Consider the following 69700-nt stretch of genomic DNA (forward strand, 5'->3'; position numbering starts at 1 on the left):
AACGTGGAACGACTAAGCCAGCAAGTATTCCTCGCCGGCCACCTCTCTCTGTTCAAGAGGTATGCCGTGGACCCTTTGAGCGCTGCCAAGCAAAAAGCAGAGCAGTGACCATAAAAGCGAGGAGAGAGCATGCACGAAGCACACTAGTTCTGTCTAGTGCTTTCCGTGCAGAGAGGCGGCAAAGCTGAATGCCGTGCCAGAGCTTGACTTCTCGCTGGAGCACAGGAAGGCAAGAATGAAGAGGCAGAACACAGCCTTGGTTTCAGCAGCCTCCGGGACTGCAAAAGTTCAGCAATAGCTCTGTCAAAGCAGAACTCGGCCGAGAATGCTCTCGCAGCTTGGGAAAGTTAGGCGCAGCTGTTGACCAGCTCTGCCCGTGGCCACAGGCTGCTTCTTCCACCTTCACTGTGGCAGAGCTTTTGCGGAACAGAGGCGGCATTCTTCAAGTGCGTGTTCTCCAAGGAGCTGTGAAACAGAGCCTAGCACGCTGTCTCGCTGACACTGGCTTTCGGCAAGCAGGCGTGCCGCACCGCCTACATCCTGCACTCTGCCGGCCTAGTTGCCAGCTTTCGGCAGCTGCTGTCCTAGCAAGGAAGCTCAGGAAGTCAAAGCCAGTGCCGGGCGGCACCTTTCTGCTTTGCCCGCCTAAGCGGCATCACGCTCCCTCGGATACTGTGTCCTTTCCCTCTGCACTGCGTCTGCCGAGGTGCTCTCTGCCTCTCGGAGCATAAGGGCAAAGGACAATGTTTTCCACAGTAGGGTAGAAATGGCATTGCTAGCAGGAAAGCTAGATGCCTTGGAACTGTCCCCTTAGCCCTTGCCACTCACTTCAGGCTCGTACGCTGAGCAGAACAGCCTGCTGTTCTGAAGCTTCGCTGGCTGCCGTTCGTGCCCAGACGCGATTTCCTTCCCAAGGAGGCGAAGCGCCGTCTACTTCTCGCACTGAGCACGCTGCTCCTGGCTTTCGCTTCTGCCGCAACGAGCTCGCTACGAGCACTTTTCTTCTCAACCCTGTTCGCCCTTGCGTTCTGCCTTTCTTGTCTCGTGAATGGAGACGGAAAGCTTCTCGGCTACAACTCGCCTAGAACAACTGCGGCTACACATTAAGCTCGCCCGGGGCGCCCTGCTGAAACTCGCCTTCTCGCACTACATTCACGGGGCAGCCGTCTTTCTTCGGCCACCTGCCAAGTGGCCCCATATCGCCGCGCTCGTTGCACTCCGCTTGTCAGATTGGCTTACCGTGGCGCTGATTTCAGCCTGGCCAAACACTAGCGCTGCGGAGAGCTGTCTCGCAGACAATAATGTTCCAGCACAAAAATTGATCCAGCAATATTCCCTGCTCTTATCCCACACTGTGTTGCTCTGATGAATGCCTTGAACGTGGAACGACTTAAGCCAGCAAGTATTCCTCGCCGGCCACCTCTCGCTGTGCAAGAGGTATGCCGTGGACCCTTTGAACGCTGCCAAGCAAAAAGCAGAGCAGTGACCATAAAAGCGAGGAGAGAGCATGCACGAAGCACACTAGTTCTGTCTAGTGCTTTCCATGCAGAGAGGCGGCAAAGCTGAATGCCGTGCCAGAGCTTGACTTCTCGCTGGAGCACAGGAAGGCAAGAATGAAGAGGCAGAACACAGCCTTGGTTTCAGCAGCCTCCGGGACTGCAAAAGTTCAGCAATAGCTCTGTCAAAGCAGAACTCGGCCGAGAATGCTCTCGCAGCTTGGGAAAGTTAGGCGCAGCTGTTGACCAGCTCTGCCCGTGGCCACAGGCTGCTTCTTCCACCTTCACTGTGGCAGAGCTTTTGCGGAACAGAGGCGGCATTCTTCAAGTGCGTGTTCTCCAAGGAGCTGTGAAACAGAGCCTAGCACGCTGTCTCGCTGACACTGGCTTTCGGCAAGCAGGCGTGCCGCACCGCCTACATCCTGCACTCTGGCAGCGTGGTTGCCAGCTTTCGGCAGCTGCTGTCCTAGCTAGGAAGCTCAGGAAGTCAAAGCCAGTGCCGGGCGGCACCTTTCTGCTTTGCCCGCCTAAGCGGCGTCACGCTCCCAACAATACTGTGTCCTTTCCCTCTGCACTGCGTCTGCCGAGGTGCTCTCTGCCTCTCGGAGCATAAGGGCAAAGGACAATGTTTTCCACAGCAGGGTAGAAATGGCATTGCTAGCAGGAAAGCTAGATGCCTTGGAACTGTCCCCTTAGCCCTTGCCACTCACTTCAGGCTCGTACGCTGAGCAGAACAGCCTGCTGTTCTGAAGCTTCGCTGGCTGCCGTTCGTGCCCAGACGCGATTTCCTTCCCAAGGAGGGGAAGTGCCGTCTACTTCTTGCACCGAGCACACTGCCCCGGCTTTCGCTTCTGCCGCAACGAGCTCGCTACGAGCACTTTTCTTCTCAACCCTGTTCGCCCTTGCGTTCTGCCTTTCTTGTCTCGTGAATGGAGACGGAAATCTTCTCGGCTACAACTCGCCTAGAACAACTGCGGCTACACATTAAGCTCGCCCGGAACGCCCTGCTGAAACTTGCCTTCTCGCACTACATTCACGGGGCAGCCGTCTTTCTTTGGCCACCTGCCAAATGGCCCCATATCGCCGCGCTCGTTGCACTCCGCTTGTCAGATTGGCTTACCGTGGCGCTGATTTCAGCCTGGCCAAACACTATCGCTGCGGAGAGCTGTCTCGCAGACAATAATGTTCCAGCACAAAAATTGATCCAGCAATGTTCCCTCCTCTTATCCCACATTGTGTTGCTCTGATGAATGCCTTGAACGTGGAACGACTTAAGCCAGCAAGTATTCCTCACCGGCCACCTCTCTCTGTTCAAGAGGTATGCCGTGGACCCTTTGAGCGCTGCCAAGCAAAAAGCAGAGCAGTGACCATAAAAGCGAGGAGAGAGCATGCACGAAGCACACTCGTTCTGTCTAGTGCTTTCCGTGCAGAGAGGCGGCAAAGCTGAATGCCGTGCCAGAGCGTGACTTCTCGCTGGAGCACAGGAAGGCAATAGTGAAGAGGCAGAACACAGCCTTGGTTTCAGCAGCCTCCGGGACTGCAAAAGTTCAGCAATAGCTCTGTCAAAGCAGAACTCGGCCGAGAATGCTCTCGCAGCTTGGGAAAGTTAGGCGCAGCTGTTGACCAGCTCTGCCCGTGGCCACAGGCTGCTTCTTCCACCTTCACTGTGGCAGAGCTTTTGCGGAACAGAGGCGGCATTCTTCAAGTGCGTGTTCTCCAAGGAGCTGTGAAACAGAGCCTAGCACGCTGTCTCGCTGACACTGGCTTTCGGCAAGCAGGCGTGCCGCACCGCCTACATCCTGCACTCTGCCGGCCTAGTTGCCAGCTTTCGGCAGCTGCTGTCCTAGCAAGGAAGCTCAGGAAGTCAAAGCCAGTGCCGGGCGGCACCTTTCTGCTTTGCCCGCCTAAGCGGCGTCACGCTCCCAACAATACTGTGTCCTTTCCCTCTGCACTGCGTCTGCCGAGGTGCTCTCTGCCTCTCGGAGCATAAGGGCAAAGGACAATGTTTTCCACAGCAGGGTAGAAATGGCATTGCTAGCAGGAAAGCTAGATGCCTTGGAACTGTCCCCTTAGCCCTTGCCACTCACTTCAGGCTCGTACGCTGAGCAGAACAGCCTGCTGTTCTGAAGCTTCGCTGGCTGCCGTTCGTGCCCAGACGCGATTTCCTTCCCAAGGAGGGGAAGTGCCGTCTACTTCTTGCACCGAGCACACTGCCCCGGCTTTCGCTTCTGCCGCAACGAGCTCGCTACGAGCACTTTTCTTCTCAACCCTGTTCGCCCTTGCGTTCTGCCTTTCTTGTCTCGTGAATGGAGACGGAAATCTTCTCGGCTACAACTCGCCTAGAACAACTGCGGCTACACATTAAGCTCGCCCGGAACGCCCTGCTGAAACTTGCCTTCTCGCACTACATTCACGGGGCAGCCGTCTTTCTTCGGCCACCTGCCAAATGGCCCCATATCGCCGCGCTCGTTGCACTCCGCTTGTCAGATTGGCTTACCGTGGCGCTGATTTCAGCCTGGCCAAACACTATCGCTGCGGAGAGCTGTCTCGCAGACAATAATGTTCCAGCACAAAAATTGATCCTGCAATGTTCCCTCCTCTTATCCCACATTGTGTTGCTCTGATGAATGCCTTGAACGTGGAACGACTTAAGCCAGCAAGTATTCCTCACCGGCCACCTCTCTCTGTTCAAGAGGTATGCCGTGGACCCTTTGAGCGCTGCCAAGCAAAAAGCAGAGCAGTGACCATAAAAGCGAGGAGAGAGCATGCACGAAGCACACTCGTTCTGTCTAGTGCTTTCCGTGCAGAGAGGCGGCAAAGCTGAATGCCGTGCCAGAGCGTGACTTCTCGCTGGAGCACAGGAAGGCAAGAGTGAAGAGGCAGAACACAGCCTTGGTTTCAGCAGCCTCCGGGACTGCAAAAGTTCAGCAATAGCTCTGTCAAAGCAGAACTCGGCCGAGAATGCTCTCGCAGCTTGGGAAAGTTAGGCGCAGCTGTTGACCAGCTCTGCCCGTGGCCACAGGCTGCTTCTTCCACCTTCACTGTGGCAGAGCTTTTGCGGAACAGAGGCGGCATTCTTCAAGTGCGTGTTCTCCAAGGAGCTGTGAAACAGAGCCTAGCACGCTGTCTCGCTGACACTGGCTTTCGGCAAGCAGGCGTGCCGCACCGCCTACATCCTGCACTCTGCCGGCCTAGTTGCCAGCTTTCGGCAGCTGCTGTCCTAGCAAGGAAGCTCAGGAAGTCAAAGCCAGTGCCGGGCGGCACCTTTCTGCTTTGCCCGCCTAAGCGGCGTCACGCTCCCAACAATACTGTGTCCTTTCCCTCTGCACTGCGTCTGCCGAGGTGCTCTCTGCCTCTCGGAGCATAAGGGCAAAGGACAATGTTTTCCACAGCAGGGTAGAAATGGCATTGCTAGCAGGAAAGCTAGATGCCTTGGAACTGTCCCCTTAGCCCTTGCCACTCACTTCAGGCTCGTACGCTGAGCAGAACAGCCTGCTGTTCTGAAGCTTCGCTGGCTGCCGTTCGTGCCCAGACGCGATTTCCTTCCCAAGGAGGGGAAGCGCCGTCTACTTCTCGCACCGAGCACACTGCCCCTGGCTTTCGCTTCTGCCGCAACGAGCTCGCTACGAGCACTTTTCTTCTCAACCCTGTTCGCCCTTGCGTTCTGCCTTTCTTGTCTCGTGAATGGAGACGGAAAGCTTCTCGGCTACAACTCGCCTAGAACAACTGCGGCTACACATTAAGCTCGCCCGGAACGCCCTGCTGAAACTTGCCTTCTCGCACTACATTCACGGGGCAGCCGTCTTTCTTCGGCCACCTGCCAAGTGGCCCCATATCGCCGCGCTCGTTGCACTCCGCTTGTCAGATTGGCTTACCGTGGCGCTGATTTCAGCCTGGCCAAATACTAGCGCTGCGGAGAGCTGTCTCGCAGACAATCATGTTCCAGCACAAAAATTGATCCTGCAATGTTCCCTCCTCTTATCCCACATTGTGTTGCTCTGATGAATGCCTTGAACGTGGAACGACTAAGCCAGCAAGTATTCCTCGCCGGCCACCTCTCTCTGTTCAAGAGGTATGCCGTGGACCCTTTGAGCGCTGCCAAGCAAAAAGCAGAGCAGTGACCATAAAAGCGAGGAGAGAGCATGCACGAAGCACACTAGTTCTGTCTAGTGCTTTCCGTGCAGAGAGGCGGCAAAGCTGAATGCCGTGCCAGAGCTTGACTTCTCGCTGGAGCACAGGAAGGCAAGAATGAAGAGGCAGAACACAGCCTTGGTTTCAGCAGCCTCCGGGACTGCAAAAGTTCAGCAATAGCTCTGTCAAAGCAGAACTCGGCCGAGAATGCTCTCGCAGCTTGGGAAAGTTAGGCGCAGCTGTTGACCAGCTCTGCCCGTGGCCACAGGCTGCTTCTTCCACCTTCACTGTGGCAGAGCTTTTACGGAACAGAGACGGCATTCTTCAAGTGCGTGTTCTCCAAGGAGCTGTGAAACAGAGCCTAGCACGCTGTCTCGCTGACACTGGCTTTAGGAAAGCAGGCGTGCCAGACCGCCTACATCCTGCACTCTGGCAGCCTAGTTGCCAGCTTTCGGCAGCTGCTGTCCTAGCAAGGAAGCTCAGGAAGTCAAAGCCAGTGCCGGGCGGCACCTTTCTGCTTTGCCCGCCTAAGCGGCGTCACGCTCCCAACAATACTGTGTCCTTTCCCTCTGCACTGCGTCTGCCGAGGTGCTCTCTGCCTCTCGGAGCATAAGGGCAAAGGACAATGTTTTCCACAGCAGGGTAGAAATGGCATTGCTAGCAGGAAAGCTAGATGCCTTGGAACTGTCCCCTTAGCCCTTGCCACTCACTTCAGGCTCGTACGCTGAGCAGAACAGCCTGCTGTTCTGAAGCTTCGCTGGCTGCCGTTCGTGCCCAGACGCGATTTCCTTCCCAAGGAGGGGAAGTGCCGTCTACTTCTCGCACCAAGCACACTGCCCCTGGCATTCGCTTCTGCTGCAACGAGCTCGCTACGAGCACTTTTCTTCTCAACCCTGTTCGCCCTTGCGTTCTGCCTTTCTTGTCTCGTGAATGGAGACGGAAATCTTCTCGGCTACAACTCGCCTAGCACAACTGCGGCTACACATTAAGCTCGCCCGGAACGCCCTGCTGAAACTTGCCTTCTCGCACTACATTCACGGGGCAGCCGTCTTTCTTTGGCCACCTGCCAAATGGCCCCATATCGCCGCGCTCGTTGCACTCCGCTTGTCAGATTGGCTTACCGTGGCGCTGATTTCAGCCTGGCCAAATACTAGCGCTGCGGAGAGCTGTCTCGCAGACAAGAATGTCCCAGCATAGAAATTTGTCCTGCAATGTTCCCCCCTCTTTTCCCACATTGTGTTGCTCTGATGAATGCCTTGAGCATGGAACGACTTAAGCCAGCAAGTATTCCTCGCCGGCCACCTCTCGCTGTGCAAGAGGTATGCCGTGGACCCTTTGAGCGCTGCCAAGCAAAAAGCAGAGCAGTGACCATAAAAGCGAGGAGAGAGCATGCACGAAGCACACTAGTTCTGTCTAGTGCTTTCCGTGCAGAGAGGCGGCAAAGCTGAATGCCGTGCCAGAGCTTCACTTCTCGCTGGAGCACAGGAAGGCAAGAATGAAGAGGCAGAACACAGCCTTGGTTTCAGCAGCCTCCGGGACTGCAAAAGTTCAGCAATAGCTCTGTCAAAGCAGAACTCGGCCGAGAATGCTCTCGCAGCTTGGGAAAGTTAGGCGCAGCTGTTGACCAGCTCTGCCCGTGGCCACAGGCTGCTTCTTCCACCTTCACTGTGGCAGAGCTTTTGCGGAACAGAGGCGGCATTCTTCAAGTGCGTGTTCTCCAAGGAGCTGTGAAACAGAGCCTAGCACGCTGTCTCGCTGATACTGGCTTTCGGCAAGCAGGCGTGCCAGACCGCCTACATCCTGCACTCTGGCAGCCTAGTTGCCAGCTTTCGGCAGCTGCTGTCCTAGCAAGGAAGCTCAGGAAGTCAAAGCCAGTGCCGGGCGGCACCTTTCTGCTTTGCCCGCCTAAGCGGCGTCACGCTCCCAACAATACTGTGTCCTTTCCCTCTGCACTGCGTCTGCCGAGGTGCTCTCTGCCTCTCGGAGCATAAGGGCAAAGGACAATGTTTTCCACAGCAGGGTAGAAATGGCATTGCTAGCAGGAAAGCTAGATGCCTTGGAACTGTCCCCTTAGCCCTTGCCACTCACTTCAGGCTCGTACGCTGAGCAGAACAGCCTGCTGTTCTGAAGCTTCGCTGGCTGCCGTTCGTGCCCAGACGCGATTTCCTTCCCAAGGAGGGGAAGCGCCGTCTACTTCTCACACCGAGCACACTGCCCCTGGCTTTCGCTTCTGCCGCAACGAGCTCGCTACGAGCACTTTTCTTCTCAACCCTGTTCGCCCTTGCGTTCTGCCTTTCTTGTCTCGTGAATGGAGACGGAAATCTTCTCGGCTACAACTCGCCTAGAACAACTGCGGCTACACATTAAGCTCGCCCGGGACGCCCTGCTGAAACTTGCCTTCTCGCACTACATTCACGGGGCAGCTGTCTTTCTGCGGCCACCTGCCAAATGGCCCCATATCGCCGCGCTCGTTGCACTCCGCTTGTCAGATTGGCGTACCGTGGCGCTGATTTCAGCCTGGCCAAATACTAGCGCTGCGGAGAGCTGTCTCGCAGACAATAATGTTCCAGCACAAAAATTGTTCCTGCAATGTTCCCTCCTCTTATCCCACATTGTGTTGCTCTGATGAATGCCTTGAACGTGGAACGACTAAGCCAGCAAGTATCCCTCGCCGGCCACCTCTCTCTGTTCAAGAGGTATGCCGTGGACCCTTTGAGCGCTGCCAAGCAAAAAGCAGAGCAGTGACCATAAAAGCGAGGAGAGAGCATGCACGAAGCACACTAGTTCTGTCTAGTGCTTTCCGTGCAGAGAGGCGGCAAAGCTGAATGCCGTGCCAGAGCTTGACTTCTCGCTGGAGCACAGGAAGGCAAGAATGAAGAGGCAGAACACAGCCTTGGTTTCAGCAGCCTCCGGGACTGCAAAAGTTCAGCAATAGCTCTGTCAAAGCAGAACTCGGCCGAGAATGCTCTCGCAGCTTGGGAAAGTTAGGCGCAGCTGTTGACCAGCTCTGCCCGTGGCCACAGGCTGCTTCTTCCACCTTCACTGTGGCAGAGCTTTTGCGGAACAGAGACGGCATTCTTCAAGTGCGTGTTCTCCAAGGAGCTGTGAAACAGAGCCTAGCACGCTGTCTCGCTGACACTGGCTTTCGGCAAGCAGGCGTGCCGCACCGCCTACATCCTGCACTCTGCCAGCCTAGTTGCCAGCTTTCGGCAGCTGCTGTCCTAGCAAGGAAGCTCAGGAAGTCAAAGCCAGTGCCGGGCGGCACCTTTCTGCTTTGCCCGCCTAAGCGGCGTCACGCTCCCAACAATACTGTGTCCTTTCCCTCTGCACTGCGTCTGCCGAGGTGCTCTCTGCCTCTCGGAGCATAAGGGCAAAGGACAATGTTTTCCACAGCTGGGTAGAAATGGCATTGCTAGCAGGAAAGCTAGATGCCTTGCAACTGTCCCCTTAGCCCTTGCCACTCACTTCAGGCTCGTACGCTGAGCAGAACAGCCTGCTGTTCTGAAGCTTCGCTGGCTGCCGTTCGTGCCCAGACGCGATTTCCTTCCCAAGGAGGCGAAGCGCCGTCTACTTCTCGCACCGAGCACACTGCCCCTGGCTTTTGCTTCTGCCGCAACGAGCTCGCTACGAGCATATTTCTTCTCAACCCTGTTCGCCCTTGCGTTCTGCCTTTCTTGTCTCGTGAATGGAGACGGAAATCTTCTCGGCTACAACTCGCCTAGAACAACTGCGGCTACACATTAAGCTCGCCCGGAACGCCCTGCTGAAACTTGCCTTCTCGCACTACATTCACGGGGCAGCCGTCTTTCTTCGGCCACCTGCCAAATGGCCCCATATCGCCGCGCTCGTTGCACTCCGCTTGTCAGATTGGCTTACCGTGGCGCTGATTTCAGCCTGGCCAAATACTAGTGCTGCGGAGAGCTGTCTCGCAGACAATAATGTTCCAGCACAAAAATTGTTCCTGCAATGTTCCCTCCTCTTATCCCACATTGTGTTGCTCTGATGAATGCCTTGAACGTGGAACGACTAAGCCAGCAAGTATTCCTCGCCGGCCACCTCTCTCTGTTGAAGAGGTATGCCGTGGACCCTTTGAGCGCTGCCAAGCAAAAAGCAGAGCAGTGACCATAAAAGCGAGGAGAGAGCATGCACGAAGCACACTAGTTCTGTCTAGTGCTTTCCGTGCAGAGAGGCGGCAAAGCTGAATGCCGTGCCAGAGCTTCACTTCTCGCTGGAGCACAGGAAGGCAAGAATGAAGAGGCAGAACACAGCCTTGGTTTCAGCAGCCTCCGGGACTGCAAAAGTTCAGCAATAGCTCTGTCAAAGCAGAACTCGGCCGAGAATGCTCTCGCAGCTTGGGAAAGTTAGGCGCAGCTGTTGACCAGCTCTGCCCGTGGCCACAGGCTGCTTCTTCCACCTTCACTGTGGCAGAGCTTTTACGGAACAGAGACGGCATTCTTCAAGTGCGTGTTCTCCAAGGAGCTGTGAAACAGAGCCTAGCACGCTGTCTCGCTGACACTGGCTTTAGGAAAGCAGGCGTGCCAGACCGCCTACATCCTGCACTCTGGCAGCCTAGTTGCCAGCTTTCGGCAGCTGCTGTCCTAGCAAGGAAGCTCAGGAAGTCAAAGCCAGTGCCGGGCGGCACCTTTCTGCTTTGCCCGCCTAAGCGGCGTCACGCTCCCAACAATACTGTGTCCTTTCCCTCTGCACTGCGTCTGCCGAGGTGCTCTCTGCCTCTCGGAGCATAAGGGCAAAGGACAATGTTTTCCACAGCAGGGTAGAAATGGCATTGCTAGCAGGAAAGCTAGATGCCTTGGAACTGTCCCCTTAGCCCTTGCGACTCACTTCAGGCTCGTACGCTGAGCAGAACAGCCTGCTGTTCTGAAGCTTCGCTGGCTGCCGTTCGTGCCCAGACGCGATTTCCTTCCCAAGGAGGGGAAGTGCCGTCTACTTCTCGCACCAAGCACACTGCCCCTGGCATTCGCTTCTGCCGCAACGAGCTCGCTACGAGCACTTTTCTTCTCAACCCTGTTCGCCCTTGCGTTCTGCCTTTCTTGTCTCGTGAATGGAGACGGAAATCTTCTCGGCTACAACTCGCCTAGCACAACTGCGGCTACACATTAAGCTCGCCCGGAACGCCCTGCTGAAACTTGCCTTCTCGCACTACATTCACGGGGCAGCCGTCTTTCTTTGGCCACCTGCCAAATGGCCCCATATCGCCGCGCTCGTTGCACTCCGCTTGTCAGATTGGCTTACCGTGGCGCTGATTTCAGCCTGGCCAAATACTAGCGCTGCGGAGAGCTGTCTCGCAGACAAGAATGTCCCAGCATAGAAATTTGTCCTGCAATGTTCCCCCCTCTTTTCTCACATTGTGTTGCTCTGATGAATGCCTTGAGCATGGAACGACTTAAGCCAGCAAGTATTCCTCGCCGGCCACCTCTCGCTGTGCAAGAGGTATGCCGTGGACCCTTTGAGCGCTGCCAAGCAAAAAGCAGAGCAGTGACCATAAAAGCGAGGAGAGAGCATGCACGAAGCACACTAGTTCTGTCTAGTGCTTTCCGTGCAGAGAGGCGGCAAAGCTGAATGCCGTGCCAGAGCTTGACTTCTCGCTGGAGCACAGGAAGGCAAGAATGAAGAGGCAGAACACAGCCTTGGTTTCAGCAGCCTCCGGGACTGCAAAAGTTCAGCAATAGCTCTGTCAAAGCAGAACTCGGCCGAGAATGCTCTCGCAGCTTGGGAAAGTTAGGCGCAGCTGTTGACCAGCTCTGCCCGTGGCCACAGGCTGCTTCTTCCACCTTCACTGTGGCAGAGCTTTTGCGGAACAGAGGCGGCATTCTTCAAGTGCGTGTTCTCCAAGGAGCTGTGAAACAGAGCCTAGCACGCTGTCTCGCTGATACTGGCTTTCGGCAAGCAGGCGTGCCAGACCGCCTACATCCTGCACTCTGGCAGCCTAGTTGCCAGCTTTCGGCAGCTGCTGTCCTAGCAAGGAAGCTCAGGAAGTCAAAGCCAGTGCCGGGCGGCACCTTTCTGCTTTGCCCGCCTAAGCGGCGTCACGCTCCCAACAATACTGTGTCCTTTCCCTCTGCACTGCGTCTGCCGAGGTGCTCTCTGCCTCTCGGAGCATAAGGGCAAAGGACAATGTTTTCCACAGCAGGGTAGAAATGGCATTGCTAGCAGGAAAGCTAGATGCCTTGGAACTGTCCCCTTAGCCCTTGCCACTCACTTCAGGCTCGTACGCTGAGCAGAACAGCCTGCTGTTCTGAAGCTTCGCTGGCTGCCGTTCGTGCCCAGACGCGATTTCCTTCCCAAGGAGGGGAAGCGCCGTCTACTTCTCGCACCGAGCACACTGCCCCTGGCTTTCGCTTCTGCCGCAACGAGCTCGCTACGAGCACTTTTCTTCTCAACCCTGTTCGCCCTTGCGTTCTGCCTTTCTTGTCTCGTGAATGGAGACGGAAATCTTCTCGGCTACAACTCGCCTAGAACAACTGCGGCTACACATTAAGCTCGCCCGGGACGCCCTGCTGAAACTTGCCTTCTCGCACTACATTCACGGGGCAGCTGTCTTTCTGCGGCCACCTGCCAAATGGCCCCATATCGCCGCGCTCGTTGCACTCCGCTTGTCAGATTGGCGTACCGTGGCGCTGATTTCAGCCTGGCCAAATACTAGCGCTGCGGAGAGCTGTCTCGCAGACAATAATGTTCCAGCACAAAAATTTTTCCTGCAATGTTCCCTCCTCTTATCCCACATTGTGTTGCTCTGATGAATGCCTTGAACGTGGAACGACTAAGCCAGCAAGTATTCCTCGCCGGCCACCTCTCTCTGTTCAAGAGGTATGCCGTGGACCCTTTGAGCGCTGCCAAGCAAAAAGCAGAGCAGTGACCATAAAAGCGAGGAGAGAGCATGCACGAAGCACACTCGTTCTGTCTAGTGCTTTCCGTGCAGAGAGGCGGCAAAGCTGAATGCCGTGCCAGAGCTTGACTTCTCGCTGGAGCACAGGAAGGCAAGAATGAAGAGGCAGAACACAGCCTTGGTTTCAGCAGCCTCCGGGACTGCAAAAGTTCAGCAATAGCTCTGTCAAAGCAGAACTCGGCCGAGAATGCTCTCGCAGCTTGGGAAAGTTAGGCGCAGCTGTTGACCAGCTCTGCCCGTGGCCACAGGCTGCTTCTTCCACCTTCACTGTGGCAGAGCTTTTGCGGAACAGAGACGGCATTCTTCAAGTGCGTGTTCTCCAAGGAGCTGTGAAACAGAGCCTAGCACGCTGTCTCGCTGACACTGGCTTTCGGCAAGCAGGCGTGCCGCACCGCCTACATCCTGCACTCTGGCAGCCTAGTTGCCAGCTTTCGGCAGCTGCTGTCCTAGCAAGGAAGCTCAGGAAGTCAAAGCCAGTGCCGGGCGGCACCTTTCTGCTTTGCCCGCCTAAGCGGCGTCACGCTCCCAACAATACTGTGTCCTTTCCCTCTGCACTGCGTCTGCCGAGGTGCTCTCTGCCTCTCGGAGCATAAGGGCAAAGGACAATGTTTTCCACAGCTGGGTAGAAATGGCATTGCTAGCAGGAAAGCTAGATGCCTTGCAACTGTCCCCTTAGCCCTTGCCACTCACTTCAGGCTCGTACGCTGAGCAGAACAGCCTGCTGTTCTGAAGCTTCGCTGGCTGCCGTTCGTGCCCAGACGCGATTTCCTTCCCAAGGAGGGGAAGCGCCGTCTACTTCTCGCACCGAGCACACTGCCCCTGGCTTTTGCTTCTGCCGCAACGAGCTCGCTACGAGCATATTTCTTCTCAACCCTGTTCGCCCTTGCGTTCTGCCTTTCTTGTCTCGTGAATGGAGACGGAAATCTTCTCGGCTACAACTCGCCTAGAACAACTGCGGCTACACATTAAGCTCGCCCGGAACGCCCTGCTGAAACTTGCCTTCTCGCACTACATTCACGGGGCAGCCGTCTTTCTTCGGCCACCTGCCAAATGGCCCCATATCGCCGCGCTCGTTGCACTCCGCTTGTCAGATTGGCTTACCGTGGCGCTGATTTCAGCCTGGCCAAATACTAGTGCTGCGGAGAGCTGTCTCGCAGACAATCATGTTCCAGCACAAAAATTGATCCTGCAATGTTCCCTCCTCTTATCCCACATTGTGTTGCTCTGATGAATGCCTTGAGCATGGAACGACTTAAGCCAGCAAGTATTCCTCGCCGGCCACCTCACGCTGTGCAAGAGGTAAGCCGTGGACCCTTTGAGCGCTGCCAAGCAATAAGCAGAGCAGTGACCATAAAAGCGAGGAGAGAGCATGCACGAAGCACACTAGTTCTGTCTAGTGCTTTCCGTGCAGAGAGGCGGCAAAGCTGAATGCCGTGCCAGAGCTTGACTTCTCGCTGGAGCACAGGAAGGCAAGAATGAAGAGGCAGAACACAGCCTTGGTTTCAGCAGCCTCCGGGACTGCAAAAGTTCAGCAATAGCTCTGTCAAAGCAGAACTCGGCCGAGAATGCTCTCGCAGCTTGGGAAAGTTAGGCGCAGCTGTTGACCAGCTCTGCCCGTGGCCACAGGCTGCATCTTCCACCTTCACTGTGGCAGAGCTTTTGCGGAACAGAGGCGGCATTCATCAAGTGCGTGTTCTCCAAGGAGCTGTGAAACAGAGCCTAGCACGCTGTCTCGCTGACACTGGCTTTCGGCAAGCAGGCGTGCCGCACCGCCTACATCCTGCACTCTGCCAGCCTAGTTGCCAGCTTTCGGCAGCTGTTGTCCTAGCAAGGAAGCTCAGGAAGTAAAAGCCAGTGCCGGGCGGCACCTTTCTGCTTTGCCCGCCTAAGCGGCGTCACGCTCCCAACAATACTGTGTCCTTTCCCTCTGCACTGCGTCTGCCGAGGTGCTCTCTGCCTCTCGGAGCATAAGGGCAAAGGACAATGTTTTCCACAGCAGGGTAGAAATGGCATTGCTAGCAGGAAAGCTAGATGCCTTGGAACTGTCCCCTTAGCCCTTGCCACTCACTTCAGGCTCGTACGCTGAGCAGAACAGCCTGCTGTTCTGAAGCTTCGCTGGCTGCCGTTCGTGCCCAGACGCGATTTCCTTCCCAAGGAGGGGAAGTGCCGTCTACTTCTCGCACCGAGCACGCTGCCCCTGGCTTTCGCTTCTGCCGCAACGAGCTCGCTACGAGCACTTTTCTTCTCAACCCTGTTCGCCCTTGCGTTCTGCCTTTCTTGTCTCGTGAATGGAGACGGAAAGCTTCTCGGCTACAACTCGCCTAGAACAACTGCGGCTACACATTAAGCTCGCCCGGGGCGCCCTGCTGAAACTCGCCTTCTCGCACTACATTCACGGGGCAGCCGTCTTTCTTCGGCCACCTGCCAAGTGGCCCCATATCGCCGCGCTCGTTGCACTCCGCTTGTCAGATTGGCTTCCCGTGGCGCTGATTTCAGCCTGGCCAAACACTAGCGCTGCGGAGAGCTGTCTCGCAGACAATAATGTTCCAGCACAAAAATTGATCCAGCAATATTCCCTGCTCTTATCCCACACTGTGTTGCTCTGATGAATGCCTTGAACGTGGAACGACTTAAGCCAGCAAGTATTCCTCGCCGGCCACCTCTCGCTGTGCACGAGGTATGCCGTGGACCCTTTGAGCGCTGCCAAGCAAAAAGCAGAGCAGTGACCATAAAAGCGAGGAGAGAGCATGCACGAAGCACACTTGTTCTGTCTAGTGCTTTCCATGCAGAGAGGCGGCAAAGCTGAATGCCGTGCCAGAGCTTGACTTCTCGCTGGAGCACAGGAAGGCAAGAATGAAGAGGCAGAACACAGCCTTGGTTTCAGCAGCCTCCGGGACTGCAAAAGTTCAGCAATAGCTCTGTCAAAGCAGAACTCGGCCGAGAATGCTCTCGCAGCTTGGGAAAGTTAGGCGCAGCTGTTGACCAGCTCTGCCCGTGGCCACAGGCTGCTTCTTCCACCTTCACTGTGGCAGAGCTTTTGCGGAACAGAGGCGGCATTCTTCAAGTGCGTGTTCTCCAAGGAGCTGTGAAACAGAGCCTAGCACGCTGTCTCGCTGACACTGGCTTTAGGCAAGCAGGCGTGCCGCACCGCCTACATCCTGCACTCTGGCAGCGTGGTTGCCAGCTTTCGGCAGCTGCTGTCCTAGCTAGGAAGCTCAGGAAGTCAAAGCCAGTGCCGGGCGGCACCTTTCTGCTTTGCTCGCCTATGGGGCGTCACGCTCCCAACAATACTGTGTCCTTTCCCTCTGCACTGCGTCTGCCGAGGTGCTCTCTGCCTCTCGGAGCATAAGGGCAAAGGACAATGTTTTCCACAGCAGGGTAGAAATGGCATTGCTAGCAGGAAAGCTAGATGCCTTGGAACTGTCCCCTTAGCCCTTGCCACTCACTTCAGGCTCGTACGCTGAGCAGAACAGCCTGCTGTTCTGAAGCTTCGCTGGCTGCCGTTCGTGCCCAGACGCGATTTCCTTCCCAAGGAGGGGAAGTGCCGTCTACTTCTTGCACCGAGCACACTGCCCCGGCTTTCGCTTCTGCCGCAACGAGCTCGCTACGAGCACTTTTCTTCTCAACCCTGTTCGCCCTTGCGTTCTGCCTTTCTTGTCTCGTGAATGGAGACGGAAATCTTCTCGGCTACAACTCGCCTAGAACAACTGCGGCTACACATTAAGCTCGCCCGGAACGCCCTGCTGAAACTTGCCTTCTCGCACTACATTCACGGGGCAGCCGTCTTTCTTCGGCCACCTGCCAAATGGCCCCATATCGCCGCGCTCGTTGCACTCCGCTTGTCAGATTGGCTTACCGTGGCGCTGATTTCAGCCTGGCCAAACACTAGCGCTGCGGAGAGCTGTCTCGCAGACAATAATGTTCCAGCACAAAAATTGATCCTGCAATGTTCCCTCCTCTTATCCCACATTGTGTTGCTCTGATGAATGCCTTGAACGTGGAACGACTTAAGCCAGCAAGTATTCCTCACCGGCCACCTCTCTCTGTTCAAGAGGTATGCCGTGGACCCTTTGAGCGCTGCCAAGCAAAAAGCAGAGCAGTGACCATAAAAGCGAGGAGAGAGCATGCACGAAGCACACTCGTTCTGTCTAGTGCTTTCCGTGCAGAGAGGCGGCAAAGCTGAATGCCGTGCCAGAGCGTGACTTCTCGCTGGAGCACAGGAAGGCAAGAGTGAAGAGGCAGAACACAGCCTTGGTTTCAGCAGCCTCCGGGACTGCAAAAGTTCAGCAATAGCTCTGTCAAAGCAGAACTCGGCCGAGAATGCTCTCGCAGCTTGGGAAAGTTAGGCGCAGCTGTTGACCAGCTCTGCCCGTGGCCACAGGCTGCTTCTTCCACCTTCACTGTGGCAGAGCTTTTGCGGAACAGAGGCGGCATTCTTCAAGTGCGTGTTCTCCAAGGAGCTGTGAAACAGAGCCTAGCACGCTGTCTCGCTGACACTGGCTTTCGGCAAGCAGGAGTGCCGCACCGCCTACATCCTGCACTCTGCCAGCCTAGTTGCCAGCTTTCGGCAGCTGCTGTCCTAGCAAGGAAGCTCAGGAAGTCAAAGCCAGTGCCGGGCGGCACCTTTCTGCTTTGCCCGCCTAAGCGGCGTCACGCTCCCAACAATACTGTGTCCTTTCCCTCTGCACTGCGTCTGCCGAGGTGCTCTCTGCCTCTCGGAGCATAAGGGCAAAGGACAATGTTTTCCACAGCAGGGTAGAAATGGCATTGCTAGCAGGAAAGCTAGATGCCTTGGAACTGTCCCCTTAGCCCTTGCCACTCACTTCAGGCTCGTACGCTGAGCAGAACAGCCTGCTGTTCTGAAGCTTCGCTGGCTGCCGTTCGTGCCCAGACGCGATTTCCTTCCCAAGGAGGCGAAGCGCCGTCTACTTCTCGCACTGAGCACGCTGCTCCTGGCTTTCGCTTCTGCCGCAACGAGCTCGCTACGAGCACTTTTCTTCTCAACCCTGTTCGCCCTTGCGTTCTGCCTTTCTTGTCTCGTGAATGGAGACGGAAAGCTTCTCGGCTACAACTCGCCTAGAACAACTGCGGCTACACATTAAGCTCGCCCGGAACGCCCTGCTGAATCTTGCCTTCTGGCACCACATTCGCGGGGCAGCCGTCTTTCTTTGGCCACCTGCCAAATGGCCCCATATCGCCGCGCTCGTTGCACTCCGCTTGTCAGATTGGCTTACCGTGGCGCTGATTTCAGCCTGGCCAAATACTAGCGCTGCGGAGAGCTGTCTCGCAGACAATAATGTTCCAGCACAAAAATTGATCCTGCAATGTTCCCTCCTCTTATCCCACATTGTGTTGCTCTGATAAATGCCTTGAACGTGGAACGACTAAGCCAGCAATAATTCCTCGCCGGCCACCTCTCTCTGTTCAAGAGGTATGCCGTGGACCCTTTGAGCGCTGCCAAGCAAAAAGCAGAGCAGTGACCATAAAAGCGAGGAGAGAGCATGCACGAAGCACACTCGTTCTGTCTAGTGCTTTCCGTGCAGAGAGGCGGCAAAGCTGAATGCCGTGCCAGAGCTTGACTTCTCGCTGGAGCACAGGAAGGCAAGAATGAAGAGGCAGAACACAGCCTTGGTTTCAGCAGCCTCCGGGACTGCAAAAGTTCAGCAATAGCTCTGTCAAAGCAGAACTCGGCCGAGAATGCTCTCGCAGCTTGGGAAAGTTAGGCGCAGCTGTTGACCAGCTCTGCCCGTGGCCACAGGCTGCTTCTTCCACCTTCACTGTGGCAGAGCTTTTACGGAACAGAGACGGCATTCTTCAAGTGCGTGTTCTCCAAGGAGCTGTGAAACAGAGCCTAGCACGCTGTCTCGCTGACACTGGCTTTCGGCAAGCAGGCGTGCCGCACCGCCTACATCCTGCACTCTGCCAGCCTAGTTGCCAGCTTTCGGCAGCTGCTGTCCTAGCAAGGAAGCTCAGGAAGTCAAAGCCAGTGCCGGGCGGCACCTTTCTGCTTTGCCCGCCTAAGCGGCGTCACGCTCCCAACAATACTGTGTCCTTTCCCTCTGCACTGCGTCTGCCGAGGTGCTCTCTGCCTCTCGGAGCATAAGGGCAAAGGACAATGTTTTCCACAGCAGGGTAGAAATGGCATTGCTAGCAGGAAAGCTAGATGCCTTGGAACTGTCCCCTTAGCCCTTGCCACTCACTTCAGGCTCGTACGCTGAGCAGAACAGCCTGCTGTTCTGAAGCTTCGCTGGCTGCCGTTCGTGCCCAGACGCGATTTCCTTCCCAAGGAGGCGAAGCGCCGTCTACTTCTCGCACCGAGCACACTGCCCCTGGCATTCGCTTCTGCCGCAACGAGCTCGCTACGAGCACTTTTCTTCTCAACCCTGTTCGCCCTTGCGTTCTGCCTTTCTTGTCTCGTGAATGGAGACGGAAATCTTCTCGGCTACAACTCGCCTAGCACAACTGCGGCTACACATTAAGCTCGCCCGTAACGCCCTGCTGAAACTTGCCTTCTCGCACTACATTCACGGGGCAGCCGTCTTTCTTCGGCCACCTGCCAAATGGCCCCATATCGCCGCGCTCGTTGCACTCCGCTTGTCAGATTGGCTTACCGTGGCGCTGATTTCAGCCTGGCCAAATACTATCGCTGCGGAGAGCTGTCTCGCAGACAATAATGTTCCAGCACAAAAATTGATCCTGCAATGTTCCCTCCTCTTATCCCACATTGTGTTGCTCTGATGAATGCCTTGAACGTGGAACGACTAAGCCAGCAAGTATTCCTCGCCGGCCACCTCTCTCTGTTCAAGAGGTATGCCGTGGACCCTTTGAGCGCTGCCAAGCAAAAAGCAGAGCAGTGACCATAAAAGCGAGGAGAGAGCATGCACGAAGCACACTAGTTCTGTCTAGTGCTTTCCGTGCAGAGAGGCGGCAAAGCTGAATGCCGTGCCAGAGCTTCACTTCTCGCTGGAGCACAGGAAGGCAAGAATGAAGAGGCAGAACACAGCCTTGGTTTCAGCAGCCTCCGGGACTGCAAAAGTTCAGCAATAGCTCTGTCAAAGCAGAACTCGGCCGAGAATGCTCTCGCAGCTTGGGAAAGTTAGGCGCAGCTGTTGACCAGCTCTGCCCGTGGCCACAGGCTGCTTCTTCCACCTTCACTGTGGCAGAGCTTTTACGGAACAGAGACGGCATTCTTCAAGTGCGTGTTCTCCAAGGAGCTGTGAAACAGAGCCTAGCACGCTGTCTCGCTGACACTGGCTTTAGGAAAGCAGGCGTGCCAGACCGCCTACATCCTGCACTCTGGCAGCCTAGTTGCCAGCTTTCGGCAGCTGCTGTCCTAGCAAGGAAGCTCAGGAAGTCAAAGCCAGTGCCGGGAGGCACCTTTCTGCTTTGCCCGCCTAAGCGGCGTCACGCTCCCAACAATACTGTGTCCTTTCCCTCTGCACTGCGTCTGCCGAGGTGCTCTCTGCCTCTCGGAGCATAAGGGCAAAGGACAATGTTTTCCACAGCAGGGTAGAAATGGCATTGCTAGCAGGAAAGCTAGATGCCTTGGAACTGTCCCCTTAGCCCTTGCCACTCACTTCAGGCTCGTACGCTGAGCAGAACAGCCTGCTGTTCTGAAGCTTCGCTGGCTGCCGTTCGTGCCCAGACGCGATTTCCTTCCCAAGGAGGGGAAGTGCCGTCTACTTCTCGCACCGAGCACACTGCCCCTGGCTGTCGCTTCTGCCGCAACGAGCTCGCTACGAGCACTTTTCTTCTCAACCCTGTTCGCCCTTGCGTTCTGCCTTTCTTGTCTCGTGAATGGAGACGGAAATCTTCTCGGCTACAACTCGCCTAGCACAAGTGCGGCTACACATTAAGCTCGCCCGGAACGCCCTGCTGAAACTTGCCTTCTCGCACTACATTCACGGGGCAGCCGTCTTTCTTTGGCCACCTGCCAAATGGCCCCATATCGCCGCGCTCGTTGCACTCCGCTTGTCAGATTGGCTTACCGTGGCGCTGATTTCAGCCTGGCCAAATACTAGCGCTGCGGAGAGCTGTCTCGCAGACAATAATGTTCCAGCACAAAAATTGTTCCTGCAATGTTCCCTCCTCTTATCCCACATTGTGTTGCTCTGATGAATGCCTTGAACGTGGAACGACTAAGCCAGCAAGTATTCCTCGCCGGCCACCTCTCTCTGTTGAAGAGGTATGCCGTGGACCCTTTGAGCGCTGCCAAGCAAAAAGCAGAGCAGTGACCATAAAAGCGAGGAGAGAGCATGCACGAAGCACACTAGTTCTGTCTAGTGCTTTCCGTGCAGAGAGGCGGCAAAGCTGAATGCCGTGCCAGAGCTTGACTTCTCGCTGGAGCGCAGGAAGGCAAGAATGAAGAGGCAGAACACAGCCTTGGTTTCAGCAGCCTCCGGGACTGCAAAAGTTCAGCAATAGCTCTGTCAAAGCAGAACTCGGCCGAGAATGCTCTCGCAGCTTGGGAAAGTTAGGCGCAGCTGTTGACCAGCTCTGCCCATGGCCACAGGCTGCTTCTTCCACCTTCACTGTGGCAGAGCTTTTACGGAACAGAGACGGCATTCTTCAAGTGCGTGTTCTCCAAGGAGCTGTGAAACAGAGCCTAGCACGCTGTCTCGCTGACACTGGCTTTCGGCAAGCAGGCGTGCCGCACCGCCTACATCCTGCACTCTGCCAGCCTAGTTGCCAGCTTTCGGCAGCTGCTGTCCTAGCAAGGAAGCTCAGGAAGTCAAAGCCAGTGCCGGGCGGCACCTTTCTGCTTTGCCCGCCTAAGCGGCGTCACGCTCCCAACAATACTGTGTCCTTTCCCTCTGCACTGCGTCTGCCGAGGTGCTCTCTGCCTCTCGGAGCATAAGGGCAAAGGACAATGTTTTCCACAGCAGGGTAGAAATGGCATTGCTAGCAGGAAAGCTAGATGCCTTGGAACTGTCCCCTTAGCCCTTGCCACTCACTTCAGGCTCGTACGCTGAGCAGAACAGCCTGCTGTTCTGAAGCTTCGCTGGCTGCCGTTCGTGCCCAGACGCGATTTCCTTCCCAAGGAGGGGAAGCGCCGTCTACTTCTCGCACCGAGCACACTGCCCCTGGCTTTCGCTTCTGCCGCAACGAGCTCGCTACGAGCACTTTTCTTCTCAACCCTGTTCGCCCTTGCGTTCTGCCTTTCTTGTCTCGTGAATGGAGACGGAAATCTTCTCGGCTACAACTCGCCTAGCACAACTGCGGCTACACATTAAGCTCGCCCGGAACGCCCTGCTGAAACTTGCCTTCTCGCACTACATTCACGGGGCAGCCGTCTTTCTTTGGCCACCTGCCAAATGGCCCCATATCGCCGCGCTCGTTGCACTCCGCTTGTCAGATTGGCTTACCGTGGCGCTGATTTCAGCCTGGCCAAATACTAGCGCTGCGGAGAGCTGTCTCGCAGACAAGAATGTCCCAGCATAGAAATTTGTCCTGCAATGTTCCCTCCTCTTTTCCCACATTGTGTTGCTCTGATGAATGCCTTGAGCATGGAACGACTTAAGCCAGCAAGTATTCCTCGCCGGCCACCTCTCGCTGTGCAAGAGGTATGCCGTGGACCCTTTGAGCGCTGCCAAGCAAAAAGCAGAGCAGTGACCATAAAAGCGAGGAGAGAGCATGCATGAAGCACACTAGTTCTGTCTAGTGCTTTCCGTGCAGAGAGGCGGCAAAGCTGAATGCCGTGCCAGAGCTTGACTTCTCGCTGGAGCACAGGAAGGCAAGAATGAAGAGGCAGAACACAGCCTTGGTTTCAGCAGCCTCCGGGACTGCAAAAGTTCAGCAATAGCTCTGTCAAAGCAGAACTCGGCCGAGAATGCTCTCGCAGCTTGGGAAAGTTAGGCGCAGCTGTTGACCAGCTCTGCCCTTGGCCACAGGCTGCTTCTTCCACCTTCACTGTGGCAGAGCTTTTGCGGAACAGAGACGGCATTCTTCAAGTGCGTGTTCTCCAAGGTGCTGTGAAACAGAGCCTAGCACGCTGTCTCGCTGATACTGGCTTTCGGCAAGCAGGCGTGCCAGACCGCCTACATCCTGCACTCTGGCAGCCTAGTTGCCAGCTTTCGGCAGCTGCTGTCCTAGCAAGGAAGCTCAGGAAGTCAAAGCCAGTGCCGGGCGGCACCTTTCTGCTTTGCCCGCCTAAGCGGCGTCACGCTCCCAACAATACTGTGTCCTTTCCCTCTGCACTGCGTCTGCCGAGGTGCTCTCTGCCTCTCGGAGCATAAGGGCAAAGGACAATGTTTTCCACAGCAGGGTAGAAATGGCATTGCTAGCAGGAAAGCTAGATGCCTTGGAACTGTCCCCTTAGCCCTTGCCACTCACTTCAGGCTCGTACGCTGAGCAGAACAGCCTGCTGTTCTGAAGCTTCGCTGGCTGCCGTTCGTGCCCAGACGCGATTTCCTTCCCAAGGAGGCGAAGTGCCGTCTACTTCTCGCACCGAGCACACTGCCCCTGGCTTTCGCTTCTGCCGCAACGAGCTCGCTACGAGCACTTTTCTTCTCAACCCTGTTCGCCCTTGCGTTCTGCCTTTCTTGTCTCGTGAATGGAGACGGAAATCTTCTCGGCTACAACTCGCCTAGAACAACTGCGGCTACACATTAAGCTCGCCCGGGGCGCCCTGCTGAAACTTGCCTTCTCGCACTACATTCACGGGGCAGCCGTCTTTCTTCGGCCACCTGCCAAATGGCCCCATATCGCCGCGCTCGTTGCACTCCGCTTGTCAGATTGGCTTACCGTGGCGCTGATTTCAGCCTGGCCAAATACTAGCGCTGCGGAGAGCTGTCTCGCAGACAATAATGTTCCAGCACAAAAATTGATCCTGCAATGTTCCCTCCTCTTATCCCACATTGTGTTGCTCTGATGAATGCCTTGAACGTGGAACGACTAAGCCAGCAAGTATTGCTCGCCGGCCGCCTCTCTCTGTTCAAGAGGTATGCCGTGGACCCTTTGAGCGCTGCCAAGCAAAAAGCAGAGCAGTGACCATAAAAGCGAGGAGAGAGCATGCACGAAGCACACTAGTTCTGTCTAGTGCTTTCCGTGCAGAGAGGCGGCAAAGCTGAATGCCGTGCCAGAGCTTGACTTCTCGCTGGAGCACAGGAAGGCAAGAATGAAGAGGCAGAACACAGCCTTGGTTTCAGCAGCCTCCGGGACTGCAAAAGTTCAGCAATAGCTCTGTCAAAGCAGAACTCGGCCGAGAATGCTCTCGCAGCTTGGGAAAGTTAGGCGCAGCTGTTGACCAGCTCTGCCCGTGGCCACAGGCTGCTTCTTCCACCTTCACTGTGGCAGAGCTTTTGCGGAACAGAGGCGGCATTCTTCAAGTGCGTGTTCTCCAAGGAGCTGTGAAACAGAGCCTAGCACGCTGTCTCGCTGACACTGGCTTTCGGCAAGCAGGCGTGCCGCACCGCCTACATCCTGCACTCTGGCAGCCTAGTTGCCAGCTTTCGGCAGCTGCTGTCCTAGCAAGGAAGCTCAGGAAGTCAAAGCCAGTGCCGGGCAGCACCTTTCTGCTTTGCCCGCCTAAGCGGCGTCACGCTCCCTCGGATACTGTGTCCTTTCCCTCTGCACTGCGTCTGCCGAGGTGCTCTCTGCCTCTCGGAGCATAAGGGCAAAGGACAATGTTTTCCACAGCAGGGTAGAAATGGCATTGCTAGCAGGAAAGCTAGATGCCTTGGAACTGTCCCCTTAGCCCTTGCCACTCACTTCAGGCTCGTACGCTGAGCAGAACAGCCTGCTGTTCTGAAGCTTCGCTGGCTGCCGTTCGTGCCCAGACGCGATTTCCTTCCCAAGGAGGCGAAGTGCCGTCTACTTCTCGCACCGAGCACACTGCCCCTGGCTGTCGCTTCTGCCGCAACGAGCTCGCTACGAGCACTTTTCTTCTCAACCCTCTAGACCATTGCGTTCTGCCTTTCTTGTCTCGTGAATGGAGACGGAAAGCTTCTCGGCTACAACTCGCCTAGAACAACTGCGGCTACACATTAACCTCGCCCGGGGCGCCCTGCTGAAACTCGCCTTCTCGCACTACATTCACGGGGCAGCCGTCTTTCTTCGGCCACCTGCCAAATGGCCCCATATCGCCGCGCTCGTTGCACTCCGCTTGTCAGATTGGCTTACCGTGGCGCTGATTTCAGCCTGGCCAAACACTAGCGCTCCGGAGAGCTGTCTCGCAGACAATCATGTTCCAGCACAAAAATTGATCCAGCAATGTTCCCTCCTCTTATCCCACACTGTGTTGCTCTGATAAATGCCTTGAACGTGGAACGACTAAGCCAGCAAGTATTGCTCGCCGGCCACCTCTCTCTGTTCAAGAGGTATGCCGTGGACCCTTTGAGCGCTGCCAAGCAAAAAGCAGAGCAGTGACCATAAAAGCGAGGAGAGAGCATGCACGAAGCACACTAGTTCTGTCTAGTGCTTTCCGTGCAGAGAGGCGGCAAAGCTGAATGCCGTGCCAGAGCTTGACTTCTCGCTGGAGCACAGGAAGGCAAGAATGAAGAGGCAGAACACAGCCTTGGTTTCAGCAGCCTCCGGGACTGCAAAAGTTCAGCAATAGCTCTGTCAAAGCAGAACTCGGCCGAGAATGCTCTCGCAGCTTGGGAAAGTTAGGCGCAGCTGTTGACCAGCTCTGCCCGTGGCCACAGGCTGCTTCTTCCACCTTCACTGTGGCAGAGCTTTTGCGGAACAGAGGCGGCATTCTTCAAGTGCGTGTTCTCCAAGGAGCTGTGAAACAGAGCCTAGCACGCTGTCTCGCTGATCCTGGCTTTCGGCAAGCAGGAGTGCCGCACCGCCTACATCCTGCACTCTGCCGGCCTAGTTGCCAGCTTTCGGCAGCTGCTGTCCTAGCAAGGAAGCTCAGGAAGTCAAAGCCAGTGCCGGGCGGCACCTTTCTGCTTTGCCCGCCTAAGCGGCGTCACGCTCCCAACAATACTGTGTCCTTTCCCTCTGCACTGCGTCTGCCGAGGTGCTCTCTGCCTCTCGGAGCATAAGGGCAAAGGACAATGTTTTCCACAGCAGGGTAGAAATGGCATTGCTAGCAGGAAAGCTAGATGCCTTGGAACTGTCCCCTTAGCCCTTGCCACTCACTTCAGGCTCGTACGCTGAGCAGAACAGCCTGCTGTTCTGAAGCTTCGCTGGCTGCCGTTCGTGCCCAGACGCGATTTCCTTCCCAAGGAGGGGAAGCGCCGTCTACTTCTCGCACCGAGCACACTGCCCCTGGCTTTCGCTTCTGCCGCAACGAGCTCGCTACGAGCACTTTTCTTCTCAACCCTGTTCGCCCTTGCGTTCTGCCTTTCTTGTCTCGTGAATGGAGACGGAAATCTTCTCGGCTACAACTCGCCTAGAACAACTGCGGCTACACATTAAGCTCGCCCGGGACGCCCTGCTGAAACTTGCCTTCTCGCACTACATTCACGGGGCAGCTGTCTTTCTGCGGCCACCTGCCAAATGGCCCCATATCGCCGCGCTCGTTGCACTCCGCTTGTCAGATTGGCTTACCGTGGCGCTGATTTCAGCCTGGCCAAATACTAGCGCTGCGGAGAGCTGTCTCGCAGACAATAATGTTCCAGCACAAAAATTGTTCCTGCAATGTTCCCTCCTCTTATCCCACATTGTGTTGCTCTGATGAATGCCTTGAACGTGGAACGACTAAGCCAGCAAGTATTCCTCGCCGGCCACCTCTCTCTGTTCAAGAGGTATGCCGTGGACCCTTTGAGCGCTGCCAAGCAAAAAGCAGAGCAGTGACCATAAAAGCGAGGAGAGAGCATGCACGAAGCACACTCGTTCTGTCTAGTGCTTTCCGTGCAGAGAGGCGGCAAAGCTGAATGCCGTGCCAGAGCTTGACTTCTCGCTGGAGCACAGGAAGGCAAGAATGAAGAGGCAGAACACAGCCTTGGTTTCAGCAGCCTCCGGGACTGCAAAAGTTCAGCAATAGCTCTGTCAAAGCAGAACTCGGCCGAGAATGCTCTCGCAGCTTGGGAAAGTTAGGCGCAGCTGTTGACCAGCTCTGCCCGTGGCCACAGGCTGCTTCTTCCACCTTCACTGTGGCAGAGCTTTTACGGAACAGAGACGGCATTCTTCAAGTGCGTGTTCTCCAAGGAGCTGTGAAACAGAGCCTAGCACGCTGTCTCGCTGACACTGGCTTTCGGCAAGCAGGCGTGCCAGACCGCCTACATCCTGCACTCTGGCAGCCTAGTTGCCAGCTTTCGGCAGCTGCTGTCCTAGCAAGGAAGCTCAGGAAGTCAAAGCCAGTGCCGGGCGGCACCTTTCTGCTTTGCCCGCCTAAGCGGCGTCACGCTCCCTCGGATACTGTGTCCTTTCCCTCTGCACTGCGTCTGCCGAGGTGCTCTCTGCCTCTCGGAGCATAAGGGCAAAGGACAATGTTTTCCACAGCAGGGTAGAAATGGCATTGCTAGCAGGAAAGCTAGATGCCTTGGAACTGTCCCCTTAGCCCTTGCCACTCACTTCAGGCTCGTACGCTGAGCACAACAGCCTGCTGTTCTGAAGCTTCGCTGGCTGCCGTTCGTGCCCAGACGCGATTTCCTTCCCAAGGAGGGGAAGTGCCGTCTACTTCTCGCACCGAGCACACTGCCCCTGGCTTTCGCTTCTGCCGCAACGAGCTCGCTACGAGCACTTTTCTTCTCAACCCTGTTCGCCCTTGCGTTCTGCCTTTCTTGTCTCGTGAATGGAGACGGAAATCTTCTCGGCTACAACTCGCCTAGAACAACTGCGGCTACACATTAAGCTCGCCCGGGGCGCCCTGCTGAAACTCGCCTTCTCGCACTACATTCACGGGGCAGCCGTCTTTCTTCGGCCACCTGCCAAATGGCCCCATATCGCCGCGCTCGTTGCACTCCGCTTGTCAGATTGGCTTACCGTGGCGCTGATTTCAGCCTGGCCAAACACTAGCGCTCCGGAGAGCTGTCTCGCAGACAATCATGTTCCAGCACAAAAATTGATCCAGCAATGTTCCCTCCTCTTATCCCACACTGTGTTGCTCTGATAAATGCCTTGAACGTGGAACGACTAAGCCAGCAAGTATTGCTCGCCGGCCACCTCTCTCTGTTCAAGAGGTATGCCGTGGACCCTTTGAGCGCTGCCAAGCAAAAAGCAGAGCAGTGACCATAAAAGCGAGGAGAGAGCATGCACGAAGCACACTAGTTCTGTCTAGTGCTTTCCGTGCAGAGAGGCGGCAAATCTGAATGCCGTGCCAGAGCTTGACTTCTCGCTGGAGCACAGGAAGGCAAGAATGAAGAGGCAGAACACAGCCTTGGTTTCAGCAGCCTCCGGGACTGCAAAAGTTCAGCAATAGCTCTGTCAAAGCAGAACTCGGCCGAGAATGCTCTCGCAGCTTGGGAAAGTTAGGCGCAGCTGTTGACCAGCTCTGCCCGTGGCCACAGGCTGCTTCTTCCACCTTCACTGTGGCAGAGCTTTTGCGGAACAGAGGCGGCATTCTTCAAGTGCGTGTTCTCCAAGGAGCTGTGAAACAGAGCCTAGCACGCTGTCTCGCTGACACTGGCTTTCGGCAAGCAGGCGTGCCGCACCGCCTACATCCTGCACTCTGGCAGCGTGGTTGCCAGCTTTCGGCAGCTGCTGTCCTAGCAAGGAAGCTCAGGAAGTCAAAGCCAGTGCCGGGCGGCACCTTTCTGCTTTGCCCGCCTAAGCGGCGTCACGCTCCCAACAATACTGTGTCCTTTCCCTCTGCACTGCGTCTGCCGAGGTGCTCTCTGCCTCTCGGAGCATAAGGGCAAAGGACAATGTTTTCCACAGCAGGGTAGAAATGGCATTGCTAGCAGGAAAGCTAGATGCCTTGGAACTGTCCCCTTAGCCCTTGCCACTCACTTCAGGCTCGTACGCTGAGCAGAACAGCCTGCTGTTCTGAAGCTTCGCTGGCTGCCGTTCGTGCCCAGACGCGATTTCCTTCCCAAGGAGGCGAAGTGCCGTCTACTTCTCGCACCGAGCACACTGCTCCTGGCTTTCGCTTCTGCCGCAACGAGCTCGCTACGAGCACTTTTCTTCTCAACCCTGTTCGCCCTTGCGTTCTGCCTTTCTTGTCTCGTGAATGGAGACGGAAATCTTCTCGGCTACAACTCGCCTAGAACAACTGCGGATACACATTAAGCTCGCCCGGGGCGCCCTGCTGAAACTTGCCTTCTCGCACTACATTCACGGGGCAGCCGTCTTTCTTCGGCCACCTGCCAAATGGCCCCATATCGCCGCGCTCGTTGCACTCCGCTTGTCAGATTGGCTTACCGTGGCGCTGATTTCAGCCTGGCCAAATACTAGCGCTGCGGAGAGCTGTCTCGCAGACAATAATGTTCCAGCACAAAAATTGATCCTGCAATGTTCCCTCCTCTTATCCCACATTGTGTTGCTCTGATGAATGCCTTGAACGTGGAACGACTAAGCCAGCAAGTATTGCTCGCCGGCCACCTCTCTCTGTTCAAGAGGTATGCCGTGGACCCTTTGAGCGCTGCCAAGCAAAAAGCAGAGCAGTGACCATAAAAGCGAGGAGAGAGCATGCACGAAGCACACTAGTTCTGTCTAGTGCTTTCCGTGCAGAGAGGCGGCAAAGCTGAATGCCGTGCCAGAGCTTCACTTCTCGCTAGAGCACAGGAAGGCAAGAATGAAGAGGCAGAACACAGCCTTGGTTTCAGCAGCCTCCGGGACTGCAAAAGTTCAGCAATAGCTCTGTCAAAGCAGAACTCGGCCGAGAATGCTCTCGCAGCTTGGGAAAGTTAGGCGCAGCTGTTGACCAGCTCTGCCCGTGGCCACAGGCTGCTTCTTCCACCTTCACTGTGGCAGAGCTTTTGCGGAACAGAGGCGGCATTCTTCAAGTGCGTGTTCTCCAAGGAGCTGTGAAACAGAGCCTAGCACGCTGTCTCGCTGACACTGGCTTTCGGCAAGCAGGCGTGCCGCACCGCCTACATCCTGCACTCTGGCAGCCTAGTTGCCAGCTTTCGGCAGCTGCTGTCCTAGCAAGGAAGCTCAGGAAGTCAAAGCCAGTGCCGGGCAGCACCTTTCTGCTTTGCCCGCCTAAGCGGCGTCACGCTCCCTCGGATACTGTGTCCTTTCCCTCTGCACTGCGTCTGCCGAGGTGCTCTCTGCCTCTCGGAGCATAAGGGCAAAGGACAATGTTTTCCACAGCAGGGTAGAAATGGCATTGCTAGCAGGAAAGCTAGATGCCTTGGAACTGTCCCCTTAGCCCTTGCCACTCACTTCAGGCTCGTACGCTGAGCAGAACAGCCTGCTGTTCTGAAGCTTCGCTGGCTGCCGTTCGTGCCCAGACGCGATTTCCTTCCCAAGGAGGGGAAGTGCCGTCTACTTCTCGCACCGAGCACACTGCCCCTGGCTGTCGCTTCTGCCGCAACGAGCTCGCTACGAGCACTTTTCTTCTCAACCCTGTTCGCCCTTGCGTTCTGCCTTTCTTGTCTCGTGAATGGAGACGGAAATCTTCTCGGCTACAACTCGCCTAGAACAACTGCGGCTACACATTAAGCTCGCCCGGGGCGCCCTGCTGAAACTCGCCTTCTCGCACTACATTCACGGGGCAGCCGTCTTTCTTCGGCCACCTGCCAAATGGCCCCATATCGCCGCGCTCGTTGCACTCCGCTTGTCAGATTGGCTTACCGTGGCGCTGATTTCAGCCTGGCCAAACACTAGCGCTCCGGAGAGCTGTCTCGCAGACAATCATGTTCCAGCACAAAAATTGATCCAGCAATGTTCCCTCCTCTTATCCCACACTGTGTTGCTCTGATAAATGCCTTGAACGTGGAACGACTAAGCCAGCAAGTATTGCTCGCCGGCCACCTCTCTCTGTTCAAGAGGTATGCCGTGGACCCTTTGAGCGCTGCCAAGCAAAAAGCAGAGCAGTGACCATAAAAGCGAGGAGAGAGCATGCACGAAGCACACTAGTTCTGTCTAGTGCTTTCCGTGCAGAGAGGCGGCAAAGCTGAATGCCGTGCCAGAGCTTGACTTCTCGCTGGAGCACAGGAAGGCAAGAATGAAGAGGCAGAACACAGCCTTGGTTTCAGCAGCCTCCGGGACTGCAAAAGTTCAGCAATAGCTCTGTCAAAGCAGAACTCGGCCGAGAATGCTCTCGCAGCTTGGGAAAGTTAGGCGCAGCTGTTGACCAGCTCTGCCCGTGGCCACAGGCTGCTTCTTCCACCTTCACTGTGGCAGAGCTTTTGCGGAACAGAGGCGGCATTCTTCAAGTGCGTGTTCTCCAAGGAGCTGTGAAACAGAGCCTAGCACGCTGTCTCGCTGACACTGGCTTTCGGCAAGCAGGCGTGCCGCACCGCCTACATCCTGCACTCTGCCGGCCTAGTTGCCAGCTTTCGGCAGCTGCTGTCCTAGCAAGGAAGCTCAGGAAGTCAAAGCCAGTGCCGGGCGGCACCTTTCTGCTTTGCCCGCCTAAGCGGCGTCACGCTCCCAACAATACTGTGTCCTTTCCCTCTGCACTGCGTCTGCCGAGGTGCTCTCTGCCTCTCGGAGCATAAGGGCAAAGGACAATGTTTTCCACAGCAGGGTAGAAATGGCATTGCTAGCAGGAAAGCTAGATGCCTTGGAACTGTCCCCTTAGCCCTTGCCACTCACTTCAGGCTCGTACGCTGAGCACAACAGCCTGCTGTTCTGAAGCTTCGCTGGCTGCCGTTCGTGCCCAGACGCGATTTCCTTCCCAAGGAGGGGAAGTGCCGTCTACTTCTCGCACCGAGCACACTGCCCCTGGCTTTCGCTTCTGCCGCAACGAGCTCGCTACGAGCACTTTTCTTCTCAACCCTGTTCGCCCTTGCGTTCTGCCTTTCTTGTCTCGTGAATGGAGACGGAAATCTTCTCGGCTACAACTCGCCTAGAACAACTGCGGCTACACATTAAGCTCGCCCGGGGCGCCCTGCTGAAACTCGCCTTCTGGCACTACATTCACGGGGCAGCCGTCTTTCTTCGGCCACCGGCCAAATGGCCCCATATCGCCGCGCTCGTTGCACTCCGCTTGTCAGATTGGCGTACCGTGGCGCTGATTTCAGCCTGGCCAAACACTAGCGCTCCGGAGAGCTGTCTCGCAGACAATCATGTTCCAGCACAAAAATTGATCCAGCAATGTTCCCTCCTCTTATCCCACACTGTGTTGCTCTGATAAATGCCTTGAACGTGGAACGACTAAGCCAGCAAGTATTGCTCGCCGGCCACCTCTCTCTGTTCAAGAGGTATGCCGTGGACCCTTTGAGCGCTGCCAAGCAAAAAGCAGAGCAGTGACCATAAAAGCGAGGAGAGAGCATGCACGAAGCACACTAGTTCTGTCTAGTGCTTTCCGTGCAGAGAGGCGGCAAAGCTGAATGCCGTGCCAGAGCTTGACTTCTCGCTGGAGCACAGGAAGGCAAGAATGAAGAGGCAGAACACAGCCTTGGTTTCAGCAGCCTCCGGGACTGCAAAAGTTCAGCAATAGCTCTGTCAAAGCAGAACTCGGCCGAGAATGCTCTCGCAGCTTGGGAAAGTTAGGCGCAGCTGTTGACCAGCTCTGCCCGTGGCCACAGGCTGCTTCTTCCACCTTCACTGTGGCAGAGCTTTTGCGGAACAGAGGCGGCATTCTTCAAGTGCGTGTTCTCCAAGGAGCTGTGAAACAGAGCCTAGCACGCTGTCTCGCTGACACTGGCTTTCGGCAAGCAGGCGTGCCGCACCGCCTACATCCTGCACTCTGGCAGCCTAGTTGCCAGCTTTCGGCAGCTGCTGTCCTAGCAAGGAAGCTCAGGAAGTCAAAGCCAGTGCCGGGCAGCACCTTTCTGCTTTGCCCACCTAAGCGGCGTCACGCTCCCTCGGATACTGTGTCCTTTCCCTCTGCACTGCGTCTGCCGAGGTGCTCTCTGCCTCTCGGAGCATAAGGGCAAAGGACAATGTTTTCCACAGCAGGGTAGAAATGGCATTGCTAGCAGGAAAGCTAGATGCCTTGGAACTGTCCCCTTAGCCCTTGCCACTCACTTCAGGCTCGTACGCTGAGCAGAACAGCCTGCTGTTCTGAAGCTTCGCTGGCTGCCGTTCGTGCCCAGACGCGATTTCCTTCCCAAGGAGGGGAAGTGCCGTCTACTTCTCGCACCGAGCACACTGCCCCTGGCTGTCGCTTCTGCCGCAACGAGCTCGCTACGAGCACTTTTCTTCTCAACCCTCTAGACCATTGCGTTCTGCCTTTCTTGTCTCGTGAATGGAGACGGAAAGCTTCTCGGCTACAACTCGCCTAGAACAACTGCGGCTACACATTAAGCTCGCCCGGGGCGCCCTGCTGAAACTCGCCTTCTCGCACTACATTCACGGGGCAGCCGTCTTTCTTCGGCCACCTGCCAAATGGCCCCATATCGCCGCGCTCGTTGCACTCCGCTTGTCAGATTGGCTTACCGTGGCGCTGATTTCAGCCTGGCCAAACACTAGCGCTCCGGAGAGCTGTCTCGCAGACAATCATGTTCCAGCACAAAAATTGATCCAGCAATGTTCCCTCCTCTTATCCCACACTGTGTTGCTCTGATAAATGCCTTGAACGTGGAACGACTAAGCCAGCAAGTATTGCTCGCCGGCCACCTCTCTCTGTTCAAGAGGTATGCCGTGGACCCTTTGAGCGCTGCCAAGCAAAAAGCAGAGCAGTGACCATAAAAGCGAGGAGAGAGCATGCACGAAGCACACTAGTTCTGTCTAGTGCTTTCCGTGCAGAGAGGCGGCAAAGCTGAATGCCGTGCCAGAGCTTGACTTCTCGCTGGAGCACAGGAAGGCAAGAATGAAGAGGCAGAACACAGCCTTGGTTTCAGCAGCCTCCGGGACTGCAAAAGTTCAGCAATAGCTCTGTCAAAGCAGAACTCGGCCGAGAATGCTCTCGCAGCTTGGGAAAGTTAGGCGCAGCTGTTGACCAGCTCTGCCCGTGGCCACATGCTGCTTCTTCCACCTTCACTGTGGCAGAGCTTTTGCGGAACAGAGGCGGCATTCTTCAAGTGCGTGTTCTCCAAGGAGCTGTGAAACAGAGCCTAGCACGCTGTCTCGCTGACACTGGCTTTCGGCAAGCAGGCGTGCCGCACCGCCTACATCCTGCACTCTGCCGGCCTAGTTGCCAGCTTTCGGCAGCTGCTGTCCTAGCAAGGAAGCTCAGGAAGTCAAAGCCAGTGCCGGGCGGCACCTTTCTGCTTTGCCCGCCTAAGCGACGTCACGCTCCCAACAATACTGTGTCCTTTCCCTCTGCACTGCGTCTGCCGAGGTGCTCTCTGCCTCTCGGAGCATAAGGGCAAAGGACAATGTTTTCCACAGCAGGGTAGAAATGGCATTGCTAGCAGGAAAGCTAGATGCCTTGGAACTGTCCCCTTAGCCCTTGCCACTCACTTCAGGCTCGTACGCTGAGCACAACAGCCTGCTGTTCTGAAGCTTCGCTGGCTGCCGTTCGTGCCCAGACGCGATTTCCTTCCCAAGGAGGGGAAGTGCCGTCTACTTCTCGCACCGAGCACACTGCCCCTGGCTTTCGCTTCTGCCGCAACGAGCTCGCTACGAGCACTTTTCTTCTCAACCCTGTTCGCCCTTGCGTTCTGCCTTTCTTGTCTCGTGAATGGAGACGGAAATCTTCTCGGCTACAACTCGCCTAGAACAACTGCGGCTACACATTAAGCTCGCCCGGGGCGCCCTGCTGAAACTCGCCTTCTGGCACTACATTCACGGGGCAGCCGTCTTTCTTCGGCCACCGGCCAAATGGCCCCATATCGCCGCGCTCGTTGCACTCCGCTTGTCAGATTGGCTTACCGTGGCGCTGATTTCAGCCTGGCCAAACACTAGCGCTCCGGAGAGCTGTCTCGCAGACAATCATGTTCCAGCACAAAAATTGATCCAGCAATGTTCCCTCCTCTTATCCCACACTGTGTTGCTCTGATAAATGCCTTGAACGTGGAACGACTAAGCCAGCAAGTATTGCTCGCCGGCCACCTCTCTCTGTTCAAGAGGTATGCCGTGGACCCTTTGAGCGCTGCCAAGCAAAAAGCAGAGCAGTGACCATAAAAGCGAGGAGAGAGCATGCACGAAGCACACTAGTTCTGTCTAGTGCTTTCCGTGCAGAGAGGCGGCAAAGCTGAATGCCGTGCCAGAGCTTGACTTCTCGCTGGAGCACAGGAAGGCAAGAATGAAGAGGCAGAACACAGCCTTGGTTTCAGCAGCCTCCGGGACTGCAAAAGTTCAGCAATAGCTCTGTCAAAGCAGAACTCGGCCGAGAATGCTCTCGCAGCTTGGGAAAGTTAGGCGCAGCTGTTGACCAGCTCTGCCCGTGGCCACAGGCTGCTTCTTCCACCTTCACTGTGGCAGAGCTTTTGCGGAACAGAGGCGGCATTCTTCAAGTGCGTGTTCTCCAAGGAGCTGTGAAACAGAGCCTAGCACGCTGTCTCGCTGACACTGGCTTTCGGCAAGCAGGCGTGCCGCACCGCCTACATCCTGCACTCTGGCAGCCTAGTTGCCAGCTTTCGGCAGCTGCTGTCCTAGCAAGGAAGCTCAGGAAGTCAAAGCCAGTGCCGGGCAGCACCTTTCTGCTTTGCCCGCCTAAGCGGCGTCACGCTCCCTCGGATACTGTGTCCTTTCCCTCTGCACTGCGTCTGCCGAGGTGCTCTCTGCCTCTCGGAGCATAAGGGCAAAGGACAATGTTTTCCACAGCAGGGTAGAAATGGCATTGCTAGCAGGAAAGCTAGATGCCTTGGAACTGTCCCCTTAGCCCTTGCCACTCACTTCAGGCTCGTACGCTGAGCAGAACAGCCTGCTGTTCTGAAGCTTCGCTGGCTGCCGTTCGTGCCCAGACGCGATTTCCTTCCCAAGGAGGGGAAGTGCCGTCTACTTCTCGCACCGAGCACACTGCCCCTGGCTTTCGCTTCTGCCGCAACGAGCTCGCTACGAGCACTTTTCTTCTCAACCCTGTTCGCCCTTGCGTTCTGCCTTTCTTGTCTCGTGAATGGAGACGGAAAGCTTCTCGGCTACAACTCGCCTAGAACAACTGCGGCTACACATTAAGCTCGCCCGGGGCGCCCTGCTGAAACTCGCCTTCTCGCACTACATTCACGGGGCAGCCGTCTTTCTTCGGCCACCTGCCAAATGGCCCCATATCGCCGCGCTCGTTGCACTCCGCTTGTCAGATTGGCTTACCGTGGCGCTGATTTCAGCCTGGCCAAATACTAGCGCTGCGGAGAGCTGTCTCGCAGACAAGAATGTCCCAGCACAAAAATTGATCCTGCAATGTTCCCTCCTCTTATCCCACATTGTGTTGCTCTGATGAATGCCTTGAACGTGGAACGACTAAGCCAGCAAGTATTCCTCGCCGGCCACCTCTCTCTGTTCAAGAGGTATGCCGTGGACCCTTTGAGCGCTGCCAAGCAAAAAGCAGAGCAGTGACCATAAAAGCGAGGAGAGAGCATGCACGAAGCACACTAATTCTGTCTAGTGCTTTCCGTGCAGAGAGGCGGCAAAGCTGAATGCCGTGCCAGAGCTTGACTTCTCGCTGGAGCACAGGAAGGCAAGAATGAAGAGGCAGAACACAGCCTTGGTTTCAGCAGCCTCCGGGACTGCAAAAGTTCAGCAATAGCTCTGTCAAAGCAGAACTCGGCCGAGAATGCTCTCGCAGCTTGGGAAAGTTAGGCGCAGCTGTTGACCAGCTCTGCCCGTGGCCACAGGCTGCTTCTTCCACCTTCACTGTGGCAGAGCTTTTGCGGAACAGAGGCGGCATTCTTCAAGTGCGTGTTCTCCAAGGAGCTGTGAAACAGAGCCTAGCACGCTGTCTCGCTGACACTGGCTTTCGGCAAGCAGGCGTGCCGCACCGCCTACATCCTGCACTCTGCCAGCCTAGTTGCCAGCTTTCGGCAGCTGCTGTCCTAGCAAGGAAGCTCAGGAAGTCAAAGCCAGTGCCGGGCGGCACCTTTCTGCTTTGCCCGCCTAAGCGGCGTCACGCTCCCAACAATACTGTGTCCTTTCCCTCTGCACTGCGTCTGCCGAGGTGCTCTCTGCCTCTCGGAGCACAAGGGCAAAGGACAATGTTTTCCACAGCAGGGTAGAAATGGCATTGCTAGCAGGAAAGCTAGATGCCTTGGAACTGTCCCCTTAGCCCTTGCCACTCACTTCAGGCTCGTACGCTGAGCAGAACAGCCTGCTGTTCTGAAGCTTCGCTGGCTGCCGTTCGTGCCCAGACGCGATTTCCTTCCCAAGGAGGCGAAGCGCCGTCTACTTCTCGCACCGAGCACACTGCCCCTGGCTTTCGCTTCTGCCGCAACGAGCTCGCTACGAGCACTTTTCTTCTCAACCCTGTTCACCCTTACGTTCTGCCTTTCTTGTCTCGTGAATGGAGACGGAAATCTTCTCGGCTACAACTCGCCTAGAACAACTGCGGCTACACATTAAGCTCGCCCGGAACGCCCTGCTGAAACTCGCCTTCTCGCACTACATTCACGGGGCAGCCGTCTTTCTTCGGCCACCTGCCAAATGGCCCCATATCGCCGCGCTCGTTGCACTCCGCTTGTCAGATTGGCTTACCGTGGCGCTGATTTCAGCCTGGCCAAACACTAGCGCTCCGGAGAGCTGTCTCGCAGACAATCATGTTCCAGCACAAAAATTGATCCTGCAATGTTCCCTCCTCTTATCCCACACTGTGTTGCTCTGATAAATGCCTTGAACGTGGAACGACTAAGCCAGCAAGTATTGCTCGCCGGCCACCTCTCTCTGTTCAAGAGGTATGCCGTGGACCCTTTGAGCGCTGCCAAGCAAAAAGCAGAGCAGTGACCATAAAAGCGAGGAGAGAGCATGCACGAAGCACACTAGTTCTGTCTAGTGCTTTCCGTGCAGAGAGGCGGCAAAGCTGAATGCCGTGCCAGAGCTTGACTTCTCGCTGGAGCACAGGAAGGCAAGAATGAAGAGGCAGAACACAGCCTTGGTTTCAGCAGCCTCCGGGACTGCAAAAGTTCAGCAATAGCTCTGTCAAAGCAGAACTCGGCCGAGAATGCTCTCGCAGCTTGGGAAAGTTAGGCGCAGCTGTTGACCAGCTCTGCCCATGGCCACAGGCTGCTTCTTCCACCTTCACTGTGGCAGAGCTTTTGCGGAACAGAGGCGGCATTCTTCAAGTGCGTGTTCTCCAAGGAGCTGTGAAACAGAGCCTAGCACGCTGTCTCGCTGACACTGGCTTTCGGCAAGCAGGCGTGCCGCACCGCCTACATCCTGCACTCTGGCAGCCTAGTTGCCAGCTTTCGGCAGCTGCTGTCCTAGCAAGGAAGCTCAGGAAGTCAAAGCCAGTGCCGGGCGGCACCTTTCTGCTTTGCCCGCCTAAGCGGCGTCACGCTCCCAACAATACTGTGTCCTTTCCCTCTGCACTGCGTCTGCCGAGGTGCTCTCTGCCTCTCGGAGCATAAGGGCAAAGGACAATGTTTTCCACAGCAGGGTAGAAATGGCATTGCTAGCAGGAAAGCTAGATGCCTTGGAACTGTCCCCTTAGCCCTTGCCACTCACTTCAGGCTCGTACGCTGAGCAGAACAGCCTGCTGTTCTGAAGCTTCGCTGGCTGCCGTTCGTGCCCAGACGCGATTTCCTTCCCAAGGAGGCGAAGCGCCGTCTACTTCTCGCACCGAGCACGCTGCTCCTGGCTTTCGCTTCTGCCGCAACGAGCTCGCTACGAGCACTTTTCTTCTCAACCCTCTAGACCATTGCGTTCTGCCTTTCTTGTCTCGTGAATGGAGACGGAAAGCTTCTCGGCTACAATCTCGCCTAGAACAACTGCGGCTACACATTAAGCTCGCCCGGAACGCCCTGCTGAAACTTGCCTTCTAGCACCACATTCGCGGGTCAGCCGTCTTTCTTCGGCCACCTGCCAAATGGCCCCATATCGCCGCGCTCGTTGCACTCCGCTTGTCAGATTGGCTTACCGTGGCGCTGATTTCAGCCTGGCCAAATACTAGCGCTGCGGAGAGCTGTCTCGCAGACAATAAGGTTCCAGCATAGAAATTTCTCCTGCAATGTTCCCCCCTCTTTTCCCACATTGTGTTGCTCTGATGAATGCCTTGAGCATGGAACGACTTAAGCCAGCAAGTATTCCTCGCCGGCCACCTCTCGCTGTGCAAGAGGTATGCCGTGGACACTTTGAACGCTGCCAAGCAAAAAGCAGAGCAGTGACCATAAAAGCGAGGAGAGAGCATGCACGAAGCACACTAGTTCTGTCTAGTGCTTTCCGTGCAGAGAGGCGGCAAAGCTGAATGCCGTGCCAGAGCTTCACTTCTTGCTGGAGCACAGGAAGGCAAGAATGAAGAGGCAGAACACAGCCTTGGTTTCAGCAGCCTCCGGGACTGCAAAAGTTCAGCAATAGCTCTGTCAAAGCAGAACTCGGCCGAGAATGCTCTCGCAGCTTGGGAAAGTTAGGCGCAGCTGTTGACCAGCTCTGCCCGTGGCCACAGGCTGCTTCTTCCACCTTCACTGTGGCAGAGCTTTTGCGGAACAGAGGCGGCATTCCTCAAGTGCGTGTTCTCCAAGGTGCTGTGAAACAGAGCCTAGCACGCTGTCTCGCTGATACTGGCTTTCGGCAAGCAGGCGTGCCAGACCGCCTACATTCTGCACTCTGGCAGCCTAGTTGCCAGGTTTCGGCAGCTGCTGTCCTAGCAAGGAAGCTCAGGAAGTCAAAGCCAGTGCCGGGCGGCACCTTTCTGCTTTGCCCGCCTAAGCGGCGTCACGCTCCCTCGGATACTGTGTCCTTTCCCTCTGCACTGCGTCTGCCGAGGTGCTCTCTGCCTCTCGGAGCATAAGGGCAAAGGACAATGTTTTCCACAGCAGGGTAGAAATGGCATTGCTAGCAGGAAAGCTAGATGCCTTGGAACTGTCCCCTTAGCCCTTGCCACTCACTTCAGGCTCGTACGCTGAGCAGAACAGCCTGCTGTTCTGAAGCTTCGCTGGCTGCTGTTCGTGCCCAGACGCGATTTCCTTCCCAAGGAGGCGAAGCGCCGTCTACTTCTCGCACCGAGCACGCTGCTCCTGGCTTTCGCTTCTGCCGCAACGAGCTCGCTACGAGCACTTTTCTTCTCAACCCTCTAGACCATTGCGTTCTGCCTTTCTTGTCTCGTGAATGGAGACGGAAAGCTTCTCGGCTACAATCTCGCCTAGAACAACTGCGGCTACACATTAAGCTCGCCCGGAACGCCCTGCTGAAACTTGCCTTCTAGCACCACATTCGCGGGGCAGCCGTCTTTCTTCGGCCACCTGCCAAGTGGCCCCATATCGCCGCTCTCGTTGCACTCCGCTTGTCAGATTGGCTTACCGTGGCGCTGATTTCAGCCTGGCCAAATACTAGTGCTGCGGAGAGCTGTCTCGCAGACAATCATGTTCCAGCTCAGAAATTTCTCCTGCAATGTTCCCCCCTCTTTTCCCACATTGTGTTGCTCTGATGAATGCCTTGAGCATGGAACGACTTAAGCCAGCAAGTATTCCTCGCCGGCCACCTCTCGCTGTGCAAGAGGTATGCCGTGGACCCTTTGAACGCTGCCAAGCAAAAAGCAGAGCAGTGACCATAAAAGCGAGGAGAGAGCATGCACGAAGCACACTAGTTCTGTCTAGTGCTTTCCGTGCAGAGAGGCGGCAAAGCTGAATGCCGTGCCAGAGCTTGACTTCTCGCTGGAGCACAGGAAGGCAAGAATGAAGAGGCAGAACTCAGCCTTGGTTTCAGCAGCCTCCGGGACTGCAAAAGTTCAGCAATAGCTCTGTCAAAGCAGAACTCGGCCGAGAATGCTCTCGCAGCTTGGGAAAGTTAGGCGCAGCTGTTGACCAGCTCTGCCCGTGGCCACAGGCTGCTTCTTCCACCTTCACTGTGGCAGAGCTTTTGCGGAACAGAGGCGGCATTCTTCAAGTGCGTGTTCTCCAAGGAGCTGTGAAACAGAGCCTAGCACGCTGTCTCGCTGACACTGGCTTTCGGCAAGCAGGCGTGCCGCACCGCCTACATCCTGCACTCTGCCAGCCTAGTTGCCAGCTTTCGGCAGCTGCTGTCCTAGCAAGGAAGCTCAGGAAGTCAAAGCCAGTGCCGGGCGGCACCTTTCTGCTTTGCCCGCCTAAGCGGCGTCACGCTCCCAACAATACTGTGTCCTTTCCCTCTGCACTGCGTCTGCCGAGGTGCTCTCTGCCTCTCGGAGCATAAGGGCAAAGGACAATGTTTTCCACAGCAGGGTAGAAATGGCATTGCTAGCAGGAAAGCTAGATGCCTTGGAACTGTCCCCTTAGCCCTTGCCACTCACTTCAGGCTCGTACGCTGAGCAGAACAGCCTGCTGTTCTGAAGCTTCGCTGGCTGCCGTTCGTGCCCAGACGCGATTTCCTTCCCAAGGAGGCGAAGCGCCGTCTACTTCTCGCACCGAGCACGCTGCTCCTGGCTTTCGCTTCTGCCGCAACGAGCTCGCTACGAGCACTTTTCTTCTCAACCCTCTAGACCATTGCGTTCTGCCTTTCTTGTCTCGTGAATGGAGACGGAAAGCTTCTCGGCTACAATCTCGCCTAGAACAACTGCGGCTACACATTAAGCTCGCCCGGAACGCCCTGCTGAAACTTGCCTTCTAGCACCACATTCGCGGGTCAGCCGTCTTTCTTCGGCCACCTGCCAAATGGCCCCATATCGCCGCGCTCGTTGCACTCCGCTTGTCAGATTGGCTTACCGTGGCGCTGATTTCAGCCTGGCCAAATACTAGCGCTGCGGAGAGCTGTCTCGCAGACAATCATGTTCCAGCATAGAAATTTGTCCTGCAATGTTCCCCCCTCTTTTCCCACATTGTGTTGCTCTGATGAATGCCTTGAGCATGGAACGACTTAAGCCAGCAAGTATTCCTCGCCGGCCACCTCTCGCTGTGCAAGAGGTATGCCGTGGACCCTTTGAACGCTGCCAAGCAAAAAGCAGAGCAGTGACCATAAAAGCGAGGAGAGAGCATGCACGAAGCACACTAGTTCTGTCTAGTGCTTTCCGTGCAGAGAGGCGGCAAAGCTGAATGCCGTGCCAGAGCTTGACTTCTCGCTGGAGCACAGGAAGGCAAGAATGAAGAGGCAGAACACAGCCTTGGTTTCAGCAGCCTCCGGGACTGCAAAAGTTCAGCAATAGCTCTGTCAAAGCAGAACTCGGCCGAGAATGCTCTCGCAGCTTGGGAAAGTTAGGCGCAGCTGTTGACCAGCTCTGCCCGTGGCCACAGGCTGCTTCTTCCACCTTCACTGTGGCAGAGCTTTTGCGGAACAGAGGCGGCATTCTTCAAGTGCGTGTTCTCCAAGGAGCTGTGAAACAGAGCTTAGCACACTGTCTCGCTGATACTGGCTTTCGGCAAGCAGGCGTGCCGCACCGCCTACATCCTGCACTCTGGCAGCCTAGTTGCCAGCTTTCGGCAGCTGCTGTCCTAGCAAGGAAGCTCAGGAAGTCAAAGCCAGTGCCGGGCGGCACCTTTCTGCTTTGCCCGCCTAAGCGGCGTCACGCTCCCAACAATACTGTGTCCTTTCCCTCTGCACTGCGTCTGCCGAGGTGCTCTCTGCCTCTCGGAGCATAAGGGCAAAGGACAATGTTTTCCACAGCAGGGTAGAAATGGCATTGCTAGCAGGAAAGCTAGATGCCTTGGAACTGTCCCCTTAGCCCTTGCCACTCACTTCAGGCTCGTACGCTGAGCAGAACAGCCTGCTGTTCTGAAGCTTCGCTGGCTGCCGTTCGTGCCCAGACGCGATTTCCTTCCCAAGGAGGCGAAGCGCCGTCTACTTCTCGCACCGAGCACGCTGCTCCTGGCTTTCGCTTCTGCCGCAACGAGCTCGCTACGAGCACTTTTCTTCTCAACCCTGTTCGTCCTTGCGTTCTGCCTTTCTTGTCTCGTGAATGGAGACGGAAAGCTTCTCGGCTACAATCTCGCCTAGAACAACTGCGGATACACATTAAGCTCGCCCGGAACGCCCTGCTGAAACTCGCCTTCTCGCACTACATTCACGGGGCAGCCGTCTTTCTTCGGCCACCTGCCAAATGGCCCCATATCGCCGCGCTCGTTGCACTCCGCTTGTCAGATTGGCTTACCGTGGCGCTGATTTCAGCCTGGCCAAACACTAGCGCTCCGGAGAGCTGTCTCGCAGACAATAATGTTCCAGCACAAAAATTGATCCAGCAATATTCCCTCCTCTTATCCCACACTGTGTTGCTCTGATAAATGCCTTGAACGTGGAACGACTTAAGCCAGCAAGTATTCCTTGCCGGCCACCTCTCGCTGTGCAAGAGGTAAGCCGTGGACCCTTTGAACGCTGCCAAGCAAAAAGCAGAGCAGTGACCATAAAAGCGAGGAGAGAGCATGCACGAAGCACACTAGTTCTGTCTAGTGCTTTCCGTGCAGAGAGGCGGCAAAGCTGAATGCCGTGCCAGAGCTTGACTTCTCGCTGGAGCACAGGAAGGCAAGAATGAAGAGGCAGAACACAGCCTTGGTTTCAGCAGCCTCCGGGACTGCAAAAGTTCAGCAATAGCTCTGTCAAAGCAGAACTCGGCCGAGAATGCTCTCGCAGCTTGGGAAAGTTAGGCGCAGCTGTTGACCAGCTCTGCCCATGGCCACAGGCTGCTTCTTCCACCTTCACTGTGGCAGAGCTTTTGCGGAACAGAGGCGGCATTCTTCAAGTGCGTGTTCTCCAAGGAGCTGTGAAACAGAGCCTAGCACGCTGTCTCGCTGACACTGGCTTTCGGCAAGCAGGCGTGCCGCACCGCCTACATCCTGCACTCTGGCAGCCTAGTTGCCAGCTTTCGGCAGCTGCTGTCCTAGCAAGGAAGCTCAGGAAGTCAAAGCCAGTGCCGGGCGGCACCTTTCTGCTTTGCCCGCCTAAGCGGCGTCACGCTCCCAACAATACTGTGTCCTTTCCCTCTGCACTGCGTCTGCCGAGGTGCTCTCTGCCTCTCGGAGCATAAGGGCAAAGGACAATGTTTTCCACAGCAGGGTAGAAATGGCATTGCTAGCAGGAAAGCTAGATGCCTTGGAACTGTCCCCTTAGCCCTTGCCACTCACTTCAGGCTCGTACGCTGAGCAGAACAGCCTGCTGTTCTGAAGCTTCGCTGGCTGCCGTTCGTGCCCAGACGCGATTTCCTTCCCAAGGAGGGGAAGCGCCGTCTACTTCTCGCACCGAGCACGCTGCTCCTGGCTTTCGCTTCTGCCGCAACGAGCTCGCTACGAGCACTTTTCTTCTCAACCCTGTTCGTCCTTGCGTTCTGCCTTTCTTGTCTCGTGAATGGAGACGGAAAGCTTCTCGGCTACAACTCGCCTAGAACAACTGCGGCTACACATTAAGCTCGCCCGGGGCGCCCTGCTGAAACTCGCCTTCTCGCACTACATTCACGGGGCAGCCGTCTTTCTTCGGCCACCTGCCAAATGGCCCCATATCGCCGCGCTCGTTGCACTCCGCTTGTCAGATTGGCTTACCGTGGCGCTGATTTCAGCCTGGCCAAATACTAGCGCTGCGGAGAGCTGTCTCGCAGACAATAATGTTCCAGCACAAAAATTGATCCAGCAATGTTCCCCCCTCTTATCCCACACTGTGTTGCTCTGATAAATGCCTTGAACGTGGAACGACTAAGCCAGCAAGTATTCCTCGCCGGCCACCTCTCTCTGTTCAAGAGGTAAGCCGTGGACCCTTTGAGCGCTGCCAAGCAAAAAGCAGAGCAGTGACCATAAAAGCGAGGAGAGAGCATGCACGAAGCACACTAGTTCTGTCTAGTGCTTTCCGTGCAGAGAGGCGGCAAAGCTGAATGCCGTGCCAGAGCTTGACTTCTCGCTGGAGCACAGGAAGGCAAGAATGAAGAGGCAGAACACAGCCTTGGTTTCAGCAGCCTCCGGGACTGCAAAAGTTCAGCAATAGCTCTGTCAAAGCAGAACTCGGCCGAGAATGCTCTCGCAGCTTGGGAAAGTTAGGCGCAGCTGTTGACCAGCTCTGCCCGTGGCCACAGGCTGCTTCTTCCACCTTCACTGTGGCAGAGCTTTTGCGGAACAGAGGCGGCATTCTTCAAGTGCGTGTTCTCCAAGGAGCTGTGAAACAGAGCTTAGCACACTGTCTCGCTGATACTGGCTTTCGGCAAGCAGGCGTGCCAGACCGCCTACATCCTGCACTCTGGCAGCCTAGTTGCCGGCTTTCGGCAGCTGCTGTCCTAGCAAGGAAGCTCAGGAAGTCAAAGCCAGTGCCGGGCGGCACCTTTCTGCTTTGCCCGCCTAAGCGACGTCACGCTCCCAACAATACTGTGTCCTTTCCCTCTGCACTGCGTCTGCCGAGGTGCTCTCTGCCTCTCGGAGCATAAGGGCAAAGGACAATGTTTTCCACAGCAGGGTAGAAATGGCATTGCTAGCAGGAAAGCTAGATGCCTTGGAACTGTCCCCTTAGCCCTTGCCACTCACTTCAGGCTCGTACGCTGAGCAGAACAGCCTGCTGTTCTGAAGCTTCGCTGGCTGCTGTTCGTGCCCAGACGCGATTTCCTTCCCAAGGAGGCGAAGCGCCGTCTACTTCTCGCACCGAGCACGCTGCTCCTGGCTTTCGCTTCTGCCGCAACGAGCTCGCTACGAGCACTTTTCTTCTCAACCCTCTAGACCATTGCGTTCTGCCTTTCTTGTCTCGTGAATGGAGACGGAAAGCTTCTCGGCTACAATCTCGCCTAGAACAACTGCGGCTACACATTAAGCTCGCCCGGAACGCCCTGCTGAAACTTGCCTTCTAGCACCACATTCGCGGGGCAGCCGTCTTTCTTCGGCCACCTGCCAAGTGGCCCCATATCGCCGCTCTCGTTGCACTCCGCTTGTCAGATTGGCTTACCGTGGCGCTGATTTCAGCCTGGCCAAATACTAGTGCTGCGGAGAGCTGTCTCGCAGACAATCATGTTCCAGCTCAGAAATTTCTCCTGCAATGTTCCCCCCTCTTTTCCCACATTGTGTTGCTCTGATGAATGCCTTGAGCATGGAACGACTTAAGCCAGCAAGTATTCCTCGCCGGCCACCTCTCGCTGTGCAAGAGGTATGCCGTGGACCCTTTGAACGCTGCCAAGCAAAAAGCAGAGCAGTGACCATAAAAGCGAGGAGAGAGCATGCACGAAGCACACTAGTTCTGTCTAGTGCTTTCCGTGCAGAGAGGCGGCAAAGCTGAATGCCGTGCCAGAGCTTGACTTCTCGCTGGAGCACAGGAAGGCAAGAATGAAGAGGCAGAACTCAGCCTTGGTTTCAGCAGCCTCCGGGACTGCAAAAGTTCAGCAATAGCTCTGTCAAAGCAGAACTCGGCCGAGAATGCTCTCGCAGCTTGGGAAAGTTAGGCGCAGCTGTTGACCAGCTCTGCCCGTGGCCACAGGCTGCTTCTTCCACCTTCACTGTGGCAGAGCTTTTGCGGAACAGAGGCGGCATTCTTCAAGTGCGTGTTCTCCAAGGAGCTGTGAAACAGAGCCTAGCACGCTGTCTCGCTGACACTGGCTTTCGGCAAGCAGGCGTGCCGCACCGCCTACATCCTGCACTCTGCCAGCCTAGTTGCCAGCTTTCGGCAGCTACTGTCCTAGCAAGGAAGCTCAGGAAGTCAAAGCCAGTGCCGGGCGGCACCTTTCTGCTTTGCCCGCCTAAGCGGCGTCACGCTCCCAACAATACTGTGTCCTTTCCCTCTGCACTGCGTCTGCCGAGGTGCTCTCTGCCTCTCGGAGCATAAGGGCAAAGGACAATGTTTTCCACAGCAGGGTAGAAATGGCATTGCTAGCAGGAAAGCTAGATGCCTTGGAACTGTCCCCTTAGCCCTTGCCACTCACTTCAGGCTCGTACGCTGAGCAGAACAGCCTGCTGTTCTGAAGCTTCGCTGGCTGCCGTTCGTGCCCAGACGCGATTTCCTTCCCAAGGAGGCGAAGCGCCGTCTACTTCTCGCACCGAGCACGCTGCTCCTGGCTTTCGCTTCTGCCGCAACGAGCTCACTACGAGCACTTTTCTTCTCAACCCTCTAGACCATTGCGTTCTGCTTTTCTTGTCTCGTGAATGGAGACGGAAAGCTTCTCGGCTACAACTCGCCTAGAACAACTGCGGCTACACATTAAGCTCGCCCGGGGCGCCCTGCTGAAACTCGCCTTCTCGCACTACATTCACGGGGCAGCCGTCTTTCTTCGGCCACCTGCCAAGTGGCCCCATATCGCCGCGCTCGTTGCACTCCGCTTGTCAGATTGGCTTACCGTGGCGCTGATTTCAGCCTGGCCAAATACTAGCGCTGCGGAGAGCTGTCTCGCAGACAATAATGTTCCAGCACAAAAATTGTTCCTGCAATGTTCCCTCCTCTTATCCCACATTGTGTTGCTCTGATGAATGCCTTGAGCATGGAACGACTTAAGCCAGCAAGTATTCCTCGCCGGCCACCTCTCGCTGTGCAAGAGGTATGCCGTGGACCCTTTGAACGCTGCCAAGCAAAAAGCAGAGCAGTGACCATAAAAGCGAGGAGAGAGCATGCACGAAGCACACTAGTTCTGTCTAGTGCTTTCCGTGCAGAGAGGCGGCAAAGCTGAATGCCGTGCCAGAGCTTGACTTCTCGCTGGAGCACAGGAAGGCAAGAATGAAGAGGCAGAACTCAGCCTTGGTTTCAGCAGCCTCCGGGACTGCAAAAGTTCAGCAATAGCTCTGTCAAAGCAGAACTCGGCCGAGAATGCTCTCGCAGCTTGGGAAAGTTAGGCGCAGCTGTTGACCAGCTCTGCCCGTGGCCACAGGCTGCTTCTTCCACCTTCACTGTGGCAGAGCTTTTGCGGAACAGAGGCGGCATTCTTCAAGTGCGTGTTCTCCAAGGAGCTGTGAAACAGAGCCTAGCACGCTGTCTCGCTGACACTGGCTTTCGGCAAGCAGGCGTGCCGCACCGCCTACATCCTGCACTCTGCCAGCCTAGTTGCCAGCTTTCGGCAGCTACTGTCCTAGCAAGGAAGCTCAGGAAGTCAAAGCCAGTGCCGGGCGGCACCTTTCTGCTTTGCCCGCCTAAGCGGCGTCACGCTCCCAACAATACTGTGTCCTTTCCCTCTGCACTGCGTCTGCCGAGGTGCTCTCTGCCTCTCGGAGCATAAGGGCAAAGGACAATGTTTTCCACAGCAGGGTAGAAATGGCATTGCTAGCAGGAAAGCTAGATGCCTTGGAACTGTCCCCTTAGCCCTTGCCACTCACTTCAGGCTCGTACGCTGAGCAGAACAGCCTGCTGTTCTGAAGCTTCGCTGGCTGCCGTTCGTGCCCAGACGCGATTTCCTTCCCAAGGAGGCGAAGCGCCGTCTACTTCTCGCACCGAGCACGCTGCTCCTGGCTTTCGCTTCTGCCGCAACGAGCTCGCTACGAGCACTTTTCTTCTCAACCCTCTAGACCATTGCGTTCTGCCTTTCTTGTCTCGTGAATGGAGACGGAAAGCTTCTCGGCTACAATCTCGCCTAGAACAACTGCGGCTACACATTAAGCTCGCCCGGAACGCCCTGCTGAAACTTGCCTTCTAGCACCACATTCGCGGGTCAGCCGTCTTTCTTCGGCCACCTGCCAAATGGCCCCATATCGCCGCGCTCGTTGCACTCCGCTTGTCAGATTGGCTTACCGTGGCGCTGATTTCAGCCTGGCCAAACACTAGCGCTCCGGAGAGCTGTCTCGCAGACAATCATGTTCCAGCATAGAAATTTGTCCTGCAATGTTCCCCCCTCTTTTCCCACATTGTGTTGCTCTGATGAATGCCTTGAGCATGGAACGACTTAAGCCAGCAAGTATTCCTCGCCGGCCACCTCTCGCTGTGCAAGAGGTATGCCGTGGACCCTTTGAACGCTGCCAAGCAAAAAGCAGAGCAGTGACCATAAAAGCGAGGAGAGAGCATGCACGAAGCACACTAGTTCTGTCTAGTGCTTTCCGTGCAGAGAGGCGGCAAAGCTGAATGCCGTGCCAGAGCTTCACTTCTCGCTGGAGCACAGGAAGGCAAGAATGAAGAGGCAGAACACAGCCTTGGTTTCAGCAGCCTCCGGGACTGCAAAAGTTCAGCAATAGCTCTGTCAAAGCAGAACTCGGCCGAGAATGCTCTCGCAGCTTGGGAAAGTTAGGCGCAGCTGTTGACCAGCTCTGCCCGTGGCCACAGGCTGCTTCTTCCACCTTCACTGTGGCAGAGCTTTTGCGGAACAGAGGCGGCATTCCTCAAGTGCGTGTTCTCCAAGGTGCTGTGAAACAGAGCCTAGCACGCTGTCTCGCTGATACTGGCTTTCGGCAAGCAGGCGTGCCAGACCGCCTACATTCTGCACTCTGGCAGCCTAGTTGCCAGGTTTCGGCAGCTGCTGTCCTAGCAAGGAAGCTCAGGAAGTCAAAGCCAGTGCCGGGCGGCACCTTTCTGCTTTGCCCGCCTAAGCGGCGTCACGCTCCCAACAATACTGTGTCCTTTCCCTCTGCACTGCGTCTGCCGAGGTGCTCTCTGCCTCTCGGAGCATAAGGGCAAAGGACAATGTTTTCCACAGCAGGGTAGAAATGGCATTGCTAGCAGGAAAGCTAGATGCCTTGGAACTGTCCCCTTAGCCCTTGCCACTCACTTCAGGCTCGTACGCTGAGCAGAACAGCCTGCTGTTCTGAAGCTTCGCTGGCTGCCGTTCGTGCCCAGACGCGATTTCCTTCCCAAGGAGGCGAAGCGCCGTCTACTTCTCGCACCGAGCACGCTGCTCCTGGCTTTCGCTTCTGCCGCAACGAGCTCACTACGAGCACTTTTCTTCTCAACCCTCTAGACCATTGCGTTCTGCTTTTCTTGTCTCGTGAATGGAGATGGAAAGCTTCTCGGCTACAACTCGCCTAGAACAACTGCGGCTACACATTAAGCTCGCCCGGGGCGCCCTGCTGAAACTCGCCTTCTCGCACTACATTCACGGGGCAGCCGTCTTTCTTCGGCCACCTGCCAAATGGCCCCATATCGCCGCGCTCGTTGCACTCCGCTTGTCAGATTGGCTTACCGTGGCGCTGATTTCAGCCTGGCCAAATACTAGCGCTGCGGAGAGCTGTCTCGCAGACAATAATGTTCCAGCACAAAAATTGATCCAGCAATGTTCCCCCCTCTTATCCCACACTGTGTTGCTCTGATAAATGCCTTGAACGTGGAACGACTAAGCCAGCAAGTATTCCTCGCCGGCCACCTCTCTCTGTTCAAGAGGTAAGCCGTGGACCCTTTGAGCGCTGCCAAGCAAAAAGCAGAGCAGTGACCATAAAAGCGAGGAGAGAGCATGCACGAAGCACACTAGTTCTGTCTAGTGCTTTCCGTGCAGAGAGGCGGCAAAGCTGAATGCCGTGCCAGAGCTTGACTTCTCGCTGGAGCACAGGAAGGCAAGAATGAAGAGGCAGAACACAGCCTTGGTTTCAGCAGCCTCCGGGACTGCAAAAGTTCAGCAATAGCTCTGTCAAAGCAGAACTCGGCCGAGAATGCTCTCGCAGCTTGGGAAAGTTAGGCGCAGCTGTTGACCAGCTCTGCCCGTGGCCACAGGCTGCTTCTTCCACCTTCACTGTGGCAGAGCTTTTGCGGAACAGAGGCGGCATTCTTCAAGTGCGTGTTCTCCAAGGAGCTGTGAAACAGAGCTTAGCACACTGTCTCGCTGATACTGGCTTTCGGCAAGCAGGCGTGCCGCACCGCCTACATCCTGCACTCTGGCAGCCTAGTTGCCAGCTTTCGGCAGCTGCTGTCCTAGCAAGGAAGCTCAGGAAGTCAAAGCCAGTGCCGGGCGGCACCTTTCTGCTTTGCCCGCCTAAGCGGCGTCACGCTCCCAACAATACTGTGTCCTTTCCCTCTGCACTGCGTCTGCCGAGGTGCTCTCTGCCTCTCGGAGCATAAGGGCAAAGGACAATGTTTTCCACAGCAGGGTAGAAATGGCATTGCTAGCAGGAAAGCTAGATGCCTTGGAACTGTCCCCTTAGCCCTTGCCACTCACTTCAGGCTCGTACGCTGAGCAGAACAGCCTGCTGTTCTGAAGCTTCGCTGGCTGCCGTTCGTGCCCAGACGCGATTTCCTTCCCAAGGAGGCGAAGCGCCGTCTACTTCTCGCACCGAGCACGCTGCTCCTGGCTTTCGCTTCTGCCGCAACGAGCTCGCTACGAGCACTTTTCTTCTCAACCCTCTAGACCATTGCGTTCTGCTTTTCTTGTCTCGCGAATGGAGACGGAAAGCTTCTCGGCTACAATCTCGCCTAGAACAACTGCGGCTACACATTAAGCTCGCCCGGGGCGCCCTGCTGAAACTCGCCTTCTCGCACTACATTCACGGGGCAGCCATCTTTCTTCGGCCACCTGCCAAATGGCCCCATATCGCCGCGCTCGTTGCACTCCGCTTGTCAGATTGGCTTACCGTGGCGCTGATTTCAGCCTGGCCAAACACTAGCGCTGCGGAGAGCTGTCTCGCAGACAATAATGTTCCAGCACAAAAATAGATCCAGCAATATTCCCTCCTCTTATCCCACACTGTGTTGCTCTGATAAATGCCTTGAACGTGGAACGACTTAAGCCAGCAAGTATTCCTTGCCGGCCACCTCTCGCTGTGCAAGAGGTAAGCCGTGGACCCTTTGAACGCTGCCAAGCAAAAAGCAGAGCAGTGACCATAAAAGCGAGGAGAGAGCATGCACGAAGCACACTAGTTCTGTCTAGTGCTTTCCGTGCAGAGAGGCGGCAAAGCTGAATGCCGTGCCAGAGCTTGACTTCTCGCTGGAGCACAGGAAGGCAAGAATGAAGAGGCAGAACACAGCCTTGGTTTCAGCAGCCTCCGGGACTGCAAAAGTTCAGCAATAGCTCTGTCAAAGCAGAACTCGGCCGAGAATGCTCTCGCAGCTTGGGAAAGTTAGGCGCAGCTGTTGACCAGCTCTGCCCATGGCCACAGGCTGCTTCTTCCACCTTCACTGTGGCAGAGCTTTTGCGGAACAGAGGCGGCATTCTTCAAGTGCGTGTTCTCCAAGGAGCTGTGAAACAGAGCCTAGCACGCTGTCTCGCTGACACTGGCTTTCGGCAAGCAGGCGTGCCGCACCGCCTACATCCTGCACTCTGGCAGCCTAGTTGCCAGCTTTCGGCAGCTGCTGTCCTAGCAAGGAAGCTCAGGAAGTCAAAGCCAGTGCCGGGCGGCACCTTTCTGCTTTGCCCGCCTAAGCGGCGTCACGCTCCCAACAATACTGTGTCCTTTCCCTCTGCACTGCGTCTGCCGAGGTGCTCTCTGCCTCTCGGAGCATAAGGGCAAAGGACAATGTTTTCCACAGCAGGGTAGAAATGGCATTGCTAGCAGGAAAGCTAGATGCCTTGGAACTGTCCCCTTAGCCCTTGCCACTCACTTCAGGCTCGTACGCTGAGCAGAACAGCCTGCTGTTCTGAAGCTTCGCTGGCTGCCGTTCGTGCCCAGACGCGATTTCCTTCCCAAGGAGGCGAAGCGCCGTCTACTTCTCGCACCGAGCACGCTGCTCCTGGCTTTCGCTTCTGCCGCAACGAGCTCGCTACGAGCACTTTTCTTCTCAACCCTGTTCGTCCTTGCGTTCTGCCTTTCTTGTCTCGTGAATGGAGACGGAAAGCTTCTCGGCTACAATCTCGCCTAGAACAACTGCGGCTACACATTAAGCTCGCCCGGAACGCCCTGCTGAAACTTGCCTTCTAGCACCACATTCGCGGGGCAGCCGTCTTTCTTCGGCCACCTGCCAAGTGGCCCCATATCGCCGCGCTCGTTGCACTCCGCTTGTCAGATTGGCTTACCGTGGCGCTGATTTCAGCCTGGCCAAACACTAGCGCTTCGGAGAGCTGTCTCGCAGACAATAATGTTCCAGCACAAAAATTGATCCAGCAATATTCCCTCCTCTTATCCCACACTGTGTTGCTCTGATGAATGCCTTGAGCATGGAACGACTTAAGCCAGCAAGTATTCCTCGCCGGCCACCTCTCGCTGTGCAAGAGGTATGCCGTGGACCCTTTGAACGCTGCCAAGCAAAAAGCAGAGCAGTGACCATAAAAGCGAGGAGAGAGCATGCACGAAGCACACTAGTTCTGTCTAGTGCTTTCCGTGCAGAGAGGCGGCAAAGCTGAATGCCGTGCCAGAGCTTGACTTCTCGCTGGAGCACAGGAAGGCAAGAATGAAGAGGCAGAACACAGCCTTGGTTTCAGCAGCCTCCGGGACTGCAAAAGTTCAGCAATAGCTCTGTCAAAGCAGAACTCGGCCGAGAATGCTCTCGCAGCTTGGGAAAGTTAGGCGCAGCTGTTGACCAGCTCTGCCCGTGGCCACAGGCTGCTTCTTCCACCTTCACTGTGGCAGAGCTTTTGCGGAACAGAGGCGGCATTCTTCAAGTGCGTGTTCTCTAAGGAGCTGTGAAACAGAGCCTAGCACGCTGTCTCGCTGACACTGGCTTTCGGCAAGCAGGCGTGCCGCACCGCCTACATCCTGCACTCTGCCAGCCTAGTTGCCAGCTTTCGGCAGCTTCTGTCCTAGCAAGGAAGCTCAGGAAGTCAAAGCCAGTGCCGGGCGGCACCTTTCTGCTTTGCCCGCCTAAGCGGCGTCACGCTCCCAACAATACTGTGTCCTTTCCCTCTGCACTGCGTCTGCCGAGGTGCTCTCTGCCTCTCGGAGCATAAGGGCAAAGGACAATGTTTTCCACAGCAGGGTAGAAATGGCATTGCTAGCAGGAAAGCTAGATGCCTTGGAACTGTCCCCTTAGCCCTTGCCACTCACTTCAGGCTCGTACGCTGAGCAGAACAGCCTGCTGTTCTGAAGCTTCGCTGGCTGCCGTTCGTGCCCAGACGCGATTTCCTTCCCAAGGAGGCGAAGCGCCGTCTACTTCTCGCACCGAGCACGCTGCTCCTGGCTTTCGCTTCTGCCGCAACGAGCTCGCTACGAGCACTTTTCTTCTCAACCCTCTAGACCATTGCGTTCTGCCTTTCTTGTCTCGTGAATGGAGACGGAAAGCTTCTCGGCTACAATCTCGCCTAGAACAACTGCGGCTACACATTAAGCTCGCCCGGAACGCCCTGCTGAAACTTGCCTTCTAGCACCACATTCGCGGGTCAGCCGTCTTTCTTCGGCCACCTGCCAAATGGCCCCATATCGCCGCGCTCGTTGCACTCCGCTTGTCAGATTGGCTTACCGTGGCGCTGATTTCAGCCTGGCCAAATACTAGCGCTGCGGAGAGCTGTCTCGCAGACAATCATGTTCCAGCATAGAAATTTGTCCTGCAATGTTCCCCCCTCTTTTCCCACATTGTGTTGCTCTGATGAATGCCTTGAGCATGGAACGACTTAAGCCAGCAAGTATTCCTCGCCGGCCACCTCTCGCTGTGCAAGAGGTATGCCGTGGACCCTTTGAACGCTGCCAAGCAAAAAGCAGAGCAGTGACCATAAAAGCGAGGAGAGAGCATGCACGAAGCACACTAGTTCTGTCTAGTGCTTTCCGTGCAGAGAGGCGGCAAAGCTGAATGCCGTGCCAGAGCTTGACTTCTCGCTGGAGCACAGGAAGGCAAGAATGAAGAGGCAGAACACAGCCTTGGTTTCAGCAGCCTCCGGGACTGCAAAAGTTCAGCAATAGCTCTGTCAAAGCAGAACTCGGCCGAGAATGCTCTCGCAGCTTGGGAAAGTTAGGCGCAGCTGTTGACCAGCTCTGCCCGTGGCCACAGGCTGCTTCTTCCACCTTCACTGTGGCAGAGCTTTTGCGGAACAGAGGCGGCATTCCTCAAGTGCGTGTTCTCCAAGGTGCTGTGAAACAGAGCCTAGCACGCTGTCTCGCTGATACTGGCTTTCGGCAAGCAGGCGTGCCAGACCGCCTACATTCTGCACTCTGGCAGCCTAGTTGCCAGGTTTCGGCAGCTGCTGTCCTAGCAAGGAAGCTCAGGAAGTCAAAGCCAGTGCCGGGCGGCACCTTTCTGCTTTGCCCGCCTAAGCGGCGTCACGCTCCCAACAATACTGTGTCCTTTCCCTCTGCACTGCGTCTGCCGAGGTGCTCTCTGCCTCTCGGAGCATAAGGGCAAAGGACAATGTTTTCCACAGCAGGGTAGAAATGGCATTGCTAGCAGGAAAGCTAGATGCCTTGGAACTGTCCCCTTAGCCCTTGCCACTCACTTCAGGCTCGTACGCTGAGCAGAACAGCCTGCTGTTCTGAAGCTTCGCTGGCTGCCGTTCGTGCCCAGACGCGATTTCCTTCCCAAGGAGGCGAAGCGCCGTCTACTTCTCGCACCGAGCACGCTGCTCCTGGCTTTCGCTTCTGCCGCAACGAGCTCACTACGAGCACTTTTCTTCTCAACCCTCTAGACCATTGCGTTCTGCTTTTCTTGTCTCGTGAATGGAGACGGAAAGCTTCTCGGCTACAACTCGCCTAGAACAACTGCGGCTACACATTAAGCTCGCCCGGGGCGCCCTGCTGAAACTCGCCTTCTCGCACTACATTCACGGGGCAGCCGTCTTTCTTCGGCCACCTGCCAAATGGCCCCATATCGCCGCGCTCGTTGCACTCCGCTTGTCAGATTGGCTTACCGTGGCGCTGATTTCAGCCTGGCCAAATACTAGCGCTGCGGAGAGCTGTCTCGCAGACAATAATGTTCCAGCACAAAAATTGTTCCTGCAATGTTCCCTCCTCTTATCCCACATTGTGTTGCTCTGATGAATGCCTTGAGCATGGAACGACTTAAGCCAGCAAGTATTCCTCGCCGGCCACCTCTCGCTGTGCAAGAGGTATGCCGTGGACCCTTTGAACGCTGCCAAGCAAAAAGCAGAGCAGTGACCATAAAAGCGAGGAGAGAGCATGCACGAAGCACACTAGTTCTGTCTAGTGCTTTCCGTGCAGAGAGGCGGCAAAGCTGAATGCCGTGCCAGAGCTTGACTTCTCGCTGGAGCACAGGAAGGCAAGAATGAAGAGGCAGAACTCAGCCTTGGTTTCAGCAGCCTCCGGGACTGCAAAAGTTCAGCAATAGCTCTGTCAAAGCAGAACTCGGCCGAGAATGCTCTCGCAGCTTGGGAAAGTTAGGCGCAGCTGTTGACCAGCTCTGCCCGTGGCCACAGGCTGCTTCTTCCACCTTCACTGTGGCAGAGCTTTTGCGGAACAGAGGCGGCATTCTTCAAGTGCGTGTTCTCCAAGGAGCTGTGAAACAGAGCCTAGCACGCTGTCTCGCTGACACTGGCTTTCGGCAAGCAGGCGTGCCGCACCGTCTACATCCTGCACTCTGCCAGCCTAGTTGCCAGCTTTCGGCAGCTACTGTCCTAGCAAGGAAGCTCAGGAAGTCAAAGCCAGTGCCGGGCGGCACCTTTCTGCTTTGCCCGCCTAAGCGGCGTCACGCTCCCAACAATACTGTGTCCTTTCCCTCTGCACTGCGTCTGCCGAGGTGCTCTCTGCCTCTCGGAGCATAAGGGCAAAGGACAATGTTTTCCACAGCAGGGTAGAAATGGCATTGCTAGCAGGAAAGCTAGATGCCTTGGAACTGTCCCCTTAGCCCTTGCCACTCACTTCAGGCTCGTACGCTGAGCAGAACAGCCTGCTGTTCTGAAGCTTCGCTGGCTGCCGTTCGTGCCCAGACGCGATTTCCTTCCCAAGGAGGCGAAGCGCCGTCTACTTCTCGCACCGAGCACGCTGCTCCTGGCTTTCGCTTCTGCCGCAACGAGCTCGCTACGAGCACTTTTCTTCTCAACCCTCTAGACCATTGCGTTCTGCCTTTCTTGTCTCGTGAATGGAGACGGAAAGCTTCTCGGCTACAATCTCGCCTAGAACAACTGCGGCTACACATTAAGCTCGCCCGGAACGCCCTGCTGAAACTTGCCTTCTAGCACCACATTCGCGGGTCAGCCGTCTTTCTTCGGCCACCTGCCAAATGGCCCCATATCGCCGCGCTCGTTGCACTCCGCTTGTCAGATTGGCTTACCGTGGCGCTGATTTCAGCCTGGCCAAATACTAGCGCTGCGGAGAGCTGTCTCGCAGACAATCATGTTCCAGCATAGAAATTTGTCCTGCAATGTTCCCCCCTCTTTTCCCACATTGTGTTGCTCTGATGAATGCCTTGAGCATGGAACGACTTAAGCCAGCAAGTATTCCTCGCCGGCCACCTCTCGCTGTGCAAGAGGTATGCCGTGGACCCTTTGAACGCTGCCAAGCAAAAAGCAGAGCAGTGACCATAAAAGCGAGGAGAGAGCATGCACGAAGCACACTAGTTCTGTCTAGTGCTTTCCGTGCAGAGAGGCGGCAAAGCTGAATGCCGTGCCAGAGCTTGACTTCTCGCTGGAGCACAGGAAGGCAAGAATGAAGAGGCAGAACACAGCCTTGGTTTCAGCAGCCTCCGGGACTGCAAAAGTTCAGCAATAGCTCTGTCAAAGCAGAACTCGGCCGAGAATGCTCTCGCAGCTTGGGAAAGTTAGGCGCAGCTGTTGACCAGCTCTGCCCGTGGCCACAGGCTGCTTCTTCCACCTTCACTGTGGCAGAGCTTTTGCGGAACAGAGGCGGCATTCCTCAAGTGCGTGTTCTCCAAGGTGCTGTGAAACAGAGCCTAGCACGCTGTCTCGCTGATACTGGCTTTCGGCAAGCAGGCGTGCCAGACCGCCTACATTCTGCACTCTGGCAGCCTAGTTGCCAGGTTTCGGCAGCTGCTGTCCTAGCAAGGAAGCTCAGGAAGTCAAAGCCAGTGCCGGGCGGCACCTTTCTGCTTTGCCCGCCTAAGCGGCGTCACGCTCCCAACAATACTGTGTCCTTTCCCTCTGCACTGCGTCTGCCGAGGTGCTCTCTGCCTCTCGGAGCATAAGGGCAAAGGACAATGTTTTCCACAGCAGGGTAGAAATGGCATTGCTAGCAGGAAAGCTAGATGCCTTGGAACTGTCCCCTTAGCCCTTGCCACTCACTTCAGGCTCGTACGCTGAGCAGAACAGCCTGCTGTTCTGAAGCTTCGCTGGCTGCCGTTCGTGCCCAGACGCGATTTCCTTCCCAAGGAGGCGAAGCGCCGTCTACTTCTCGCACCGAGCACGCTGCTCCTGGCTTTCGCTTCTGCCGCAACGAGCTCACTACGAGCACTTTTCTTCTCAACCCTCTAGACCATTGCGTTCTGCTTTTCTTGTCTCGTGAATGGAGACGGAAAGCTTCTCGGCTACAACTCGCCTAGAACAACTGCGGCTACACATTAAGCTCGCCCGGGGCGCCCTGCTGAAACTCGCCTTCTCGCACTACATTCACGGGGCAGCCGTCTTTCTTCGGCCACCTGCCAAATGGCCCCATATCGCCGCGCTCGTTGCACTCCGCTTGTCAGATTGGCTTACCGTGGCGCTGATTTCAGCCTGGCCAAATACTAGCGCTGCGGAGAGCTGTCTCGCAGACAATAATGTTCCAGCACAAAAATTGATCCAGCAATGTTCCCCCCTCTTATCCCACACTGTGTTGCTCTGATAAATGCCTTGAACGTGGAACGACTAAGCCAGCAAGTATTCCTCGCCGGCCACCTCTCTCTGTTCAAGAGGTAAGCCGTGGACCCTTTGAGCGCTGCCAAGCAAAAAGCAGAGCAGTGACCATAAAAGCGAGGAGAGAGCATGCACGAAGCACACTAGTTCTGTCTAGTGCTTTCCGTGCAGAGAGGCGGCAAAGCTGAATGCCGTGCCAGAGCTTGACTTCTCGCTGGAGCACAGGAAGGCAAGAATGAAGAGGCAGAACACAGCCTTGGTTTCAGCAGCCTCCGGGACTGCAAAAGTTCAGCAATAGCTCTGTCAAAGCAGAACTCGGCCGAGAATGCTCTCGCAGCTTGGGAAAGTTAGGCGCAGCTGTTGACCAGCTCTGCCCGTGGCCACAGGCTGCTTCTTCCACCTTCACTGTGGCAGAGCTTTTGCGGAACAGAGGCGGCATTCTTCAAGTGCGTGTTCTCCAAGGAGCTGTGAAACAGAGCTTAGCACACTGTCTCGCTGATACTGGCTTTCGGCAAGCAGGCGTGCCGCACCGCCTACATCCTGCACTCTGGCAGCCTAGTTGCCAGCTTTCGGCAGCTGCTGTCCTAGCAAGGAAGCTCAGGAAGTCAAAGCCAGTGCCGGGCGGCACCTTTCTGCTTTGCCCGCCTAAGCGGCGTCACGCTCCCAACAATACTGTGTCCTTTCCCTCTGCACTGCGTCTGCCGAGGTGCTCTCTGCCTCTCGGAGCATAAGGGCAAAGGACAATGTTTTCCACAGCAGGGTAGAAATGGCATTGCTAGCAGGAAAGCTAGATGCCTTGGAACTGTCCCCTTAGCCCTTGCCACTCACTTCAGGCTCGTACGCTGAGCAGAACAGCCTGCTGTTCTGAAGCTTCGCTGGCTGCCGTTCGTGCCCAGACGCGATTTCCTTCCCAAGGAGGCGAAGCGCCGTCTACTTCTCGCACCGAGCACGCTGCTCCTGGCTTTCGCTTCTGCCGCAACGAGCTCGCTACGAGCACTTTTCTTCTCAACCCTCTAGACCATTGCGTTCTGCTTTTCTTGTCTCGTGAATGGAGACGGAAATCTTCTCGGCTACAACTCGCCTAGAACAACTGCGGCTACACATTAAGCTCGCCCGGGGCGCCCTGCTGAAACTCGCCTTCTCGCACTACATTCACGGGGCAGCCGTCTTTCTTCGGCCACCTGCCAAATGGCCCCATATCGCCGCGCTCGTTGCACTCCGCTTGTCAGATTGGCTTACCGTGGCGCTGATTTCAGCCTGGCCAAACACTAGCGCTGCGGAGAGCTGTCTCGCAGACAATAATGTTCCAGCACAAAAATAGATCCAGCAATATTCCCTCCTCTTATCCCACACTGTGTTGCTCTGATAAATGCCTTGAACGTGGAACGACTTAAGCCAGCAAGTATTCCTTGCCGGCCACCTCTCGCTGTGCAAGAGGTAAGCCGTGGACCCTTTGAACGCTGCCAAGCAAAAAGCAGAGCAGTGACCATAAAAGCGAGGAGAGAGCATGCACGAAGCACACTAGTTCTGTCTAGTGCTTTCCGTGCAGAGAGGCGGCAAAGCTGAATGCCGTGCCAGAGCTTGACTTCTCGCTGGAGCACAGGAAGGCAAGAATGAAGAGGCAGAACACAGCCTTGGTTTCAGCAGCCTCCGGGACTGCAAAAGTTCAGCAATAGCTCTGTCAAAGCAGAACTCGGCCGAGAATGCTCTCGCAGCTTGGGAAAGTTAGGCGCAGCTGTTGACCAGCTCTGCCCATGGCCACAGGCTGCTTCTTCCACCTTCACTGTGGCAGAGCTTTTGCGGAACAGAGGCGGCATTCTTCAAGTGCGTGTTCTCCAAGGAGCTGTGAAACAGAGCCTAGCACGCTGTCTCGCTGACACTGGCTTTCGGCAAGCAGGCGTGCCGCACCGCCTACATCCTGCACTCTGGCAGCCTAGTTGCCAGCTTTCGGCAGCTGCTGTCCTAGCAAGGAAGCTCAGGAAGTCAAAGCCAGTGCCGGGCGGCACCTTTCTGCTTTGCCCGCCTAAGCGGCGTCACGCTCCCAACAATACTGTGTCCTTTCCCTCTGCACTGCGTCTGCCGAGGTGCTCTCTGCCTCTCGGAGCATAAGGGCAAAGGACAATGTTTTCCACAGCAGGGTAGAAATGGCATTGCTAGCAGGAAAGCTAGATGCCTTGGAACTGTCCCCTTAGCCCTTGCCACTCACTTCAGGCTCGTACGCTGAGCAGAACAGCCTGCTGTTCTGAAGCTTCGCTGGCTGCCGTTCGTGCCCAGACGCGATTTCCTTCCCAAGGAGGCGAAGCGCCGTCTACTTCTCGCACCGAGCACGCTGCTCCTGGCTTTCGCTTCTGCCGCAACGAGCTCGCTACGAGCACTTTTCTTCTCAACCCTGTTCGTCCTTGCGTTCTGCCTTTCTTGTCTCGTGAATGGAGACGGAAAGCTTCTCGGCTACAATCTCGCCTAGAACCACTGCGGCTACACATTAAGCTCGCCCGGAACGCCCTGCTGAAACTTGCCTTCTAGCACCACATTCGCGGGGCAGCCGTCTTTCTTCGGCCACCTGCCAAGTGGCCCCATATCGCCGCGCTCGTTGCACTCCGCTTGTCAGATTGGCTTACCGTGGCGCTGATTTCAGCCTGGCCAAACACTAGCGCTTCGGAGAGCTGTCTCGCAGACAATAATGTTCCAGCACAAAAATTGATCCAGCAATATTCCCTCCTCTTATCCCACACTGTGTTGCTCTGATGAATGCCTTGAGCATGGAACGACTTAAGCCAGCAAGTATTCCTCGCCGGCCACCTCTCGCTGTGCAAGAGGTATGCCGTGGACCCTTTGAACGCTGCCAAGCAAAAAGCAGAGCAGTGACCATAAAAGCGAGGAGAGAGCATGCACGAAGCACACTAGTTCTGTCTAGTGCTTTCCGTGCAGAGAGGCGGCAAAGCTGAATGCCATGCCAGAGCTTGACTTCTCGCTGGAGCACAGGAAGGCAAGAATGAAGAGGCAGAACACAGCCTTGGTTTCAGCAGCCTCCGGGACTGCAAAAGTTCAGCAATAGCTCTGTCAAAGCAGAACTCGGCCGAGAATGCTCTCGCAGCTTGGGAAAGTTAGGCGCAGCTGTTGACCAGCTCTGCCCGTGGCCACAGGCTGCTTCTTCCACCTTCACTGTGGCAGAGCTTTTGCGGAACAGGGACGGCATTCTTCAAGTGCGTGTTCTCCAAGGAGCTGTGAAACAGAGCCTAGCACGCTGTCTCGCTGACACTGGCTTTCGGCAAGCAGGCGTGCCGCACCGCCTACATCCTGCACTCTGGCAGCCTAGTTGCCAGCTTTCGGCAGCTGCTGTCCTAGCAAGGAAGCTCAGGAAGTCAAAGCCAGTGCCGGGCGGCACCTTTCTGCTTTGCCCGCCTAAGCGGCGTCACGCTCCCAACAATACTGTGTCCTTTCCCTCTGCACTGCGTCTGCCGAGGTGCTCTCTGCCTCTCGGAGCATAAGGGCAAAGGACAATGTTTTCCACAGCAGGGTAGAAATGGCATTGCTAGCAGGAAAGCTAGATGCCTTGCAACTGTCCCCTTAGCCCTTGCCACTCACTTCAGGCTCGTACGCTGAGCAGAACAGCCTGCTGTTCTGAAGCTTCGCTGGCTGCTGTTCGTGCCCAGACGCGATTTCCTTCCCAAGGAGGCGAAGCGCCGTCTACTTCTCGCACCGAGCACACTGCCCCTGGCTTTCGTTTCTGCCGCAACGAGCTCGCTACGAGCACTTTTCTTCTCAACCCTGTTCGCCCTTGCGGTCTGCCTTTCTTGTCTCGTGAATGGAGACGGAAAGCTTCTCGGCTACAATCTCGCCTAGAACAACTGCGGATACACATTAAGCTCGCCCGGAACGCCCTGCTGAAACTCGCCTTCTCGCACTACATTCACGGGGCAGCCGTCTTTCTTCGGCCACCTGCCAAATGGCCCCATATCGCCGCGCTCGTTGCACTCCGCTTGTCAGATTGGCTTACCGTGGCGCTGATTTCAGCCTGGCCAAACACTAGCGCTCCGGAGAGCTGTCTCGCAGAAAATAATGTTCCAGCACAAAAATTGATCCAGCAATATTCCCTCCTCTTATCCCACACTGTGTTGCTCTGATAAATGCCTTGAACGTGGAACGACTTAAGCCAGCAAGTATTCCTTGCCGGCCACCTCTCGCTGTGCAAGAGGTAAGCCGTGGACCCTTTGAACGCTGCCAAGCAAAAAGCAGAGCAGTGACCATAAAAGCGAGGAGAGAGCATGCACGAAGCACACTAGTTCTGTCTAGTGCTTTCCGTGCAGAGAGGCGGCAAAGCTGAATGCCGTGCCAGAGCTTGACTTCTCGCTGGAGCACAGGAAGGCAAGAATGAAGAGGCAGAACACAGCCTTGGTTTCAGCAGCCTCCGGGACTGCAAAAGTTCAGCAATAGCTCTGTCAAAGCAGAACTCGGCCGAGAATGCTCTCGCAGCTTGGGAAAGTTAGGCGCAGCTGTTGACCAGCTCTGCCCATGGCCACAGGCTGCTTCTTCCACCTTCACTGTGGCAGAGCTTTTGCGGAACAGAGGCGGCATTCTTCAAGTGCGTGTTCTCCAAGGAGCTGTGAAACAGAGCCTAGCACGCTGTCTCGCTGACACTGGCTTTCGGCAAGCAGGCGTGCCGCACCGCCTACATCCTGCACTCTGGCAGCCTAGTTGCCAGCTTTCGGCAGCTGCTGTCCTAGCAAGGAAGCTCAGGAAGTCAAAGCCAGTGCCGGGCGGCACCTTTCTGCTTTGCCCGCCTAAGCGGCGTCACGCTCCCAACAATACTGTGTCCTTTCCCTCTGCACTGCGTCTGCCGAGGTGCTCTCTGCCTCTCGGAGCATAAGGGCAAAGGACAATGTTTTCCACAGCAGGGTAGAAATGGCATTGCTAGCAGGAAAGCTAGATGCCTTGGAACTGTCCCCTTAGCCCTTGCCACTCACTTCAGGCTCGTACGCTGAGCAGAACAGCCTGCTGTTCTGAAGCTTCGCTGGCTGCCGTTCGTGCCCAGACGCGATTTCCTTCCCAAGGAGGCGAAGCGCCGTCTACTTCTCGCACCGAGCACGCTGCTCCTGGCTTTCGCTTCTGCCGCAACGAGCTCGCTACGAGCACTTTTCTTCTCAACCCTGTTCGTCCTTGCGTTCTGCCTTTCTTGTCTCGTGAATGGAGACGGAAAGCTTCTCGGCTACAATCTCGCCTAGAACAACTGCGGCTACACATTAAGCTCGCCCGGAACGCCCTGCTGAAACTTGCCTTCTAGCACCACATTCGCGGGGCAGCCGTCTTTCATCGGCCACCTGCCAAGAGGCCCCATATCGCCGCGCTCGTTGCACTCCGCTTGTCAGATTGGCTTACCGTGGCGCTGATTTCAGCCTGGCCAAATACTAGCGCTGCGGAGAGCTGTCTCGCAGACAATCATGTTCCAGCATAGAAATTTGTCCTGCAATGTTCCCCCCTCTTTTCCCACATTGTGTTGCTCTGATGAATGCCTTGAGCATGGAACGACTTAAGCCAGCAAGTATTCCTCGCCGGCCACCTCTCGCTGTGCAAGAGGTATGTTGTGGACCCTTTGAACGCTGCCAAGCAAAAAGCAGAGCAGTGACCATAAAAGCGAGGAGAGAGCATGCATGAAGCACACTCGTTCTGTCTAGTGCTCGGCCACCTCTCGCTGTGCAAGAGGTATGTTGTGGACCCTTTGAACGCTGCCAAGCAAAAAGCAGAGCAGTGACCATAAAAGCGAGGAGAGAGCATGCATGAAGCACACTCGTTCTGTCTAGTGCTTTCCGTGCAGAGAGGCGGCAAAGCTGAATGCCGTGCCAGAGCTTGACTTCTCGCTGGAGCACAGGAAGGCAAGAATGAAGAGGCAGAACACAGCCTTGGTTTCAGCAGCCTCCGGGACTGCAAAAGTTCAGCAATAGCTCTGTCAAAGCAGAACTCGGCCGAGAATGCTCTCGCAGCTTGGGAAAGTTAGGCGCAGCTGTTGACCTGCTCTGCCCGTGGCCACAGGCTGCTTCTTCCACCTTCACTGTGGCAGAGCTTTTGCGGAACAGAGGCGGCATTCTTCAAGTGCGTGTTCTCCAAGGAGCTGTGAAACAGAGCCTAGCACGCTGTCTCGCTGACACTGGCTTTCGGCAAGCAGGCGTGCCGCACCGCCTACATCCTGCACTCTGGCAGCCTAGTTGCCAGCTTTCGGCAGCTGCTGTCCTAGCAAGGAAGCTCAGGAAGTCAAAGCCAGTGCCGGGCGGCACCTTTCTGCTTTGCCCGCCTAAGCGGCGTCACGCTCCCAACAATACTGTGTCCTTTCCCTCTGCACTGCGTCTGCCGAGGTGCTCTCTGCCTCTCGGAGCATAAGGGCAAAGGACAATGTTTTCCACAGCAGGGTAGAAATGGCATTGCTAGCAGGAAAGCTAGATGCCTTGGAACTGTCCCCTTAGCCCTTGCCACTCACTTCAGGCTCGTACGCTGAGCAGAACAGCCTGCTGTTCTGAAGCTTCGCTGGCTGCCGTTCGTGCCCAGACGCGATTTCCTTCCCAAGGAGGGGAAGCGCCGTCTACTTCTCGCACCGAGCACGCTGCTCCTGGCTTTCGCTTCTGCCGCAACGAGCTCGCTACGAGCACTTTTCTTCTCAACCCTCTAGACCATTGCGTTCTGCTTTTCTTGTCTCGTGAATGGAGACGGAAAGCTTCTCGGCTACAACTCGCCTAGAACAACTGCGGCTACACATTAAGCTCGCCCGGGGCGCCCTGCTGAAACTCGCCTTCTCGCACTACATTCACGGGGCAGCCGTCTTTCTTCGGCCACCTGCCAAATGGCCCCATATCGCCGCGCTCGTTGCACTCCGCTTGTCAGATTGGCTTACCGTGGCGCTGATTTCAGCCTGGCCAAACACTAGCGCTGCGGAGAGCTGTCTCGCAGACAATAATGTTCCAGCACAAAAATTGATCCAGCAATATTCCCTCCTCTTATCCCACACTGTGTTGCTCTGATAAATGCCTTGAACGTGGAACGACTTAAGCCAGCAAGTATTCCTCGCCGGCCACCTCTCGCTGTGCAAGAGGTAAGCCGTGGACCCTTTGAACGCTGCCAAGCAAAAAGCAGAGCAGTGACCATAAAAGCGAGGAGAGAGCATGCACGAAGCACACTAGTTCTGTCTAGTGCTTTCCGTGCAGAGAGGCGGCAAAGCTGAATGCCGTGCCAGAGCTTGACTTCTCGCTGGAGCACAGGAAGGCAAGAATGAAGAGGCAGAACACAGCCTTGGTTTCAGCAGCCTCTGGGACTGCAAAAGTTCAGCAATAGCTCTGTCAAAGCAGAACTCGGCCGAGAATGCTCTCGCAGCTTGGGAAAGTTAGGCGCAGCTGTTGACCAGCTCTGCCCGTGGCCACAGGCTGCTTCTTCCACCTTCACTGTGGCAGAGCTTTTGCGGAACAGGGACGGCATTCTTCAAGTGCGTGTTCTCCAAGGAGCTGTGAAACAGAGCCTAGCACGCTGTCTCGCTGACACTGGCTTTCGGCAAGCAGGCGTGCCGCACCGCCTACATCCTGCACTCTGCCAGCCTAGTTGCCGGCTTTCGGCAGCTGCTGTCCTAGCAAGGAAGCTCAGGAAGTCAAAGCCAGTGCCGGGCGGCACCTTTCTGCTTTGCCCGCCTAAGCGGCGTCACGCTCCCAACAATACTGTGTCCTTTCCCTCTGCACTGCGTCTGCCGAGGTGCTCTCTGCCTCTCGGAGCATAAGGGCAAAGGACAATGTTTTCCACAGCAGGGTAGAAATGGCATTGCTAGCAGGAAAGCTAGATGCCTTGCAACTGTCCCCTTAGCCCTTGCCACTCACTTCAGGCTCGTACGCTGAGCAGAACAGCCTGCTGTTCTGAAGCTTCGCTGGCTGCTGTTCGTGCCCAGACGCGATTTCCTTCCCAAGGAGGCGAAGCGCCGTCTACTTCTCGCACCGAGCACACTGCCCCTGGCTTTCGTTTCTGCCGCAACGAGCTCGCTACGAGCACTTTTCTTCTCAACCCTGTTCGCCCTTGCGGTCTGCCTTTCTTGTCTCGTGAATGGAGACGGAAAGCTTCTCGGCTACAATCTCGCCTAGAACAACTGCGGATACACATTAAGCTCGCCCGGAACGCCCTGCTGAAACTCGCCTTCTCGCACTACATTCACGGGGCAGCCGTCTTTCTTCGGCCACCTGCCAAATGGCCCCATATCGCCGCGCTCGTTGCACTCCGCTTGTCAGATTGGCTTACCGTGGCGCTGATTTCAGCCTGGCCAAACACTAGCGCTGCGGAGAGCTGTCTCGCAGACAATAATGTTCCAGCACAAAAATTGATCCAGCAATATTCCCTCCTCTTATCCCACACTGTGTTGCTCTGATAAATGCCTTGAACGTGGAACGACTTAAGCCAGCAAGTATTCCTTGCCGGCCACCTCTCGCTGTGCAAGAGGTAAGCCGTGGACCCTTTGAACGCTGCCAAGCAAAAAGCAGAGCAGTGACCATAAAAGCGAGGAGAGAGCATGCACGAAGCACACTAGTTCTGTCTAGTGCTTTCCGTGCAGAGAGGCGGCAAAGCTGAATGCCGTGCCAGAGCTTGACTTCTCGCTGGAGCACAGGAAGGCAAGAATGAAGAGGCAGAACACAGCCTTGGTTTCAGCAGCCTCCGGGACTGCAAAAGTTCAGCAATAGCTCTGTCAAAGCAGAACTCGGCCGAGAATGCTCTCGCAGCTTGGGAAAGTTAGGCGCAGCTGTTGACCAGCTCTGCCCGTGGCCACAGGCTGCTTCTTCCACCTTCACTGTGGCAGAGCTTTTGAGGAACAGAGGCGGCATACATCAAGTGCGTGTTCTCCAAGGAGCTGTGAAACAGAGCCTAGCACGCTGTCTCGCTGACACTGGCTTTCGGCAAGCAGGCGTGCCGCACCGCCTACATCCTGCACTCTGCCAGCCTAGTTGCCAGCTTTCGGCAGCTGCTGTCCTAGCAAGGAAGCTCAGGAAGTCAAAGCCAGTGCCGGGCGGCACCTTTCTGCTTTGCCCGCCTAAGCGGCGTCACGCTCCCAACAATACTGTGTCCTTTCCCTCTGCACTGCGTCTGCCGAGGTGCTCTCTGCCTCTCGGAGCATAAGGGCAAAGGACAATGTTTTCCACAGCAGGGTAGAAATGGCATTGCTAGCAGGAAAGCTAGATGCTTTGGAACTGTCCCCTTAGCCCTTGCCACTCACTTCAGGCTCGTACGCTGAGCAGAACAGCCTGCTGTTCTGAAGCTTCGCTGGCTGCCGTTCGTGCCCAGACGCGATTTCCTTCCCAAGGAGGCGAAGCGCCGTCTACTTCTCGCACCGAGCACGCTGCTCCTGGCTTTCGCTTCTGCCGCAACGAGCTCGCTACGAGCACTTTTCTTCTCAACCCTGTTCGTCCTTGCGTTCTGCCTTTCTTGTCTCGTGAATGGAGACGGAAAGCTTCTCGGCTACAATCTCGCCTAGAACAACTGCGGCTACACATTAAGCTCGCCCGGAACGCCCTGCTGAAACTTGCCTTCTAGCACCACATTCGCGGGGCAGCCGTCTTTCATCGGCCACCTGCCAAGAGGCCCCATATCGCCGCGCTCGTTGCACTCCGCTTGTCAGATTGGCTTACCGTGGCGCTGATTTCAGCCTGGCCAAATACTAGCGCTGCGGAGAGCTGTCTCGCAGACAATCATGTTCCAGCATAGAAATTTGTCCTGCAATGTTCCCCCCTCTTTTCCCACATTGTGTTGCTCTGATGAATGCCTTGAGCATGGAACGACTTAAGCCAGCAAGTATTCCTCGCCGGCCACCTCTCGCTGTGCAAGAGGTATGTTGTGGACCCTTTGAACGCTGCCAAGCAAAAAGCAGAGCAGTGACCATAAAAGCGAGGAGAGAGCATGCATGAAGCACACTCGTTCTGTCTAGTGCTTTCCGTGCAGAGAGGCGGCAAAGCTGAATGCCGTGCCAGAGCTTGACTTCTCGCTGGAGCACAGGAAGGCAAGAATGAAGAGGCAGAACACAGCCTTGGTTTCAGCAGCCTCCGGGACTGCAAAAGTTCAGCAATAGCTCTGTCAAAGCAGAACTCGGCCGAGAATGCTCTCGCAGCTTGGGAAAGTTAGGCGCAGCTGTTGACCTGCTCTGCCCGTGGCCACAGGCTGCTTCTTCCACCTTCACTGTGGCAGAGCTTTTGCGGAACAGAGGCGGCATTCTTCAAGTGCGTGTTCTCCAAGGAGCTGTGAAACAGAGCCTAGCACGCTGTCTCGCTGACACTGGCTTTCGGCAAGCAGGCGTGCCGCACCGCCTACATCCTGCACTCTGGCAGCCTAGTTGCCAGCTTTCGGCAGCTGCTGTCCTAGCAAGGAAGCTCAGGAAGTCAAAGCCAGTGCCGGGCGGCACCTTTCTGCTTTGCCCGCCTAAGCGGCGTCACGCTCCCAACAATACTGTGTCCTTTCCCTCTGCACTGCGTCTGCCGAGGTGCTCTCTGCCTCTCGGAGCATAAGGGCAAAGGACAATGTTTTCCACAGCAGGGTAGAAATGGCATTGCTAGCAGGAAAGCTAGATGCCTTGGAACTGTCCCCTTAGCCCTTGCCACTCACTTCAGGCTCGTGCGCTGAGCAGAACAGCCTGCTGTTCTGAAGCTTCGCTGGCTGCCGTTCGTGCCCAGACGCGATTTCCTTCCCAAGGAGGCGAAGCGCCGTCTACTTCTCGCACCGAGCACGCTGCTCCTGGCTTTCGCTTCTGCCGCAACGAGCTCGCTACGAGCACTTTTCTTCTCAACCCTCTAGACCATTGCGTTCTGCTTTTCTTGTCTCGCGAATGGAGACGGAAAGCTTCTCGGCTACAACTCGCCTAGAACAACTGCGGCTACACATTAAGCTCGCCCGGGGCGCCCTGCTGAAACTCGCCTTCTGGCACTACATTCACGGGGCAGCCGTCTTTCTTCGGCCACCTGCCAAATGGCCCCATATCGCCGCGCTCGTTGCACTCCGCTTGTCAGATTGGCTTACCGTGGCGCTGATTTCAGCCTGGCCAAACACTAGCGCTGCGGAGAGCTGTCTCGCAGACAATAATGTTCCAGCACAAAAATTGATCCAGCAATGTTCCCTCCTCTTATCCCACACTGTGTTGCTCTGATAAATGCCTTGAACGTGGAACGACTTAAGCCAGCAAGTATTCCTCGCCGGCCACCTCTCGCTGTGCAAGAGGTAAGCCGTGGACCCTTTGAACGCTGCCAAGCAAAAAGCAGAGCAGTGACCATAAAAGCGAGGAGAGAGCATGCACGAAGCACACTAGTTCTGTCTAGTGCTTTCCGTGCAGAGAGGCGGCAAAGCTGAATGCCGTGCCAGAGCTTGACTTCTCGCTGGAGCACAGGAAGGCAAGAATGAAGAGGCAGAACACAGCCTTGGTTTCAGCAGCCTCCGGGACTGCAAAAGTTCAGCAATAGCTCTGTCAAAGCAGAACTCGGCCGAGAATGCTCTCGCAGCTTGGGAAAGTTAGGCGCAGCTGTTGACCAGCTCTGCCCGTGGCCACAGGCTGCTTCTTCCACCTTCACTGTGGCAGAGCTTTTGCGGAACAGAGACGGCATTCTTCAAGTGCGTGTTCTCCAAGGAGCTGTGAAACAGAGCCTAGCACGCTGTCTCGCTGACACTGGCTTTCGGCAAGCAGGCGTGCCGCACCGCCTACATGCTGCACTCTGGCAGCCTAGTTGCCAGCTTTCGGCAGCTGCTGTCCTAGCAAGGAAGCTCAGGAAGTCAAAGCCAGTGCCGGGCGGCACCTTTCTGCTTTGCCCGCCTAAGCGGCGTCACGCTCCCAACAATACTGTGTCCTTT

Source organism: Cinclus cinclus, chromosome 32 (assembly GCF_963662255.1).
Source record: "Cinclus cinclus chromosome 32, bCinCin1.1, whole genome shotgun sequence".
Taxonomy (NCBI): Eukaryota; Metazoa; Chordata; class Aves; order Passeriformes; family Cinclidae; genus Cinclus; species Cinclus cinclus.